Here is a 62,967-nt window from a genome sequence, read left to right as displayed (position 1 = left end):
CACAAGAAAATTCATTAAAAATAAAATAAATAAATAAAAAATGTTTGTAAAGAAGTTCATATGTAGTAATAACTTATGGCAGCAGGTGAGGATCGCGGTACAGATCCAGACACACTGGACACATCCCAAGGTAACAAAGGTATGTTTGTGGGAACGGTGATTTGAAATGTTCTAAAATGATCACTGTCTGTTCCTGTCAGTTCCCGGACTACATTACCCATAATCCTCTCTGCCAATCACCTGCACTCACTCCATCAATCACTATCACTAATCACCACACCCAGCTGCAGTACATTAACAGGACTATAAAGGACTCACACTCACACCACCAGTTTGCGAAGTCTTGATTACCATTGTGTCATTTCTGAGCATTTCTATCCTGGCTGCCTGCTTGTTATCGTTCCTGCCTGTTTCTTGTTTTTGACCCGTCGCTGCCTGTCCTGATCATTGCCTGTCCCTTGACTACGACTCTGCCTGTTCCTCACTGTTCCAGTTTGTTCCTGTTTTGACCCTGCTTGTACGACCACTCTTACTTCTAATAAATGCTGCATTTGGATCCCCTGCCTGTGAGTCCCATTCGTTACAAAAACGTGGAAATGTCCAGTTTGCTTAACATTGCTGGAACGTTATCTTAAGGTTAGCATAACGTTCCTGCAATGTTCTTTTGACCTACATTTTGTTAATAATACAATATTCTAGGAATGTTGATTTGTAACGGTCCAAGAATGGTAAAATGTCCAGTTTTTAAAATGTTAACAAAACATTATTTTAAGTTTATTACATGGCTGGAATACTTGATTCTGATTTGTCAGTTGCACCATCCAGAGGTATGTTATTCCCCGAAAACAGATAACACAGGCTCATTACTGAAGTCAGCACCGCTTGCTAAGAACTTTTTTTTTTTTTTTTTTTTTGTTTTTTTTTTGTTGTCAAAGTTTTGTGTTTGGTGAGCTAATAAAATATTAAAACTCAGTCAAATCAATATTTTGTGTACAGTTATTTGTCATCCAGTATCACTGACCTGCTTTCTCTTGTTTCATACAAATGCAGCTGTTGCCATTTTGCGACTATTGTTTTGTGCAGTTGGATTATAAGATAACAGGTACAGTTTTAAAAGAGTTTCCCAAATCAATATCTCTTATTCCCATAATTATTTAAGTGGTGAAATGCCGTTTAATAAGTGGTGTGACTGTCGTATCCCTGAAATGTCAATCTAGTTTGAACTTGGCCACTAGCAACTGCTCTCTCCGCAGAAGCTTTACGTTCAAAGAGCTGAAAAAAAAATAAATTAAAAAATTAAACTCGGATAAATATTTTGTGTCTAATTATTTACTTATGTGGCAAATAACTGTGTAATAAGCAGGATAATGTAAATCCAGCCGGTTGTTATCCTAGAATAAACCCCTTCAGGCTGATGGAACCTCCGCTTGGAGTCGGGGTCTTGATCACCCTGTCGGGGTTTATTCTGAGATAACCGGCTGGATGTACATTATCCCTTACTTAGCATAATGTTCCTGCAACATTCTCCACCAAATTTCATTAACACAACATTCAAAGAACATTTATTTGGAACATTCCAAGAATGTTAAAATGTCCACATTCATTAATGTTAAATGTTATTTTATTTTTAGAATAATGTTCCTGCACTAGGGGTGTAACAAGATTTCTAGTGGAGTTGCTTCAATTGTAAACTATTGTAAACATCTGCTCTGCTCATCCAGCACAAGCTGCAGAGTCGCACACAGTGCAGCAGGAATCACAGTTCTCTGATCATGTGACGAGAGTAAGGCAAGATCACTGATCACAGTATTGCCCAACTGAGTGTCTGAGTGCCTAAGCGTCTGATAAATGTCTCATCTTGTAGAGCACGCTCAGCACCGCCGCTTTTGAATTTCAAAGAGAAAGTAAAACACAAGCTCCCTGATGCGCGCAAAATACATACAATAGCAAAATACATACAATAGCAAAATGCATACAATAGCATGTCCCCCAATATCAAACCTATCTTAGGCTGTTGTAACCACCTCTTAGCTCTGGTCTCTGTTCGCGCTTTGTACATTGAGAGAGTACCTTGATTATAGTTGCACTTATTGTTTGCAATTGCTCTGTTCGCAATTTTTTTTTCTTTGTGTTCAATTTATGGAAAAGAGTTCAATTAGGTCACACACAGCCTCAATCAGAAGTTCTTGAAGCTCATAATTCATGTACAGTAAGGTCTGAAGAGACTCATGTGAAATCATACAGAAGATAGACACTGATTTTTTTATTTTTTTATTTTATTTTATTTTTTAAGGTAAACTAACCCTTTAAAGGTGATTATTACTCTTGACCCAAGCAATTAACAAACAGCCCAACTGGACATGCATACATACAACAACACATTCGCACTAGACACACACAAACAAACCGACTGGACAGTCTTAAAAACATACCTAAATATCTGAAACATCTGTCAACTAAAATGGTGTGTTTGATCCGGGTTGGAGTTAAACTCTGCAGGACAGTAGCCCTCCAGCCGCAGGGTTGGACACCCCTGTTCTACCATAAAATGAGCTGTGTGAAACTCTGCAAGAAAATATCTAGTTAAAATTGCAAAGATGTAGTCAACTAAACATCATAATTTCAGTTTTACAAGTAAATATTAACATTGGCACATATATTTATTATTGACCAGTACAGGGAGCCCAGTTTACATTGAGACACCATTCATTGTCAATAATGTGGATAATCCTGATTTTATACCCATGTCTCAGAAGATACAACTCATAAAATCCAAAGTACATAAAATATTTCAAAAATGTCTTTGGATATGTTTTACTTAAATCCAGATGATATAAAAAATGATATGAAATTATTTTTTGCTGATCATTTTCCTTTCTTGCATGTTTAAGGGTTAAAGAATGCAGACATTTTACCGTTCTTGGAACATTACAAATCAACATTCCTAGAATGTTGTATTGTTAATAAAATGAATGTCAAAAGAACATTGTGGGAACGTTATGCTAACCTTAATATAACGTTCCAGCAATGTTAAGCAAACTGGACATTTCCACATTTTAGAACGTTTCAAATCACCGTTCCCACAACCAAAACAGAACGTTTGGAAACATAACATTGTTACCTGGGGATGTGTCCAGTGTGTCTGGATCTGTACCGCGATCCTCACCTGCTGCCCTGCGGTCATAACTGTCTGCTGTGTCTGCGCAGACTCAAGAGCCACTCAGACCACGGCCGTTTGAGATGTTCTGAGTGCTGACAGTATTTCAATGTTAAAACAGACAACAAATGAATGGAAGATATCCTGATTCCTTATTTCAAATTCATCCCATGTCCAAAACTCAGGATGTTGTCTTAAACAAAAGTAGGCTAGGGGAAGTTGTGTGCAGCTGCAAAGTAAATTAATATTTATGAGAAAGAGATGAAATGTAGTTGCAATAAATGTGTTAAGAATCTGTACAGCTGTAGAGCGAGGGACTTTTATTCTGTTGAGCGGAACAGATGAACAACTAATGATAACATGGTTTGATGTCTGGTTGACCAATCAGCGGGAAGAGGCGTTTCATTCCTGCCCACATTTAGAGATTGAATATTCAAGCTGATTATTCATTTTCAATCCCAGAATTCAGCTTGATTTTTCGTTTTTTGGCTCATGGGTATATATTCAAATTTAGTTTTCCACATGTGGGCGGTCATGAGACGCCCCTTTCTGCTGATTGGTCAAGCAAATCTGAGCCTGTGACGTCATCAGTCATTGCTCAGGTCTGTTTCACAAAATAATAGTCCTCTGGCTGCTATAGAGTTCCGGGGGATGACGTAGTTACGTGACAGGAAACCGTGCGCACCGCCATTTTGGCAGCATTCTGTTGTGGTGAAGGCGGCTAAACATGGTCGATAACTGTTGTGCACCAGGTTGCACAAATAAACGAGGGAAAAAGAAAGGTAAGTTGTTTTACCGCATTCCTAAAGATGCGGAGTGGCGAGCTAAGTGGATCAGCGCCATTAAAGGGTCATGAAACCCTAAACCAAAATTTCTGAGATTTTAACAGAGGTATGTGTGTTGAACACCATTGAAGACAATGTTAGCATCTGTTAGATTTAATAGTGGGGGGGAAATGGTTAAATTTTAGTTTTTATACGCTATTTTCGTCTTCCGGGTTTAAAATCTTCATCCTGTCCACGTCACAGGCTGTGACGTGGCAGAGCACGATAGTGCTTTGATGACTCATCGGTGTTACATAATTATTAACGAGACTGAGTTTTTTATCCAATGAGAAGACACTCTCTTAATTATTCATGACACCACGTGGATCTTTCCAATGACGAGGACGGTTAACGGCACTAAACAGTGAGAGAGACTGACTGACTGATGGTGCGTGTCCGTTGGCGCGGAGCGAGCGGGTAAGCGCGAGTGTTTTCGGTTCATTCCTATGGAAGTTGAGCCGCGCGTAAGTTAAATGTGACTGGTCGCTTGCTCTGCTCCAGTCGGCACGTAGCCTGACTGACTGAGCGTGTTGCAGGTTCGGCACGTAGATCTATGCTATGTACGCAAGGTTTTTTTTTTAAGCGTTATTTTTTTTTTCAAATATATGCATGTATAGTGTGTATATAAACAACTATATATTTTATAATGACTGTAATTACACATGTACATTAATATGTTTTAAATAGAATTACGATTACTGTAGGATATATGTAGCAGGGCATTCAGTAACTCTTGAAAAGACAAAAATAAAGTGTCAGTGTATTTCATTAGATTTTAACTTTAAATGTATTTGTAACACAGTTCGTAAATGGGAAGAAGGAGGCGGGAACCGGCGAAAATTCAACGTAACTTTAATGCAAAATAAACAAAGAACAAAAACGAAAGTAATGCCGGCAGACCCTCGCGGACGTCTGCCGGCCACACAAACATAATAAAACATAAAATAAAGTCCAGGCCTGGTCCTCTCTCGTCCTTCACTGATGTCACTCTCTTCCTTTTATGCCTCCGGAGCTCCTCCGTGAGAGACTCGAGGCCGGCACGCCTCGCAGGTGATGCTCGTTATCACTCGCGCCACCGGCCTCGCGCCGTTCCCTCACGGCTCTCGCCCGCCCTGCTCGTCACAGTAGTATTTCCTCATGTTTTACCACTGATTTTTAGTGACCGTCGATATGCATGGGCTACTGGCGATGAGAGTTTCCCCCCTCTCCTCTCCTCTCCTCTCCCCTCTTCTCACAGCCACCACGCCCATTTAAGTTGCATTTTTTCAAAAAGATTGTGAGCTAGACTTGAGCGGAAAGAGGGGGGTTTCATGACCCTTTAAAAGAGCCAGAAGCAAGCAAAACAAGACTGAAAGATGGGACCCCCCAGCCGTTGGATTCTGCTTGTGCAGCGATCACTTCATATCAGGTAAGTTACCAAACATAAGTATCTTCATTATTTAATAGGCTATAATTGTGGTATCTGATCAGTTTAATACAAGCTAACGTTAGTTGAATTATAGCATGCAATTCGTGGGGCTAACAATGTCATGTAAGCTAGCAAGTGCTAACGTAGTAAACAAAACCCAGTTCGATACTGAAATGTTTCTATTTATTTTGTAGGGAGAAAGAGTGATAATCCCTTGAGTCCGGACTTTGTTCCATCTATTTTCAACTACGTTCCATCTCCAGAGAAGAGGAAAAGAAAAATGAGACTGGAGGTTTTCAACAGACGACAGAAAGTAAAGCTACAGAAGATAGAGCAGACAAAGCTATCTGCGAAAGCCATCGTTCCCAGGTGAATATATCAAAGATTCTTAACCTGTTCAACCCCACTTCCATGGACTTTAAAATTATAAACCAAAAGGTATTCGCACAATTCATTGTAGGTTTAATAACACCCAATGAGCTAAAAACCATAACATCTGTGATTGGTTTGAAATCATCACACCCCTCTACCGACTTGCATTTGGCAAAAACTGACTATGCATGTGATTGTCACTGTCATTGTCAATATTTATCTAGTAGGCTATAGATAATATATATTATGATGTAAATGTGCTATACAAATAAAATGTACTTACTTACTAATGAAAGCTAGTATATACTGCAAAAAACTAAGTGATTGACAAAAAAAATGACAAACTGTCATCAGTTGTGTATACATATACTCTTAATCTACTACTTTTGTGTTTTCACCAGAGCATCAACTGATTGTCCCCAAGACAGCAACAAGGATCCTCCTGCAGACCAAACTCCCACCACAGAGCCTTTGAAGGAATCTACCCCTGAAGAACCTGGAAATGATGTCCAGCCTGTTCTCCATGAGGATGATACAGCAACTCCACCATGCAGCACTGAAACCTGTGGTAAACACGTCCAATCTCTTGAGCAAGAATGCCAAGCTCTGAGGACTGAAAATATGTTGTTGAAGGAAAAAATGAATAGGACTACACTGAATGAAATGAGCTTGCATAATGATGATAAAAGGGTTAATACTCTCGCTGTTTTATCAACATATTCAATTCTCATGACAATGTTTCATATTGTGGCTCCTTTTCTCAAACTTAAATCTTGTTTAACATGTTTTCAGCAGTACACGTTAACTTTAATGAAGCTTAGAATGAACTTGTCCTTTGAATTTTTGGCTTTTTATTTTGGCATTGACTCAACCACTGTTTCAAAGCTCTTCAAACACTTTATTAGTGTGATGCATTGTAGACTGGTGCCAAGTCTAGTGTTGTGGCCTGACAGAGAATACTTAAGAAAATCTCTTCCATATGCATTTCGAAACGGTACCTTTGAAAAGACAGTTGGCATTATAGATTGTTTTGAAATATTTCTAGAGAAACCCAGTAGATTGCTAGCCAGTGCTCAGTGTTACTCATCATATAAATAACACCACACAATCAAATATTTAATTGCAATTTGCCCTCAAGGTTCCATTTGTTTCATTTCCACTGGATGGGGAGGTCGCACAAGTGATAAGTTCATCACAGAACAAAGTAACTTTTTATCTCATTTGCTCCCAGGGGACGTAGTTTTAGCAGACAGAGGTTTCCTGGTTAAAGAGTCCATTCAGAGATGCCAAGCTGAATTAAAGATTCCAGCATTTACTCGTGGAAAGAAGCAGTTAGATCCTGTTGACTTGGAGAACACCAGATGTGTAGCCTCTCTTAGGATACATATAGAAAGAGTAATAGGAGTTCTCTGTCAAAAGTACACATTCTTGCAAAGCACTGTCCCCATAACTTTCACAGACATAGACAGAGGAAATTATGTTACCTACCTTGACAAGATTGTGAGCATATGTTGCGCACTTACAAATGTGTTTGAATCTGTGGTGCCCTTCCAGTGATGAGATGTATAGTAAATTGAACTGATGTGACTGGCTACAGATGTGCTCAACCAGGAAATAAACCTTTTTGACTCTCACTTCTTGCTTCCTTGTTGTGACGCTTACTCCCCCCACCCGGGGCCTGTCTCGGCGGCCGCAGCACCTGGGGGTAAGGACAGACGAGACGAGAGAAAGGAGACGGAAGCAAGGGGAGCGACAGGACGAGAGAGGGGAGAGAGGAAAAAGAAAGAGAGAAAAAAAAAAAATTCTTGGTCCGGTTCCCCGACACACTGCCGCTCGGTCCTCAGCCTGCCAAGAGGCTCTTCTTCGCGGTGCCATGCGGTGGCACTGGACGCTCGGTGGACGGCCCGATCCTTGACCGCCTCCTGGCAGCCGGCGATGGCTCCTCCGACTGAGGACAGCCGGCAGCTCCTCCCCCGTTCCCTGCTCCTCCCCTTTATGGCGGATGGCAGCAGGCTCCGGCCCACGGCGAATGGCGGCGACTCCTCCGCTCCCTCTTGGACGGCAGCCACCCCACCTCGTCCAAGGGGCATGGCCTCGAGCTCTCTGTGCCACTTTTCACTAGGCTCCAGCACCACCGCCTCGGGAAGCCTCTCGCGGTCTTCACACTCCCGCGCTGCCCGAACTCTGCAGCACCGCGATCCCCCTCAGCAGCGAGGGCTCTCCGACAGCATGTCCCTCCTTCCTCCCGGGTTTCGGCACCAATGTAACGAGGTTAGTAGATGTGGGAAGAAGGAGGCGGGAACCAGCGAACATTCAACAAACTTTAATATAAAATAAACAAAGAACAAAACGAAAGTAATGCCGGCAGACCCTCGCGGACGTCTGCCGGCCACACAAACATAATAAAACATAACATAAAGTCCAGGCCTGGTCCTCTCTCGTCCTTCACTGTAGTTGCTCCTCCTTTTATGCCTCCAGAGCTCCTCCGTGAGAGACTCGAGGCCGGCACGACTCGCAGGTGACGCTCAGTATCACTCGCGTCACCGGCCTCGCGCCGTTCCCTCACGGCTCTTGCCCGCCCTGTCCGTCACAATGACCGACCCATGTTTCATATCCTTGATTGCTACAGATACTTAATACTAATGATGGGGAATAGAACAACATTGGTTTAACAACTGTTTATTCATAAATAAGAGAGTACAGCATCAGCTACTACTATTAACTCATTTCAGTTAGTGTGCCCGTGTCTGTGATTTTGGTTGGTTGACAGTGGTAACAGTTTGACAAAAGCACAGTGTTGTGTTTTACACAAATATAAGTAGGCTAAACACATTGCAGTTTGAATAATGTCCTGTATGAACAAAATCACAGAGTATGTTTTTATGTTTCCACTGTTTGATCATGCCCATGCCTCTCTCTCTCTGACAGACACACACACATTCCAGCAATGATAAGATACAATTTTCTGTACCTGTTCTTTGTTCACAGTTATGTCTTCAAATAGTGCTTCTGCTCGATCTTGTAACTCTGCCAGGTTGAGGTCTCTTAACTGCTTGTTATACAGGTTGGTGAGGGGTGTAGTGAACAGTACATTCTAGGGCCCAGTTTATGGCCGGGCCTCTCTCTGTCCGTAACAGCGGACAAACGTTTGCTACATTTTGATTGGATCTTGGTGGCCTAACACAAACAAACTGTCCAACGCCATCAGATAAAGATGGAAGGACAACATCCAGACCTCTCTTAGAGGGTAAGAAGAAGACCTCTTGTACCAAGCCTGGGAAGGACAAGGCTTCTCATTGGTCCACAGGCAGTTACTGCCCTTCACCCATCTAGACATTATTTCCTAATGTTGGCCAGAGACTGCCATAAAAATTCCTTGGGACCTTAGCAGAAATGGGTGAAACTAAGAGAGATCACAAAGATCCATCCGAATCCATTCAAAACTATGTTTGAAAACCTTAGAACTCATGCAAACTACACATCCATTTGATACTTATTCACCGAAATAAGTATTCTCAGTGACAGCCATTTGTAGTGCAACATCTGATACAAATACAGCTGTTAATGTACAATTGAATGACAGTTCAATCTTTTTCCATCATGTTTAGTCTCTATTTGTTTAGAATATTGCCAAAGGTATTCTGGTGGTGGTTTGGAAAGTGACAAATGCATTGGTAAACTTTAAAGACACTGTAAAGACTTCCAACTTTGTGCTTTATGCAAATGAGTTCCACAGGGGAGAGAAGGGTGGGCCACACTCTGTGTGTCCCCTCTGATGCCAGCAGCCAATCACAGCAATCGAATGGAGAAGCGCCAAAATGCAATCTCCTCCTCATCGGAAAGGGATAAAGGTACCCTTTCTACCGACACTCCTTGTTCTGAGTCTGCCCTTCAAACAGGGAAAGACGTAACAGATATTGTTCTGAGTCTGCCCTTGAAAGGGGGAAGACGTAACAGATATAGCGTTCTGAGTCTCCCATCGGGTGAGACATAACAGATATTGTTCTGAGTCCCGGCTTGCGAAGCTGAGACAGAACAGATACACGGTTCTGGGTCTTAACTCTGTAAGGAGTGAGACATTAACAGATATACCGTTCTGAGCCTCTGGTCCATCCAGAAGAGACAACAACAGAGACGACCATGTTCTAAGCCTCCAGCTTTTGAGGAAAGAGACGTTAACCAACACTACGTTCAAAGTTTCCATCCAGCGAAACAGTGACGACATCCGCAACAAGGTTAAGCTCAGGAGAGCAAACCTTCACTTCAAGGTACCTTCGTCTGCGTGTTCCAGATTGTTAAGGACCTTCTGCACCTACACCAGGGCCTCATCTGCGTGTTCCAGATTTTAGGACCCTTTGGTGCTCCAGGAGATCAGCATCCCACAGAGCTTCGTGTTCAAGACTATTGAAACAGATTCTGGCTCCTCTCCCCACTGCATTGTCACCCGGCACAACCAGTGGAAGACGTCACCGTCATCGGACTCGACCAAGTGGAACGTAAATATCACTTAACCAAACCTCTTTCCAGAGACCTTGGCATTGTTGTATATTATCAGTATATAGTTTCCTAATTCCTATTAGATTCAATATAGCTGATGTTAGTCAATAACAAATAATCTCTCGTTTATTTGTTTGTTGCATAATAAGGTTCTCCACCTTACTATTTTCAGAGAAACAGTTTATCTTTCCCTAAGATAACGTAACTCTTCCATAGCAACACTCAACTTAATCACTTGTATTCTATGTATCTTATGCACTTTATTCCTTTATCATTCATGGTATTCATTTAGTAGTTGTGTTAGTTATTCTTGTTTATCTTTTTGTTAATAAAATTTATTTTATTACACTTGTGTCTTCCTTGTGCTGATAATACAGAAAAGGTTCTACAAGTTAGCAATTTCACCAATCTTTCAAATAAATCAGCTGACCACTTTACATTAATTCTAAATGAATGAAAGCCCCTGTTGGGAGTGAAAGACCCTGACTGGTGCCCTGAACTAGGGAAAGGGGGGGAGTGGTTATCTGATGTACTCATAACCACACCTTAAGAGACGTGTGATCCAAAATCACAACGTCAGCGGTGACGTGAGTACCAATCCCTATTTTACTTCGCGTCCTTGGATGGACAAAGTAAAAATCACTACAGGGGTTCTGGTACATCCAGCATGACAGCCTTTGGCACATAGGATGCTGCATACTCTTTGACAACAGACAGGACTACTGGTTTGATGATCTGCTCCTCTTGTGTTCGGCATTGGGAGAGGCTGTTGTAGAGTTGGGCTTGCTCAGCAGCGGTCAGAGGTGGGAAAGCAGCGGGGGCAGAATGACCTTTCGAAGATTTTCCTTTTTTTATATTGTTGAGTGTTGTTAAAAATTATGTCCTTGCCCTGCTGATACTCCACTTTCTTTAAAGAGTCCTCACTTGAGGTGGCCCACTTGCACTTCTTAGATGTTACAGCTTTCTCTTCTTTTCTTCCATTGTTATGCTGCCATATGCTGAACAACACAGCTGACACATGGGAGCAGCTCTCACCAAGTCCAGCTGTGCAATTGCAGTGGGCTCCCAAGACAACCCCATCATTCCTCACCACCATCCATGGCTTTAACTGAGGGTCATTAAGCCTTTGGGAATGATTAATCTATACATGAAATTAAAAATGTCAGCTGACTTGGTTGAGTACATTAAAGATACAAACTAGCAACAGATAGCCAGACGTACTGCGGTAGCTAGCCAATCTAACATAAATAAACAACTAGCCATGCTAACGTTACACTACTACCTATTAAACTCGGACACTTACCCTTCCAGTGATGATGCAGCATTTTTTTGCTTGAAGATTCCACATCTGGATGTTCGTTACAAAGCCAGACTGAGCCCATTTGTAACCCTCCAGGCTTTTGTGGGCTTTTAGAGAGTCACCCGAGTAGGAAGATGGGAAGTTTATCAGGTAATTATATATATCCGGATACTACAGATCTGGGACGTCTTCTTCAGCGGATATACTTGTGAAAAGCACCCCGGGGGCATTGTATGGGTCGGTAATATTTAACCTATTTAATTTTTTTATATAAAGCTCAATGTCATGCGAATTAAAGTGAGATGAGTACTCTGATGGCTTGAAAGCTTCGGCGGTGGCGCTGGCGCTGCCGCTGGCCATTTTACTGCCAAAATGGTGGCCTGAACACTGGTGGTCTATAGCAGTACCGCTTCTTAAACTGTACAGGGCAGGTCCTAGATTGGGCTTTCTTAACTGCAACTTAAAGCATTTCACAGAAATTTTTATATCAAAAAATCATAAATATTAATCTGCACCCACCCTCTGTTTTATTTAGCTGTGCGCAGTTAAATCTGTGTGGTGAAGCTGCGCTAGACAGTGCCAAGCGGGTGAAGCACAGACCAATGGGACGTCTCATGACTGCCGACATGTGGAAAATTCATTTTGAAGACATTTATCCATTTTTTTACCTGTGAACCAAAAAAAAAAAAAGAAAAAAAAAAATCAAGCCAAAATCTTGTTTTTTTAAAAAAAAAACAAAAAAAAACAAAAAGGGTTGTGTTCTCTTGTTTCAAATAAAAAAAACAAAGTATCAAAATTTGCATGGACCATGCTTTAATGTTTAACTAGGAAACTTGTTTTGAAATGCTTTTATTTTGTACAAAATGGCACTAAGTCAGACTTGTGGTGTTCCAGGTTTTCTCAAAATGTTTATAAACCTCTCAATACGCTATATTATCATCAATGTTTGTCAACTTGATTTCTTTCATTAAGCATCATAATAGCTGCTCCAATAATATTCAGAGTTCTCATTATTGTCCTTCAGTCTTAAGGCAGGAACACACCAAGCCGACGGTGACTAACTAGTGCCGATGAAAGCAGACTAAGGGGTTGGCTCATGTCGGCAGCATCTGGGTCCAAAGTTGGCCTGACACACCAAACCAACGCTAGACAGCCGACGGCCAATAAGCTCGTCCGTTCTGCGCCTGCGTGAGATGAAATTCCTTTCCGAAACAGCAGGTGGCAGTAGCTGAACAGACAATCAGAATGATCAGATGGCCCAATGGACCGAAGAGCTCCGACGGTGATTCAACATTTCGAATTTGAATCGGCCGAAAAAAAGGCTGACGATGTGGAACACACTGAGAAAATGTCTCGGGTTACGAGTGTAACCCCTGTTCCCTGAGTAAGGGAACGAGACGCTACGTCGAATGACGTGATGGGAACCCTCTGTATTTTGTGTTCGTGAAGCACCTCTGTATCCAACCAATGAGAAAGACGTGACGTCAGAGGCGGGTGACGTCACGGATCAGGAAGCTATAAAGCATACCCAGAACAAAGCACGCTATCTTCTGTAATATGTCTGAAGCAAGTGCTCCAGGTATGTGGGAGGTACGGCAACGTGACGTAGCATCTCGTTCCCTTACTCAGGGAACAGGGGTTACACTCATAACCCGAGACGTTCCCTTTCGCGGGAACTATCGACGCTACGTCGAATGACGTGATGGGAACGCTATCCCAACCATGCCATGTCTCCAAGTGCCTGGCTGTTATCTTGTAGAACTCTGGCACCCGGAGTAACATTTAGGTTGAGATTATAAAATCTAATGAAGGTGTGCTGGGATGACCATCCAGCCGCACCACATATGTCGTCCATAGAGACTCCTGACAAGAGAGCTTTAGATGCAGCCATACCTCTCGTGGAATGAGCACGCACAATTAAGGGACATGGGCGTCCCACTATTTAATATGCGAGTGAGATGGCCTCGACCACCCACTTACTCATCCTCTGCTTAGATGCTGGGCTCCCTCTCTTAGGGGACCCGTAACATACGAACAACTGATCTGTTTTCCTCCACAGGGCAGCTCTGTGCACGTACGCATCCAGTGCCCTCACAGGGCAAAGCAGATTTTTCTTTTCCTGATCTGGATTTGTGAATGGAGGCGGGCAGAATGCCTCAAGTATGATGGGACCTGGGACCCTCGATGGCACCTTTGGAACATAGCCCGGTCTAGTGTGTAGAAAGGCCTTAATCATACCAGGTGCAAATTCTAGACATGATGGAGCGACTGACAGAGCTTGTAGATTGCCGATCCTTTTTAGGGAAGAAACGGCCAGTAGAAAGATGGTTTTTAATGTCAGGAATAACACAATAGTCAGAACCCAGGTCGGGGTTTTTGTGCGCACCGCAGGTCTCAACCTGAGTGCACCACGGAGGAAGCGTATAACTAGAGCCGTGAAGTAGTGACATTATGTCTGAAAACCATATTCTGGTCGGCCAGTAAGGGGCCACCAATATTAGGTCGACCTTCTCCTGGCGGACCTTCTCCAGAACTCCCGGGAGCAGTGAGACTGGGGGAAATGCGTACAGATGCAGCCTCAGCCACATCTGTAGCATAGCGTCCAGCCCTAGAGGTGCTGGGTGCTGTAGGGAATACCATAGAGGGCACTGAGCTGACTCCTCTGTGGCAAATAGATCGACTTGAGCTCGACCGAAAGTCTTCCATATTAACTCCACCACCTCGGTGTGAAGTTTCCATTCTTGCGCTCTGCCTCGACAGAGCGTCCGCCCCCACATTCAACCGCCCAGGGATGTAAGCTGCTTTCAGAGAAAGGAGCTTTCCCTGGGACCAGAGGAGGATGAGACTGGCCAACTTGGATAACGGGCGAGACCGCAAACCCCCCTGATGGTTGATGTACGAGACCACCGCAGTGTTGTCCAATGCAAGAAACACCGCCATCATCTCCAGCCGATTTATGTGCCAGGAGAGCTGATGGTCCTCCCAGAGACCCTGAGTTGAGCGACCCAGCCCGTGAGAGAAGCATCTGTCGTAAGCATTACACGACGACGAGAAGTCCCCAGCACGGGTCCCTGGGACAGGAACCAAGGCTTCTTCCACATGACCAGAGCACGAAGGCATCGCCGCGTGACTTTGATCATGTGAAAAGGATTTCCCCTCGGAGAAAACCCCTTGGTCCTGAGCCACCAGTGTAAGGGTCTCATGTGCAGGAGGCCAAAAGCAATAATGTTGGACGCGGCTGCCATCAGACCCAACAGTCTCTGAAACTGGTTTACAGTGAGTGACTGGCCTAATTTCACCCCATTCACGGCCCCCGAGAATGGAACTCACACGAGCAGGGGACAACTGAGCCTGCATTGTGGTGGAATCTCAGATTACTCCTAGATAGTTTGCAACCTGACTCGGGACCAGCACACTCTTTTTGGCATTGAGCCTCAGCCCAAGCCTTTTCATGTGCGACAGAACAACATCTTGATGTTGAACTGCCAATTGTTCTGTTTGAGCTAGTATCAACCAATCGTCGATATAGTTCAGTACGCGGATGCTCTGGAGTTTCAGTGGAGCCAGTGCTGCATCCACGCACTTCGTGAATGTGCGGGGTGAGAGAGATAGGCCGAAAGGAAGAACCCTGTATTGGTAAGCTTCGCTCCCGAAAGCAAACCTGAGGAACTTCCTGTGAGAAGGATGGATGGATACATGAAAGTGTGCGTCTTTCAGATCTATCACTACAAACCAGTCCTCGGACCTGATCTGAGGGATGATCTGTCTGAGTGTAAGCATTTTGAACTTCAGCTTCTTTATGGATCGATTTGGCACACGTAAATCTATGATCGGACGCAACCCTCCATCCTTCTTCGGAACAATGAAGTAGCGGCTGTAAAAGCCAGACATTTTACTGGGAGGGGGAACCCTCTCCGTAGCCCCTTTTTGCAAAAGCGTCGTAACCTCTTGTTCCATCACCAGAGACTGCTCTGGGGTTACCACAGTGGGAAGCACCCCTTTGAACTTGGGCGGTCGAGAACCGAACTGAATTCTGTACCCCTGTTCTATCATGAGCAGAACCCACTTCGAAATGTTCGGGAGACTTTTTCATTCTTCCAAATATTCTACTAAGGGAACTAGTCTCTCGAGACTGATCTCTTGTGTTTGTTGAGCACTTGGCTTGTCTATCTGACGCAGCGCACCGGCAGACAAACGAATCACGTGCTGACCGGCCCTCCCCCGGAGGATCGGCGGAGACCGCTGTGCCCTGACGCACACTGGGTGGCAGGGTTGACAGGACGGTCTCCTGAGGGCACCGGGGAGGACCCGATATCCGAATCCCCCCGGAGGGGGCTACCCTCGAGAGATCCTGCATCATAGATTTCAGGACCTCTTCTTTGAAGCCTTCCGGGAGATAATGACGGTCCTCAGATCCGTCCTACCTCCGGAAGGCTTCGCCTGTGCCGCCCGACCCGGTCCCCAAGATCTTTGTGGGGAGTGCGGGAGGCGAACCTGGCCTTCTGTTGTGCCCTGTGCGCTGAGGAGCTGGCTGTCGGCCGAGGCTGCTCCCGCCCAGCAGCCTCGGGGAATGAGAGCGGCGGGGAATGATCTTAGAGAATGCCGCTGTCTGCTTTCGTGTCTCCTGAAACCTGTCGACGACAGTTGACACTGCATCGCCGAACAGGCCATCAGGAGACAGTGTCGTGTCCATCAGCATGTTCTTATCTCTCTCTTTGATGTCTGAGAGGTTGAGCCAGAGATGTCTCTCCGTGGCCACCAGGGCTGCCATAGAGCGGCTGATGGATTTGGCCGTCTCTTTGGTGGCCCGGAGAGCTAGATCTGTCGCCTTTCTCAACTCATGTATAGCCTCAAAGGACGCTTCCCCACTCTCATCAATTTCCCCCAGCAGATCGGCTTGATATGCATGTAGAATAGACATAGTGTGAAGGCATGCAGCCGCCTGACCTGCCGCCGAATAAGCCTTGCCCACCAAGCTGAAAGTTGTCTTTAGGGGCTTGGTGGGCAGCGTCGGGGTCTTAAGGGACGATGCGGACTCGGGCGAGAGATGGCTCGCAAGCGTCTCTTCGACCCGTAGCATCGCCCCATAGCTGTGATGTTTCAGCCCAACTATATTACTGTATAATGATGTCTGTGGGCTGTACAGTCTATATTGGACTGGTCTCTTCCACGACCTCGACACCTCGGTGTGGAAGTCGGGAAATAATGGCAGACCCTGGCGCTGAGGTAGTGACCGCGCGGGAAGAAACCTCTCATCTAGCTTGCTCTTAGGTTTATTTTCAGCTTTCTCCGTGGGCCAGTCAATATTTAACTTTTCTACTGCCCTGGTCACTACCTCTAATAGCTCCTCATATGCAGGGGATGAGGATGGCGGTTCCTCATCGACATTCTCCACATCAACCTCCTCGGAGGAAGATATGTTGAGCATCGGTGCCTCTCTTCGGGTTTGTGTTTCTGCCTTTAGATGCTTCAGTCATCATCATTTGACAAGTTAGTTGGAAGATATTTCATTAAAACAAACAAACAAACAAACAAAAACATTTTCAGACAGGTGCAGGGCATTAGTCCATAATAAGCTGACAATGAGAAATCCAAAGACTGAACGATTTATCAGACTTTATTGTAAAAAGACCCTTCTGTCAAGAGAATTTCACTAAAATAATAACTATTACTATGAATCAGAAGTCAACTTAACTAGGCCCAAATGCTCCTGTCTACAGTAATGAACCTTATAATCACATGCTTCAAAATTCCCTTGCCTCTTCACTATATATATATATATATATATATATATATATATATATATATATATATATATATATATATATATATATATATATATGTATATCTTTTTTGAATGATTGACATGGTGATGATAAGAGTGATAATCAATAATCAATATGTGTAGCCTCTTTTATTATTAAATGATTTTAATGATTTCTTCCATATGCAACCATAGAATGATTATGTGGCTGTTCAAATGTCCTTTTCAGAAGATCTGCTGATATCTGTGTTTGTTTTCTGTCCGTTTGGAGACACTCTTAACATGTGTCCAGCCATAGATCAATGGGTGCTTCTCAATTCTTAATTGTGCATCCTCGTTTCCTTTCCTCGCTTCCTTTCCACGCGTCTTAGCTCCACCCCTTCAGGATGCGAGGGAAGGACACAAGGAAAAGAAGCGAGGACGGAGGAATTGAATCAAGTGAAATAATATATCCTCGCTCTCTTTAGCGTCATCAGTTGCACTCGAGGGATCTACCCACATGTTGTTAACGTTTGGTTATTTAAACAAGATGAAACAAATGTTTTCACCCCGAGTCTGCATCGGAGAAGCAGGTGGCTCCACGAAAAGTAGGTTTTATAAGAGGGGTTGCAGCCATTATTGTTCAGCATATTTTTAATTATCCTCTTGCAATGTTTTTTCTTAGGTGCGTATCATGACGAATCTTAAAGGATTAGTTCACTTTCAAATAAACTTTTCCTGATTTACTCACTCCAATGTCATCCTAGATGTTCATGTCTGTCTTCAGTGGAAAATGAATTAAGGTTTTAACCCTTTCGATCGTGAGTTTAAAATATTCTAACTGTCCCCCCAGAGTGAGTTTTTTTTAAGGCGACCGTTATTTTAGAACGTTCGCCTTTAATGTTTCCATAGCGACGCGTCTTGCGTGTCACAAGCGCTGAATGCAGCAACAATAACACTGTATGACAGATGGATCGCTATTATTTAGTTTTTCCTTTTTTATTTAAAATATTCGCAAAATTGCTTACCATGTCATCAACTATCTTATATTCCGATTCTCAAATATGTGTAAGTGAGTGTGCTTTGTCGTTTTAAAACCTTTATAACTGATCTTTATCTTGATCTATAAAGCGAGATGGGTGCCGCCATCTTAGTTTGCGCTGCAGTTCACAAGGGTCCTGTCAGTCGGATTTACAGCAGGTTAATTCATCATTTTCTTCCGAAATATATGCAAGTAAGTGGCTGGTGAACTGGAAGAATAATAGAGTAAACTTTATAGTTACTTAGGCCCATTATGTGTGTCTGATATGAATAAATGTCGCCAAATTATATTTGTTATTGCTGCTTCCACTGATGTCGGAAATCAATGTGTAAATTATAAACGCTTAATGTATTGTTTTAATGGTGCTTATGCATATTTAAATGTCTGAAACCTTAAAATACACATTATTTGCCTGAAAACACTGCATAGCTGTGATATATGACAAGAGCTGCGCGCGTCCATCTCGCAGCCAGAGCGCGAAAGCACAGTTTGAATCTGGCAGTTATGTGACGTCGCTGAACGTTCGAAATCCCATATGTGGTACAGTACGCCCAGGGGCACAGAAATAAAAATCCCATATGTGGGACCGTACCGCTCAAAGGGTTAATCAAAAACATTCCAGGATTTTTCTCCTTATAGTGGACTTCAATGGCCTCCAGATGGATGAAGGTCAAAAAGTGCAGCTTTAAACAATACCAGACGAGGAATAAGAGTCTTATCTAGCGAAACGATCGGTCATTTTCTACAAAAATACAACTGTATATGCTTTATAAACAGTGATCACCTTTCACGTGCTTCCACTTTCCGTATTCTTCAAAAAGCTTACACTGTATGTCCTACACCTTCCCTATTCTACTTAAGGAACAAACGCAGTGCCAGTTCCATTTTTTCCGTAAGTTGAAAAGACAAAGAAAGACATGAATATCTTGGATGACATGGGTGAGTAAAATAACAGGAAAATGTTATTTAAAAGTGGACTAATCCCTTAAGTTTTAAGGGTGCTTGGAGAACTCTGGTGATCTTCTTGGCTCAGTTCAGCTTCCTCGTATACTGTGCATGGAGGATGAAGAAGCCATTGAGGCCTTGGAACAGGACTGCAGTGCAGAGCGTATTGAAGGGGTGGATTCTGGAATCCACTGCCGCTTCAATATATATCTTTTAAGTTATTAATCAAAATTTATATGTCTGTTAAATTATTTGAATGACTTCTTCAATGTATGTTAAAGGATCTATTTTCCTCTGTACATCTCACTGAGAGAAAAGAACATGTTATCATTATGTTTTGGGGAAAGTTTCCTGCTCACAGCAGAGCTCAGATCAACTTCAGCCTTGAAGAAGCTGTGAATCATGTGAATCGTGTATGTGCACTAAGTGTTTTGTGCAGGTCCCTTTGTACGGGACAACTGGCATTCTGCTCGAGACCAGCAGACGCCACATCATGACCCCAAAAGGACATCCGGTACCCAAATCTAGGGTCCCCCTCGTCATCACCGTGATGAAGGGAGATATGCTTCTTACTATCTGTCCATGTGTGGAAAATTTCTAATCTTGTCTATTTTCCTTAGCCCATCAGAATCATCCAACCTGAAGTAATGACGTAGTTAGTTGACTCTGTTAGAGTATAATTGTTGTGGAAATGTGAGCGGCCTACAAACTCATTGTGAGACTTGAAGCTGGCTTCTGCTGATGAAACTGCAAACTATTCTTCATTAAATTTTTCTTCAATTTATTATTTTTTTAAACTTTGACTCCAGGTCTTTATGCAACATATCTGGTTTCAAGGGTCCTAAACCGTTTATCCCCAACAGTATAGAGGACGATTTTGTAGAGCCACTGATTTTTGTATTTACATTTATGCAGGACATGAATACGTTTGTATAGAATGTGGTGGACAACATGCATCTCACACCAATCTTTTGTCGCACACAAAATAAAAAAAATAGTCAATTTCTTTTTTCATTATATATATATATATATATATATAATATATATATATAATATATATATGCAGTAGTCAACATTTGAAGTGGATCAAAAAAGTTCATCAAAGTTGTTCTGAGTACTAAGCTGTCCTAAGAAGAATGTTTTTTTCTTTAATGAACACACTGAGCATTGTAAAAAAAAAAAAAAAAATAATAATAATAATAATAATAATAATATATATATAATTATTTACAAAACTCAACCACAAACTTGGTGTGTTTGGAACTATATTAACATTGAATATTAACATTGAATGTGACCACAGCAGTAGCAATGTGACTTTGACTTGTTAGGCTATGATTTAATTAATTTATAAAGTTAATTTTCTTAAAAGGTGATTTTCTCAATATTTTTCTGTTTTCGCACCCTCAACTTCCAGATTACAAGTTATTTATAAATCTTAATTATATATATATATATATATATATATATATATATATATATATATATATATATATATATATATATATATATATATATAATCAATGTTTTAAAAGTTTATGCTCATTTAATTGATAAAAAATACAGAGAAATTTTAAATTGCAACAATATTTCACTATCAGTTTTCTATTCTAATATACTTTCAGCTACACTTCAAAAGGTTTAGTATTTTATTTTTTTTGTTGTTGAAAAATGTGTATTTGTATTCAGGATATGTGTTCATATGTTAAAATGTATATACACACATATATATATATATATATATATATATATATATATATATATATATATATATATATATATATATATATATATATTTAAAAGAATTTAATATTGAATAAATTCAGTTTTTTTTTTTTTTTTTTTTTCACACAGAATCTTTAGAATAAAATCCTAATAGGCTATAAAAAAAAAATTAAGCAGCAAAAGAATTAAGTTGTTTCCAACATATCAATGTTAATATCAGTTAGCAATTATTATATCAATTAGGCTAATCAGCATATTAGAATGATTTCTGACAGATCATGTGACATTGAACACTGAAGTAATGGATGATGAGAAATCAGCTTTGCATGACAGAAATAAATGTTTTAAATATGTTACAATACAAAACTCTTATTTTGAATTGTAATATTTCACAATACTGTATCTTTTGTATCTGTACTTTTCATCAAATAAATTCAGCCTTGATAAGCATAAAAAATAAAAATCAAACAAATTAAAATCTTACTGATCAAACTTTTGAGTGGTAGTGTGTGTATATATATATATATATATATATATATATATATATACATATATATGCGCGGCTGAGAGTGCATGTGTCTTAATGCGCATGCGCGGCTGAGAGTGCATGTGTCTAAAGGTGCGTTCACACGGCCTCGTAATTCCTGTAGTTACGAGATTCTAGCTTGTAAAAAGCATTCATGTCCTCGTAGAGCTTGTAATTACAGCTTGTAAGCTGTGAGTTTTCTGAAAGCTCCCACATGTACCACATGGCCGCTGTACCACCTGACCGCTGTAGATTCATTTAGGCGTTCATAGTGGTGCCATGGAAACGCTTAATTCCCAGTCAAAGGACGTGAACAGCTCTCAATATAACTTCACGTGTTGTCATTTCAAGATACCGGTAAATACGAGGTGACGTGAACGCAGCTTTAATACGCATGCACGGCTGAGAGTGCATGTGTCTGAGAGTGCATCTTGTCTGCAGCCAGACCGGAGGCGTTTCTCAATGTCAAGGAAGGATCCTCGGAAGCCAGAATTCCGAGGATGCTACGTCATCGACATCCGTCAAAGGACTGTTCCAATGTCGAGGATCCTCGGAATTTCAAACAAGGACTGAGTCCTTCGTTCGAAAAATATCCCATACACAGGAAAGGATGCATATGTGTATCCTTCGCGCTCTTCGCGCTCTCAAATCACCCACAATCCTATGCGTGCAGCTTTGCAATCTTGTTCAAAAATGTTTTAAAAAAATGTTGGACGTTAGCGGGCAATATGCTTTCAAATGTAAGTATATTTACGTTACCAAACATTTGTTATAACAGTAGTAAATATGTCAGATAAATAAAGTTTAACGTTTAAATGCCAGTACAAATTACTACCGTATTGATATTATAAATTATTCAAATACAAATTACGTTATTGATGGCTAACTGAACCGGACCGTTGTTAGCTTGTTTGCCATCACCGGCATCCTTTATAAATAACTAGTTAAGTTGTCTAAAGTAATTTAACGTTAATATTATACCATTTATACCATTCACAGCGTTATTCATAGCTTTCTCGTATTTTTTAACAGGGACCAAGGAACAAACGGAGGCGTTCATACGTCTCTGTGTAGAAAACATAGACTGTAAAGGTAGAAAACAAGCAGCTGTTTACCGGGGGGTAATGACGCAATGACGTGCACTTGCTAGTCTGTTCCATTTACGTGTTCTCTGAATGCTAAAAAGGAGCCTCTCCTAGACTCTGAAGGAAGTGACTTGGAAGAACCAGTCCTGCCAAGGAAGTATCCTTGACATTGAGAAACGCCTCGGGTGTGTCTCATACGTTCTGAAAAGTGAAGCCACAGGCTCTTTGATCGCCCCCTGGAGGCTGGATGCAGTACAGGTCATAAACCCCGCCCTCTCAATGCAGTCGAATGAGACTTCAGTGAAAACTTAAAAATAAATTCTGCTTCAAATAAAACTTTCTGAAAGATGGTTTTGGTCATTTAAGGTAGTTGTTATCACACTGAAATATATTCAATTGTTCGTTTTTTTGATGATTTAGATTTTAGCTAGCAATTTGATTCTATAAAAACGGGGCGTGTCGTCATGATTCGAAGTTGATTGACAGATTGTCTGAGGACTGTCGGAGCTTCGAGGGGAGATTGAAGATATATTAACTAACTGTTAATTTTCGATTTCTGTCATTAACACCAACAAAATGAGTTGTTCAGCAGTAAACTGTACTAACCGACATACAGGATCTGACGGATCACTGAACTTTTTTTTCTGTAACATCAAATGTGGGCGTTATAAGCTAATTAATAAATGCTATTAGTTAAGATAACACACCTAATGTTAACCATGTCGGGAAAAAGCAGGTGATCGTTATCTGGCAGTTACTTATTATTTTTATGGGTATAAAATAATAATTAGCAGGACAAAACTAATGATAGCTTACTCTAATTACAGCAATCGATTTCCTAACGTTAGTTGAACTTGATTTAAAATGGCAGGACCGTTTCTGACGATTTAGAGTTGTTTCTAGTGGCATATTATATTGATTTTATCTACTGAATTTGCTGTTTCAAAAATATTATTGCTCTAGAAACAGAATAGCCTATTATTTTATAGGTAGACTTTTAAATTGTGTATAATTTTTATAGTCTATTTAAAATACATGAATGATGACGCAGTCGTCTGGGCGGAAGTTTGATATCGCGACTCCGCCTCCGGCTCAACTGACGATTCCTTCTGCGCATGCCCAGGCTCCAAACTTTTTTTTTTTTTTTGACGTATTGCGTAACGTGTCAGCGCCCATTCATCAGCCCATTTTGGCTTCAGTTCAATACAATGGAAGGAAGCGACGTCGCGTCGTCCATCTTTTTTTACAGTCTATGAGCCAGACCCTATTGGGACATTTTGCTGCTAAGTTTCAGTGATTTAAAGGGTTCACCCAAAAATTAAATTCCTGTCACTAATAACTCACCCTCATGTTGTTCCAAACCTGTAAGACGTTTGTTCATCTTTGGAACACAAATTAACATTCTGATAAAATGTGAGTGTTTCTGATCCACACATAGGCAGCAAAGTCATTGCAACTTGTAAGGTCCAGAAAGGTACTAAAGTGTATGTTAAAATAGTCAAAGTGACTGCAAGAATACTTTTTTTGTGCACAAACAAAACACAAATAGTGACTTTATTCAACATTTTCTTCTCCTCTATGTCTGTCTGCTGCGCAGTTGACGTAGTGAACGCAGCGCTTCCAGGTTCTATGTCAAAACGCCAACTCAGTATTGGCCGGCTCTTGTGTCAGCATCATCACACGCATGCATTGTGCTGCTCACGTGTACAGCATTTGTCAATACCAAGAAAAAAAAGGGAAGTGCTGCAATGCGTTTACTACATCAACAGCATAGGAAACTGACAGGGTAGAGAAGAAATTGTTGAATAAAGTTGTTATTTTTGTTTTGTTTTTGCGCATAAAAGTATTCTTGTTGCTTTATAACATGAACCACTGTCACGTGGACTATTTTCACAATGTCTTTACTACTTTTCTGGACCTCAAAAGGCGCAATGACGTTGCTGCCAATGTGTGGTTCAGAAACCCTCAGATTTCATCAAAAATATCATCATGATGAAGAGGAAGAGGAACATTGGTCTTATGGGTTTGGGACGACATGAGCGTGAGTAATTAATGACAGATATTTCATTTTTGGGTGAACTAACACTTTAAGCACTGTGCACACATTTTATCGAACACGAGGACTATCAGTTAATAAAACAATTATGTTGTCATGGTTCTTTGAGAAAATAAGTTACTTACAAAGCATGCTTTGAAGAAGTTTGTGGGGTTGTTACCAAGGTCAGTCGGGAGCCCTCTGAGCACCAGTAACCAGTTATATCAGTTGGCTCTTGAGTCTAGTGGGTAGTAAAATAAAACGCAAAGTTACATAACTAGAATTACAAGAAATGATCTACAAGTAAGCTGAACCAACAAAGCACAAATTTGATTTTATTGGACAACCTTACTGTGACATTTTCATTATTGTAAAAAACTATGCAAAACTATGCAACAATGCAAGTGTATAATGGATCTGGACTAACCCTGGTTTGTTGTAAAAAAGCGGTGTCAACAGCTGTCCAGCATTCCCTCTCTTAGATCAAAAGATATCAGTTAGATGAAGACTGTGTCGATCAATGCTTTCATAGAATTCCTGCTTGAGGTTCTTTTCCACAATCCAGTTGAACTCCATGAACACCTGCAAAATACAGAGCAGCACATTTAAAAAACTAAATTATACTGTGGTTGAAGGTACCCGTGCTGTGTGTGAGAACAGATTAAAGGGATACTTCACACAAACATGAACATTTGCTCATCATTTACACACCCTTATGCTGTCCCAGATGTTTATGAATTTCTGTTTTTCTTTGGATGAACACTAAGAAAGATTTTCATAAATCATTTCTGTGAGCTTAACTTATATATAATGCAAGTGTAAGGGATGGTAGTTGATGCTTTAAAAACCACAAAAAATGAACACAATGGTAATTCATACAAACCCACAAGACGTTGATTCATCAACTGTGATTGTGTGGATTATCAATGTTCACTTAATGTGTTTTTTTAAGTGTCAACTTTGGGGCTCCTGAATACTTGCATTATATGGATCAAAGATTAAGTTTATTTCCAAAAAAAAAAAAAAAAAAGTGTTTGTGTTCATCTGAAAGAAGAAAGTCATATGATCTGGGAAAGCATGAGGGTGTGTATATGACACTGACAACAGTAACATTAAATAATAATAAAAAGATAAATAAGTAATTACACTCTTGAACATACCTGATCTTCTGTAAAAAGAGGACAACTGTCTGAGTGCTAATATTCTGTGCAGGTCCTGATGATTGGCAGATCGGCTGGAGACTGAGAGACGCCACCTCATGACCCCAAAAGGAACATTTAGTCCCTAAATCCAGGGTCCCTTTGTCAGCATCCTGATTCATGGATATATGCTTCTGACTATCTGTCCATATGTGGAAGATTTCTAATCTTGTCTATCTTCTCTTAGACAATCAGAATCATTTTTACCTTAATAATGACGTAGTTAGTAGACTGTGTTAGAGTATAATTGTTGTGGAAATGTGAATGTATGCAGCAGCCTACAAACTCCTTGTGAGACCTGAAGCGGACTTCTGCTGATGAAACTGCAAACTATTCTTCAGTAAAATTTCAATTGATCGCATCTCTGACTCCTGGTCTTTCATTTGACATATCTGGTCAAGGGTCCTAAACTGTATTCCCAACAGCAAATAGTAAACTTGATCCCCATTAATATGCAGATTTCTCATGATGGAGTAAGTTACTAATGAGCTCAAGTTTTGAAGTGTTTTAACAGCAATAAAAGTGCACAATTTGTAACTTAAGAACATTTCAGAGCCAATATTGAGATTTCACCTGGTGTTACTTTAATTTATCCAAAATTGAAAATTTCTCTTTATCCATATCATTCCAAACCCCATAGTTTATCTAAACACAATAAATAAATTCAACAGCTTTAATATAATTAAAAATAACTTTAAAGTTTTTAAACTTTTTTTTTTTTTTTTGCGCAAAACATGCCTCTGAACAATGACAAATTAATTTTGGATTAAAAACGGAAGAAATTACAGTCACGAGACAATTTAGAAAGCCCACTTATTTCAAATTCGATTTTTTCGATACAGCTCACATTCAGTCCTACAAACAGAAGCTCTTTAAGGAGAAGTTGGGTGGCTCTTAAAAGAGCCTTTGGGTCGCTGAGAGTCTCGGTTGAATCTCTACTTGGAGCTGGTGTACTTGGTGACGGCCTTGGTGCCCTCGGACACGGCGTGTTTGGCCAGCTCTCCGGGCAGCAGCAGACGCACGGCGGTCTGGATCTCTCTAGAAGTGATGGTGGAGCGCTTGTTGTAGTGAGCGAGACGAGACGACTCACCGGCGATGCGCTCGAAGATGTCGTTGACGAAAGAGTTCATGATGCCCATCGCCTTGGAAGAGATGCCGGTGTCAGGATGAACCTGCTTCAGGACTTTGTAGACGTAGATAGCGTAGCTCTCCTTCCTGGACTTTCTGCGCTTCTTTCCTCCCTTACCGGCGGTCTTCGTGACGGCCTTCTTGGAGCCCTTCTTAGGCGCGGACTTTGCTGGTTCAGGCATGATGCTTTTTGAACACAAACTTCTCAAAGCAATGTGAGGTTAGAAGCGATACAGAAGTATTTATTCACCGCCCTATGCTAATTTACAAAGAGATTCAGGAACTATCTGATTGCCTTTTTTAAAAGGCCAAACCCATAAACTCGTATTTCATTGGATAACTCAAAGCATCACGAGCGGAATGAGGGCCAATCACATTTGCCGCCGCCAACCGCTCAAAGTTTGAACTACACCCTGACTGTTTCCTTTGATTCGTTTCCCGCTCTTTTTATTACTAGTTTGAGAAAATAAGCGATTCTAAACAAAAACTGAAACATCGTGTAATTTTAAAAGCCCTTTAGACTCATTGAGGGAGTGTTGGAGGAAAGAAAACCATTATCAGTCAGACATCCTTTAAAAGATTTCATTGATTCATGAATCTGTTGAACTGTTTAAACTACACGAATAGTAAATAAAAACCCATTTGTGTAAAACAAATACCAGTTTAGTTAGTTTTCTGCATTTTGAGCTCTGCAAACTTTAGTCCCATTCTGATCTGAAGTTAAGACTGTTAAAGTGTAATATTACAAAAGGTCTTCGTGCGCCACTTAAACCAACATATTCTGGGTATCATTAAAAAGAACTAAAAGAAAAGTTATTAATCCCGATATTTTACTGTGAAATAGTTTATATTTAGTAACATTTTCCCTGAATCCAAGAAACAAAGCATTTTATCAACAACATTTCTATATGGCTCTTTATGTGAGAGAGTGGGTGGCTCTGAAAAGAGCCGTTGGGTTGGTGTAGTTGTTCCTGATTTGAGAAGTTTATCCTCCGAAGCCGTACAGAGTGCGTCCCTGTCGCTTCAGCGCGTACACAACATCCATGGCGGTCACGGTCTTTCTCTTGGCGTGCTCGGTGTAGGTGACGGCATCGCGGATGACGTTCTCCAGAAACACCTTCAACACTCCGCGGGTCTCCTCGTAGATCAGACCGGAGATGCGCTTGACACCGCCACGGCGAGCGAGACGACGGATGGCGGGTTTGGTGATTCCCTGGATGTTATCGCGCAGAACTTTACGGTGACGCTTGGCGCCTCCTTTTCCGAGCCCTTTACCGCCTTTGCCTCTTCCAGACATGTTTAACACAACCCTATCTTATGATGATAGAGAACGGTAAATAAGTGCGTTAGTAGGAGGATTTTTACATTTGCTTACAGGACCTGAGAGAAACCAGTACCGCGTCACAAGGTTCAACATGCCCCTCCCCTCAATATAGTTCGAGCACAAAACACTGTGATTTCACCCTAAAACTGATCTAACGAGGCCTGTGCTTTAATATTAAAAATCAAGTTTTATAAGATTTATTGGTAACACTTTATTTTAGGGTCTTTTTAACAAGTTTCTTATTACCATGCATATTACTATTGACTGTTTATTAGTACTTATTAAGCACATATTAATGTCTTATTCTACATGACTTTATTCTACATTCTTAATTAAACCCAATACCTAAACTTAACAACTACCTTACTATTAATAAGCAGTAAATTAGGAGTTTATTGAGGAGAAAAGGCATAGTTAATAGTTTGTTCCCTATACTAAAGTGTTACTGAATCATTTGATAAAGATAATATTATAAGATTGTAATATCATATACAGAGATACTGAATGACAATGAAATGTGACAGTTTAGTATATTTATTAGACAGTTCAGATATAGGTGCAGAATATAAATGATTTTAGGCCTCTGGGATTTAAACTGTAGGTCTCTTAGCTGAATATGCACCAGCATAAACATTAATCTCTTCTCTGGCCTTCAACATGTGCAAGAAGTTTTAAAACAGACCATGCGCCAGGTGAAAAAATTACTATAGAAATGTATAGTAAATACTATAGTGTTTTTGAATGTATACTGTATATATTATAGCATTTACAACACTTTATTAATACTACAGCATACTGTATTAACTATAGTGAACTGATAAACTGTAATAAATACTGTAGTATACTTTAGTTTTTACTACAGTAAACTGTAGTATTGTAGTATAATATACCATATAGTTGTAGAAAACTTAGTACAGTATTGGGTAAAGTAATTTATATTACTATGGTTATATTATCACAGCAACTATAGAATTACGACAATTAATTCAAGTATTTTACAATAGTATGGTTTAATAACAGTATTTACTATAAATTACTATAGAGTTTGACAAACTACGTCACCGCGCGTTGAATTTAAATACATTGTACACTGCATTTCTCCAAGACCAAAAAAAAACATAATATTTATGCAATTGTACAATTGTATTGTTCTTAAATACTAATTATATAGTTTTTGAGGTGTACCAGCTAGTGTTAATACAACTTTCGATTGATAACAAGTGTTAAACTGGAAATGGTCTCGTTCAGTGTAATTTTGGTGGCTCTTAAAAGAGCCTTTGGGGTTTGATGTGGCTGATGCGGGTTTAGGCGCGCTCTCCGCGGATACGGCGGGCCAGCTGGATGTCTTTGGGCATGATGGTGACCCTCTTGGCGTGGATGGCGCACAGGTTGGTGTCCTCAAACAGACCGACCAAATAAGCCTCGCTGGCCTCCTGCAGGGCCATGACAGCGGAGCTCTGGAAGCGCAGATCCGTCTTGAAGTCCTGAGCGATTTCTCGGACCAGACGCTGGAAGGGCAGTTTGCGGATCAGCAGCTCGGTGGACTTCTGATAACGGCGGATCTCTCGGAGAGCCACGGTCCCGGGCCTGTAACGATGGGGCTTCTTGACGCCGCCGGTGGCCGGAGCGCTCTTGCGGGCGGCTTTGGTAGCGAGCTGCTTCCTCGGGGCTTTGCCACCGGTGGATTTACGAGCGGTCTGCTTGGTTCTTGCCATTGCTGCAGTATACTTTACTCCTTTCCTGCTTACGCTGGAAATGCTGCTCTGTCTTACACGCCTGCTTTTAAGGCATTGCGCGGCCATGAGCTCACGGTGTCGGGAGGGTGCCGAGGCTTGTGATTGGCTAATGTGTGACGTATGCTTATGACTGCTAGCCAATGACTTCGCGCTCCATCTTTTCAAACAAGCAGAGGGTTTCCCGCTCAGTATGCTTTGTTCTTGGTGTATCCAAAAAAAAAAAAGATAATTTATTCATATTATTTTATAATTTATTCTTTATATATTGATTTTCTTTATATGTTATTAATTTCCTTAATAATTTATATATTTTCTACCATATGCTCTGATATGTTTGAATATTTCCAAATGTAAGATCGAGGTGAATGTTTTATTTTATAATTATGTAATGTACATTTGTATCAAAATATGCCTGTTTCCATCTCTGCAGACATGAGATAATGCAATATCTGCAATTTTCTCTTAAAGGTCTCAAAATACATCCTTGATATTTGACCAGTCACTATGACATAATGGATAAGTCTGCTTGACCTTTTCTTATTAGACCAAAACACAAGTTTAAGAGGGCATAAGTTTCATATATATCGTCACAGCTTTTATTTGCTCTTCACTTTATTTCTACCCTTCTACTTTTTGCTACTCATTATACAAATATCTTTTAATCTTCAGTTCTCTATACTCTGGTCTTCATTGGTTAGATACAATACTCTGGATTTTATTATAAACTATTTACTCATTTCTATAATTTTTTACATAAGTGCATTGTTCCTTATTCAAATTTAATCTGACAATCATTGTTGGACTGCATTGCCTGTTTCTGCATTAGCTGTGTTTACCATTTCAACAAACAAGAGATATAACCCAGTGTATTGTTTGTTTTTAAATGGGTCACTTGCTGATTTTATTTTTAAGTTAATAATACTGCATTAATGTTATTAAACTGTTATAGAAAGGAGCTCTCTTATCAGATAAAATGGGTGGCTCTTTTAAGAGCCTTTGGGTTTCAATGAGACCGACTAAGTCCGCTTACTTAGATTTGGCGGGTTTCTCGGTCTTCTTGGGCAGCAGCACAGCCTGGATGTTGGGCAGCACACCGCCCTGAGCGATGGTCACTCCGCCCAGAAGTTTGTTCAACTCTTCGTCGTTGCGCACCGCCAGCTGCAGATGACGGGGGATGATGCGGGTCTTCTTGTTGTCCCGAGCGGCATTTCCAGCCAACTCCAGGATCTCAGCGGTAAGATACTCGAGCACAGCCGCCAGATAAACAGGAGCACCAGCACCGACGCGCTCGGCGTAGTTGCCTTTGCGGAGAAGCCTGTGAACACGGCCAACGGGGAACTGCAGTCCTGCTCTGGATGAGCGAGTCTTAGCCTTGGCTCTTGCTTTGCCTCCGGTTTTACCTCTGCCGCTCATTTTTACTTGAATTACTCTTTACAAACAACGATGAAAGAATGAAAAATTGAGTTTTCGAGGTCCTGACTTTAAGCGAACGTTCTAGTCGCCCATTGGTTGACATTCTGTTAAGATTTTAAACCAATCACTGAACTTCCCTCCAACACACATCTCCAAACCCCACCCCCTTTTGGTGATCGGGTTATGCAGTATAGACTTTAGACAAAGAAAGAAAGAAAGAGAAAGAAAACAATTAAAAATGGCATTCCCATGTGTACATATATAATATATCCATCCATGTCCACATCTATTCATATTCTTGTAGTCTCAACATTTAAAATTCTAACGGCATGTTTGCACAAACGAGATCTAGTACACATTTTTACTCGCCGAAGGTTGTCTAAAATGTCTCCTTGATGGTAACGACTGAAATTGACAATGTAAGGGATGAGAAGATTCCTCTAATAACAACCAATGCTCCCAATAACTGAGTGGCATTTGATATTTTATATACTGGAATAATTGATCATTTTCATGATTTTTTTCAGTATGTAACGAGCTGAGCAAAAACACCATTAAACCTCAATAAAGTAAGGTTAATAATTTATGAAGGTTATTGAGATAAATAAATATTAGTAACCTCTGTCATAGTTTACGGCATTTCTAAGTATACAGCCAGCATGTGTAAAACATTGTCAGTCAAACTAAAGTGGTGAAACAATATTTTAACACAAGTTTTACAAATAATTTACTTTGCCAAGATGTAGGCCTGGTTTCACTGACAGGGCGTAGACTTGGCCTTAGTTCTATTAGGACATTTATATGTGGCTTTTATAAAAGTACCCTAGAACAAAAAAAAAAAAACACTTTTGTGCATCTTAAGACAAAACAATGGCGCTGACATACTTTTAAGATATGTCAGTGCAAATTACTTTCAGTTTAAACAGCTCCAACATGCATTTTAGTCTAGGACTAACTTAAGCCTTTTCTGTGAAACTGGGGGTCAAATGGTTGCAGCAGTGCCAGTCGCCCATTGGTTTACAGCCTGTTAAGACTTTAAACCAATCACTGAATTACTAACCACTGTATGCTGAATTTCAACTTTTAAAACTAGTAAATACATGAGACAATTAAAAAAATATATATTGTAGAAAGTTCCTTTCCTTTTCTGATTTAAATGTTGTGTCCAGTAAACGCATGTTAACACATTTTAAGCTTTTACAAAAATGTACTTCCATAACTATTAAAATTGTAGATCAAATCAATAACATCAGAGTTTTGCTCTTAATTCAGAGGTAGTGGGTGGCTCTTAAAAGAGCCGTTGAGGAGAAACAGTAAAGACTTTATTTCTTTTTGGGCGCTGCCTTTTTAGGCTTGGCGGCTTTAGGCTTTGCCGCCTTAGGTTTAGCCGCCTTGGCCTTTTTGGGGCTCTTGGCTGCTTTCTTAGCGGCTGCTGGCTTCTTTGCCTTCTTGGGGCTCTTCGTCGCCTTCTTAGCGGCTGTGGCGGCGGGTTTCTTGGCCTTCTTGGGCGATTTCTTGGCAGCGGGCTTCTTTGCCGCTGCGCTCTTGGGCTTCTTGGCAGCAGCGGGTTTCTTGGCCGCGGGCTTCTTCGCTTTAGGAGCCGCTTTCTTGGCCGGCTTCTTCTTGGTCTCGGCTTTCTGCTTGTTGAGCTTGAATGAGCCCGAAGCGCCGGTCCCTTTGACCTGCACCAGAGTGCCTTTAGTCACCAGACTCTTGATGGCGATCTTGACGCGGGAGTTGTTCTTCTCCACGTCGTAGCCGCTGGCGGCGATAGCTTTCTTCAGGGCGGCGAGGGACACGCCGCTCCTCTCCTTGGATGCGGACACAGCTTTGACGATGAGCTCACCGACGCCTGGACCTGCTTTCTTGGCTTTCGCAGCTGACTTCTTCTTGGGCGCTTTGGCCGGGGCGGCAGCAGCCGGGGCTGGAGCGGTTTCTGCCATCTCTCTCTCGGATCGGATCTACAGTCTTTCAAACGCTGTCTGGTTTCAGCAATGATCAGCGCTCGAGCGCCGCTGCGCTCTTAAATAACACATGAGAACCTTATAGACTCAACCCGCCCTGCTCGGTGTCTGTGCGCCTCCACGAGCCCCTCACGATTGTGTTTTCTTCTCTTACATTTGGGGCAAAACTGGAGCGGTAAAATAGTTTGTCGCAGTAAAAACAAAGTGAGCACCGAGCAGAGGTTCTGAACTTTCACTGGAGATTAAAACACGCGAAGAGGAAATGTTTCTTTTGCCTCCGTCAGACCAAATCCAAGTCGAGCTTCAGCCACGGCGAAAAGCCGCGTGTAAATTTGATGGATAGTTTTGATGGAAAAGTTGATAAAAGCCTGAACGCGTCCGCTGTGTGTTCAGAAAACAGTCTGAAAGAGACTTTAATGAAATCAGCATTACTGAGGGGCGTGAGGAGGCTTTCATACAGCTGTTGTTTTGGGCAGCTTGAAGCACACGAACATCATCCGGAGGATCCGAGTCTGTTTGTGACTCTCCTGTCTGGCCCTCGTCCATGTAACAATAATAAATACATACGTTTCATCACTCAATTATTAACATTTTAACTTGTATACGTTTTCATACCCTGATGTACACCATGAAAAATATTGAAAATATTTAATTAAATATCTACTTAAAATATCACTGTTTCTTATTTCTCTTCTTGTTCTAGCTTGTACTTTTCTGGACCATGTTTGAAACTTTGTATTGCAACGCTAGCATTTGAAGAAGAATATTTTGGTCAGTTTAGTTTTTTTTTTTTTTTTTTTTTTTTTATTATTGAACGAAAGAGAAACACTGAGCAAACATACAGCATCTCTCTTTAACCCTGATCCAAAACTGAGAAAAGTTTGTGGCCTAAAACTACAGCTACTCTGGACACTGCTGAACTTAAATAGATATAATTTTGCTCTTAAAACTGATTGAGCAATGATAGAGTTATTTTATTCAGGAACTAACAGTATCAGGGTTTCCATCTTTTGGCTGGTTGGAGTGAGATTTTGAGAACATTGTGGATTTTAAGGATCCAACAATTCATTTTTAATTTGGTCTTAATAATGCGAATTACACAGTTAAGCCTAATGCTGTACTTGATTCAGCTTTTAGAAACTGTCCCTGTTAACTTTGCTAATATTAACAGTCAGTCAGATTTCTGACTGACTGACTGACTAGTTTATTTAAAACAAAAATAAAAAATACATTTATTTTTGTATGATCTTTTGTGTGGCAAAAGGTGCAGTGTGTGTATATATTTATTTAGTGCATATATACTTTCATATATTCATATATAATAAAGATAAGTGAAGGCACAATCTGAATGCAAACAGGTCAGAGGCAAAAAGTTCTATAAGAAAACAGAGCTTTGGGTGTTTGGGTATAAAAGATCCACCAAAGGCTCAGTCTTTGCAAGCAAAGATGGGTCATGGCTCACACTTTGTGCCAAATTGCATGAGATAATTGTTGAACAATTCAAAAATCACATTTATCAAATGTAAGATTGCAAAGTATTTAGGTCTTTCACCATCTGCCATATCTAATATTGTGAAAAGATTTAGAGAATCCAGAGAAATCTCAGGCTGTGTAGGACAAGGCAGGAGACCTCCACTGAATGTGTGTGACCTTTGAGCCCTCAGACGGCATTACATGAGAAACAGTCATGCTACTGTGATTAAAATAGCCACATGTGCTCAGGAGTACTTTGGAAAACTGTTGTCATTAATAAAGTCTGCCACTGCATCAAAAAATGCAACCTGATTCTCTGTTACACAAGGAAAATCTATCTGTTCTATGCAGAGATGCTGCATCTTCTGGGTCGGGGTCATCTAAGATGGGCCAAAAGACAGAGGAAATGCGTGCTGTTGTTGGAAATCCAGTTTTCAGTCCCAAAGACAAAACCATCCAGACTTTCATCAGCAACAGGCGCAAAAGATGTCATGGTAGGTAGTTGTGGTTTCAGTGGCAGTCCTGCAAGTCAGCATCGAAGCCTTCAGTTTAAATCTGGCAGCAACTGGGAGTCAGTGGAGTGAGAACAGGTCAAATTTAGGGAATAACCATTATAATGTGTGAGAAAAAAAAAGTTTACAGTGCTTCAGTGGCAGTACATTAAACTACTATATGGGACATTCTGCAGAATTGGTTCAAAGTCAAAGCTGGAAACGTCTTAAATGTCTTTTTCCACAAATTGTGTATGTATGCAAATTGTATCATATCCAAGGTACACATTTCTAGTATTTGTACAGTTAATCCTCTCCCCAAATTTTTCACTATACCGAAACACAATTATAGATAATTTAAAAGAAGCGTTACATTGTCCTATTATGATTTTGTTTGCATCTACCTTGTAAATATATTTTTTGCAACTTTTTTTCACAGGTAAAACAATAACAATTACAATTTTAACAATATTTCAAGTGTAATTTGATATTTGTTGTATTTTGAATCCAATCTTTCTTTGTAAAAGCAATAAAGTTTATCATACTGATTTCCAAGCTATTATTCATTAGTTTGAATATACACTGAACCAAACACTGCTTGTATACTGAACTGTAATAAACAATATCACAACTATGATGAGAAGAACCAGATATGCTTGAGCATTCTGCATTTTAGGGTCACATCTTGTGATATCATGTCCTGTTTTTGGTTTGTTTAGATGTCTTTGGTGTGGTTCAACTGAAATATGAACAGGATATAGACCAGATTTAATTTCAACGCTCTCAGTCTGCATGTTTGGTGTGCATCAGGGATTGGATGGCAGCGTTCACACTAACTGAAATGAACCGCACTAACAGAGCAATCGCACCAGAGTTCGTTTTAACCAAACCTGTGAACACACCCTTAGCTTTTTTTGATAACAGTTGCCACTTCTACTCTCAAAAATGTTTTGATATATCACATATGTCTGGTGCAGGACAAGGTAGTTCACAAATCACTTCAGAGTTTTGGGTTTGTTCAAATATTTAACAGGCTTTCCACAGGTCCTTGAGGCCACATTTACTAAACAGGGCAAATTAGCTTGAAAGCACAATCACTTAAAAGCGCCAAGTGGAAAGTCTGCGTGTGATCTACTGACAATGTGCAAATAAAAAAACAGATGCAGCAGGATCATTTCCATAATGACCAACGCAACTTACCAAGAGCAGCACAAATTAGCAACTGATTTTGGGTGCTAAATAATGGCACAAATACAAGTCAATTAACTAGTGCAAACTTTAGTAAATCACTTTGCATGGTTCATTATTCATCCTCCCATAAATTGTGCATCTGAAAGGGAAACTCCTAAAAGTGCATATGCAACAAGGTCATTCGGAAAAAAAACTGTGTCCACGCCTTTTCAGTGATATTTTTTTCCTTTAAGTAAATCATGACAGTAGTTTTTTTAACGTAAAAAAAAACATTTGCACTGGAGCAAGCTTAGTAAATTTGGCCCGTAAAGTCTTAAATTTAGTTTGATCAAATTCAGAACAAAATGGTATAACAGAAAACTTAATTATTTTAAGAGGTCTTAAAATAATGCTGCATTCCAGGCAGGTTTTTAAACCCATAAGTCACGACTTCAAACCACGACTTTGTAGCGTTCCAGGCAAAGTCTTGCCAAACTGCCTGAGCGCAAGGAATTGTGGTAGCTAGATGTATGCAAAGCATGGTGGACCCTATGGGGCTTATGCTAATTTATAATAATTTCTATCGCCAACGATGCTTACTGCTTGCTTATTTAAAGGAAACGGAGGAGAAAAAAACAGCACATAAGGCAAGAGAAGCTGTTATACCTTATGTTTTACATTATTTGTATATTTGGAAGTGTATTTAGTATTCATTTATTCTTGCACTTGCACCTTATTTTAATAAACAACTTGGCCCTTCTGTAACGTTGAAGAAACCTGACATCTGAAGGAATCTGACCACCAGCTTATGGGCATGACCCAACAATGTGAATGTGAGAACTAGAAGTTTTGTCTGCTTCAACTGCTCTCTCTCTCTCTCTCTCTCTCTCTCTCTCTCTCTCTCTCTCCCTCTCTCTCTCTCACTCACACACACACACACACACACACACACACACACACACACACACACACACACCAATATCCTTCACACAGTTTGGTGAAGACCAAAAATTCAATATCCTACAGTGAATTGAATGGTCTAGATCCTAAAGGATGAATCCCATTATGAAGGTTTTGCTATTCATTCACTAAGACTGTTTTATCTTACTTTTCAAAAATGAAATTGCTCAATTTGTCCTGACACAGACAACGATTTTGAAGACTGGCATAGAATGGGAGCTTCTGCTCCATATGGATGAGCAGACATTTTACCGCCATCTCCCAGTCACCCATTCACAGTTTGCCTACCTCATTGAGGTCCTGACACAGCATGGTCTAAAAGGGGACCAGCATGATGGAGGTGTTGAGATTCCTCTCAAGCAAAAGGTAGGTCTATGTCCCCAATAAATACTGGTTGTTTGAAAATGCTGCCGTTTTAATAGCCATACCACAGTTAAATACATCAAATACATTTCTCCCTTTGTGATAATTTGTTGAGTGTCTGTGATACATTCTCTGTTTACAGGCTGCACTCTTCCCCTGGTACATGGCAAACCAGAATAGCTTTCGCAAAATCTCAGACAAGTTCAATTTGTCCCAATTATCTGCAAACAGGTAGAAAGTTTAGGTGTTACATTGCTGCTAGAAAACTGATTAACAGACTGCTGCTAGAATGTGAAGAATAAACTGTTTGAAATATCCTGATTGATAATGGATTGTGTTATGCTCATAAAAACTAATTTTCAGTGCTATTCTATCAATGTATTGTATCCTATTTTACAGATGTGTGGTTGAAGTGCTGGTTCACAGAGTGCGAAAAGATGTCAACCTCTGCTGCCTTCAGGGCGATGTGTGGCACTGACAGTTCATCCCCTGGGGATAGGGACATTTTAAGGTATACACAGCAGACATAGCATTGTACAGGGTAACAAAACTACAAACATGTCATGTCAGTGCACTCTGTTATAGACATGCTCACACACAATATAGGGCACACATAGCAGCAGTCTAAGAGGGGGGTGCAAATGTGCATCAAAATCTTAACTTCTACTGGGTTCATCAACTCGCACTGTCCCTTCCAAATAAATAAATAAATAAATATATCTAAGATCCAAATACTTAGAGCATTAATATACACTGTATTATAGGATCAGTCAAATAAAAAAATACCACTAGTCAAATTGTACATCAGTGTCAAAATCTGTGCATTGTTATTGTGTATTGCAGGTGCCATAGATGGATGCCACATAAAACCACAAGGGCCACCTGTCAGAGGAGGGGACTACTCAATAGAAAAGGTTACTCTTCTGTAGTCCTCCAGGGTATTGTGGATGGAAAAGGGAGGTTTCGGGACATCTTTGTAGGAGCACCTGGTAATTGTATATTGAATCCTGTAACTGTCGTGCACCAATATACCACAAGCACATTCCTTTGAGGCATAGCATACACAGCAATAAACCACTTCTGATATTCAGGCAGGGTTCATGACTCCAGGATCCTCAGGAAATCCACCTTCTTTGCGAGATGGGCAGAAAAAATGGGGAGGCGAGTATTTCGTAGCATCTTGGAGAAGACAGATGCTATGTGTTTTCAAGTATGTCATTTTCAGTAGCGCCTTTATATGCTGGATGAGAACATGTAGCTTAAACCCACAATTGCATTGGTCTGCCCTCCTCCTCTTCTACCGATGTCAGTCTTCTAGAATAAACAGATTATTTTGTTATACAAGTACATAATTTGCACTACCCCCCTGTATAGGCTCTGTGCACAGCTGCAGTCTTGACAGAAAGGTCCTAATTAGTCCTGAAATTGGTGTGTCAGTTTGCACCTTTTTTGTCAAAACTTCTCACAATACACCCAGAAGCCCACTTTCTTCAAATGTCCTAGCTGCTCTGAAAATGTAAATGTTCCCACCTAGGGAACCTGTCCTCCTATTTTAAGGTACATGCTACTCTGCGACAGCACCTACATCAGTTGTGAATACCCATTTATTATCACGCCAACGCGGGACAATGATGACCTGACCATCCAGGACCAGCTGAGAAACACGCAGATCTGCAAATGACATGTTGTGATGGAAAAAAGCTTATGGCAGGTAAGTAACTGCCCATAGCCTATCTCCTGTTTCCTGGTGTTTGAGTTGACTTTGTGTACTGTAATCTTTTAACATTGTTAAATGCAAATGAGGCGAATAAGAGATCTGCAAAACACCAGGCTGGATGTGGTGGTCATTCTGATCATGTCAGCCTGCATGCTCCATAATCTCTGCACCGGACCTACAGACATGTGCGAGGACCATCCTGCTGGGTGCCCTCGTCATGAGGATGAGAAGAGTTAATTTTCAAAAACAGATCTACTTTTTTGCAAGTTTCCTTTTGCTGCACATTCAAGGCAATTGTTCTTGGAATTGAATATTTAATGAACTATTAATTTGTTGTACCAGGTTGATAACTTCAGTTCCTTTTTCACTATTTTGTTCTTCTTTCCCATTGAATGCAGTGTTGCAGTAGTGTGTCTCTGTTAATCGTTCTTCTAGCAGCAATGGATTCAAGAGTAATCACTGTATTAGCAGCGATGTTGATGTTTACTTGACCATCACATGGATGACGCTTGGGGCTGTTAAGGCACATGGATGTTCAAGTATTATTATGGGGCATTGTGCATTTATCAAACAGCAAAATAGACAATAACTGCAAATATATGAAGATGAAACTATATTTATTAATGACAACAATTTCAAATGTTTAAACAAGTGGAACGATGTTCGAAAAATACAATTGAATGCACTGAATACAGTCAAACAACAATAGCCTTTTGGGAGAGGAGAGGAGAGGAGAGGAGAGGTGTGTAAAGGAAAAATGCTTATGTGAGGATGTGTGAAGTAATTGAGGGCCTTATAGATAATCAGAACAGCCACAGAAGAGACAAATGGGACAATCTATTGTTTGTTGAGATACTATCTCATTAAATTCTCAAAAGAGATCCACAGAGCTCTCATTTCCTCAAGTATTTCACAGTGGCTAGCTTGTTCTGAGTCATGGATAACATCTACAAGCTGGTTTGCCGGTGCCCTAGTCCCCCTCAGTCTACGTCTGTTTTGTGTCCGTGTACCCCCTACTCTGCTGGTACCTGCACAATTCTCTGGACAAACCTCCCCTGCGCTTGATGGCTGTCCCTGTTCCACCCCTGCACTTAGCACATCTGGCCTACAGACATTTAGGTTCCCCTCATTATCTCCCACAACTGTGAATTCAATGTCATGCTGCCCTCCTAGAAATGAATCCATCTGTTCAAAAAACTTGAACCGAACTACCCCCCTCCCTGTGCTATTATTATTGTCCTTGACATCTTTGTAGCCAACGACAAGGGTCTGCCATTTTCAGGCCACTTTGGCTGGAGAGAAAACCGGGGCCATTTTGCAGTCAGCCTACCGGCCATTTCCTCCCACAACTTTTTTTTTCGCCCCCTTTCCCCTCTTGATTCTGGTGTTGAGCTCCTGCAGGCTCTGAGGGAGCTCATTGCCATGTGACTCCAGGTGTTCCCTGTGAGAGGAAAATCATTGAAACAATTAGAATGTCTGACTCGAATAAATAATTTGAGTTTATTATTTAGTTAATTAGTTCAGCCACCAAAAAAACTAAAAAAAAAAAAAAACACTATGCCTTTCAGATCGAAACTTCTCTGATATTATGGATGCATTATTTAATATATATATATATATATATATATATATATATATATATATATATATATATATATAGTTCCTGTCATACAACAACATGAGACTGTCTCTTTCCAGAAAAGTAAATATACATGCATTGTTCTTATGAAAACTGAGTAACAAGTCTAGATGTTTAATTTGATTATGATGCAGTGGAATCCTCTAATAGTGAGCATATTCATACAGGTGAAATCGATCACCATAATGGTTAGATAAGCAGAATTCAAGCATGTGTATAGAAATGATTCTGACTTAATATAACTACACATGGATGATCACTAACCGTGAACACGACAAGCTAGTTCCACTGCATGAACTTATCTTATCTATTACATGCCTCATCAGCTTGATGAGAAACCAGGTGCTATCCATAGTGAATACTGTCTCCTGCCCTGATAGACTGCCGGGGCCTGGGTCTGACTGGGATCCAGTACTGTTGGGGCATGACTAGGATCTGCCTGGGATCTGCCTGACTCTCCCTCCGCAAACAAGCTTTGTGACTCCAAAAATGGCCATTGCCATTGTTCGCTCCTTATTCAAGCATGAAATGTAACTGTCTATGTCAAGAACAGCATGCAATTGGATATAACTAAATTTAATCTTTTAAATATAATAACTGGCAACAATATGCTGACAATACAATACAATGGGATCCTCTCTTAGCAATTATATCCACCCAGAACAAATTAAGTTGAGGATTTTGTCCCTTTTTGATATAAATGGATGACTTCTATAGCCAAATTCAAGTATTTATATAGGAATGGTTCTGTCCCAAGCTTTTGGATCACTATAAACAGAGGATGATTTTTAAATGTGACCACTTTAAGTAGGTACCACTGTAATTTCAAGTCCTTGACAAAACTTACCAGGTGGAAGATGCAGAAGTACCCTTACAGTCTGGCCTTCATCCAAAAAGTATAACCCCTAAGGGGACTGGTATAGAGGAGCCAAGAGGGCTTGGGTTCTGTCCACATTGAGAAATCCCCACATCTCCTCATCTAGATACACTGTGTTCGACTGGAAGTTGATTTCAGTACAGAAGATGTACATGGATTGTACTTTTGATGATAAAAGCACGAGATCAGGCACACTGTACTGGCTAGTTAAACATTGTATGCCTAAATTTGCTATGCTTAGAAATTGTACATTACATTATTTTTTTATAAGCATCATCGTTTGCATGGTCAAGTTCAGGTTCACCTAAAGTTAGCTATGCCCAACATGTCCATGTGGCGATATACTTTCACATTGTAGGATCTAGGATTGTTATTAGCTTTCTCTTCTGCATATACAAAGTTTAACCTTATTCTTGATTAATCAACTGTAATACAGACCATAAACTCTTGTTGCAATTGTGATTCCATTTTACATTTTACCATCTATAGCTATATAGATGGTGTATTGTTAGATAAAAGTCAGTAACTTATTTGTGGTTAATGTTGTGCCCTTTCACCAAAACTGCATTGCATTGGAATAGTTTCGAATGTAGTTGTCGATGAAGTCACAGTGAGAGGAAGTTGTCACAGATGAGGAAAAATGTGGAGGCTCATCACCTTCAGGTTTTTCTGATGTTCTGCTGTGGTTGCAGTGACTTTACAGTATTCCAGAAAGTTTAATTGTGGTTCAGTGTGTTTCTCAGCCTGATGTCAATGATTTTGTAGCTCCAAACTCCAAACTCAAAAAAAAAAAAAAAAAAAAAAACTTTACATTTAAAAACAGAACAGGGTTGTTTGAGGAAAATAAAGACAAAAAAAAAAAAAAAAAGTCAAAATTCAGTTACAACAATGAAATGTAAAATTGTTGTGCAGCAAAAACTTATTTCATGTTTCTATTAGCAGGTTACATTTCATGCTAAATAGTAGTACTGAATTGCATGTCATGAACCTGCTCTGCTGGGAAAGCACTGTGCAACCACATTGTGGCATTATTGTTTCAAAGTGCTCACTACAGTACCATGGGCTTCAAAACAGTGCCATTGCCACTTTCATGCACCAGCTCACTGCAGACCTGGCACCGGCCTAGGACACAGGTAAGTCATTAATATTCATTACATTTAATGATGTTGGACTAGCAGTTTGTAATGACTTCTGTCAGTTAATAGTTAATCATCAATATATTACAGTGAATTGCACCTGAGTCAACAAATGATAGTGTGCAAACCAGTTCAGGAATCTAAGCATCATACCCGAACTAGTGTAAAATGTACACTTTACAGAGCATATGGTGGTTAGTCCGAATAAAAACCTGTCCAAATATTTTAATTTATAATTAGTAACAGAACAAGTATCTTTTACTTTTTATAGAAGCCTTTAGTTGATATCTTCTGCGTATTGTGAAGAATATAAAGGTTTGCGGCAGCTTAAAACACTTTAATTGTGTATTTACAGAAATAAGAGTCAGTGTGTGCTAAAAAAATGGAAGGTCGGGTGACAATGATATGTAAATGAAACTTGACATATCTCACTTTTTTTTTTTTTCTTCCAGATCCTCATCTCATGGCCAGTGGAGAGAAACTGTGAGACAAACACCCACAACCAGGCGTTTTCAAATTACTGCACGAGCTTGTGGGCCTTAATCTTGTGGATTCTAAATTTGGCCCTGTGCCATTTGGGTCTTACCAGTGCCCTCCTGAGAAGAGTAGAGGCAGTATTAAACATCCTGGTGTCCCTGAATTTCCTCAGTTGCCTGATGAAGGTTACCATTTTAAATTTCATTACAAATTTGAGCCCAACTACAAGCAACAATGCCACTTAGAAAGCCTTAAGGTGTCGAGGGAGATCTCTGCTACTATTGAGGCAGAAACACGAATGCAGTCAGAATGCCAGCTGTGGACCCATGTACACAAACCCCGACTGATAAGCCAGGAGATTTGGTGAAATATGCCATGTTCGCGGGGTGTCTACTGCTAAAGCATTATCTGCTCGCATTTTGAGAGGAACTCCTCAGACAGCTACTCAGATTTTTGTGATGTCTCTGTGAAGCAGTGTGGGATCATCATCCACCCTGATGCGCCTCACCTTGCAGCCAGCCCTGATGCTAAGGTCTTCAAACCAAGAGAAACATCGCCATTTGGGTTGGCAGAGGTAAAGAGTTGCGACGTTGAAGACGTTTCTCAAGTTAAACACCTGATCACAGTTCACGGCCAGGCCTGCCTTAAGAAAAGCCACAAGTATTACTATCAGGTTCAAGGCCAGCTGGCCTTAATCGGACTTATTTTTAGTATAACATCTACAGTACATGGATGTATTATTACATCGAGGCAGAATTTTCAAATGTAAATAGTTCTGTGTACATCTGTGATGTATGTAATTCCTGTTGTAAATCATTTTTCAATGTACAATTTCTTTCAATGTTGCATTTTAAGTAAATATATACAGTCTTGCAAGAAACTGCTTCCAACCTTGTTTGTATATTATGCTTTGATCTACTATGGAAGCTTTTGATTAGTTTCCTTCACCTCACTTACACACTATCACCAAATGTGTAAATACATTTTTTTTTTTTTTTTAAAGGGCAAGGTTCAAAAATATTCTTGTTCTTTTAATGTATAAGGTGTAAATGCATTTTACTCAGGATAAACTTTTTGCAGAATGCTTCACAACATTGTTCATTAAAAACCATGAAAATATACTAACCCCTACATTCATACAAAATATACAAAATGTAATAAAAAAAGAAAAAAATACATGCATACCACTTGTATTTACATTCATCTACAGTCAAATTAGAGAATACACAGAATTAAAGGGTTAGTTCACCCCAAAATGAAAATAATGTCACTAATTACTCACCTTCATGTCTTTCCACACCTGTAAGACCTTCATTCATCTTCAGATCACAAAATTTAATGATACTTTTGATGAAATACGATGGCTCAGTGAGGCCTGCATTGACAGCAAGATAATTATCACTTTCAGATGCCCAGAAAGGTACTAAAGACATATTTAAAAAACTTCATGTGACTACAGTGGTTCAACCTTATAATAAAGCAACATGAATACTTTTTGTGTGCCAAAAAAGCAAAATAACTTTATTCAACAATATCTAGTGATGGCCGATTATAAGACACTGCTTTGAATCTTTGCAAATCTTGTTTTCAATCAGGGATAAAAAGTCACAATTACCTTTTTCTTTTTTTTTTTTTTTTTATTTAGTGCCAGAAACAAGCTTCCATAAATAACTATTATTCTGTCATGATAATTTATTTAATCATCTGGCCTTTGGATCTCCTAAATGCATCAAAAACAAACAAGCTAATTCTCAAGTTAGTAACATCACAAACCCCAATTTATATATATATAAATCTTTTCTTTTTTTTAATTATTTTACAAATAAATCTTTAACTTACTTGGATAACCTGAGTAGCTCATATAATTTGGATTTTTTTTTAGCAAAGAAATATTTTGTATAATCATATTCTGAGTAATCTAAACAAGGCTTTGTCTACCACCAAGACTACTGAAATCACGTGACTTTGGCACTCCCACTGATTCAATTTGTAAAACAATTTCTCCTCACTTTATAACATTAAGGTAGCACTGTACTCACATGAACATGATTTTAAATAGGTTTTTAGTACTTGTACGGATTTTGAGAATACCATTGTTTTCTATGCAGGCCTCACTGAGCCATTGGATTCTCAAATTTCTAAATGTGTGTCCCAAAGATGAACCAAGGTCTTACAGGTGTGAAACGACATGAAGGTGAGTAATGTTGACATGTTCCATTTCTGGATCAACTAAACTTTTAAATTTCTTCATTCAATTACCTCAATAACCCTGCAATAATTAAACTTAATAAGTAAACCAATAAGCTTTCTTACATTACACCGCCATACTTTTTGGAAAACAGCTCGCTGGATAACAACGAAAACTAGGTTGATTAGACTCGGATCAAATTACAGAAACAATTTCCAGCTTAATCTTTCGATTCTTCACATTTACTTGGCAACAGATTCTACAAATAGAAGCTCTTTGAGGAGAAGTTGGGTGGCTCTTAAAAGAGCCTTTGGGTCGCTGAGAGTCTCGGTTGAATCTCTACTTGGAGCTGGTGTACTTGGTGACGGCCTTGGTGCCCTCGGACACGGCGTGTTTGGCCAGCTCTCCGGGCAGCAGCAGACGCACGGCGGTCTGGATCTCTCTAGAAGTGATGGTGGAGCGCTTGTTGTAGTGAGCGAGACGAGACGACTCACCGGCGATGCGCTCGAAGATGTCGTTGACGAAAGAGTTCATGATGCCCATCGCCTTGGAAGAGATGCCGGTGTCAGGATGAACCTGCTTCAGGACTTTGTAGACGTAGATAGCGTAGCTCTCCTTCCTGGACTTTCTGCGCTTCTTTCCTCCCTTACCGGCGGTCTTCGTGACGGCCTTCTTGGAGCCCTTCTTAGGCGCGGACTTTGCTGGTTCAGGCATGATGCTTTTTGAACACAAACTTCTCAAAGCAATGTGAGATTAGAAGCGACACAGAGGCATTTATTCACCACCCTATGCTAATTTTCAAAGAGATACAGGAAATATCTGATTGCCTCTTTTAATAGGCCAAACCCATAAACTCGTATTTCATTGGACAACTCAAAGCGTCACGAGCGGAATGAGGGCCAATCACATTCGCCGCCGCCAACCGCTCAAAGTTTGAACTACACCCTGACTGTTTCCTTTGTTTCGTTTCCCACTCTTTTTATTATTAGTTTCAGAAAATAAGCGATTCTAGACAAATATTGTGAAACATCGTGTAATTTTAAAGCCCTTTAGACCCATTGAAGGAGTGTTGGAGGAAAGAGACCATTATCAGTCAGACATCCTTTAAAAACAGGTTTTTCCTCGGGACTTCATTGATTCATGAAACTGTTGAAACTACACGAATAATAAACAAAAGCCCATTTGTGTAAAACAAACTAGTTTCGTTGATGTTTTCTGCATTTTCATATCTAACTTTAGTCCCATTCTGGATCTTATTTGAAGTTAGTTGTATCTTTAAACATTGTGTAATATTACAAAAGGTCTTTGTGTGCCAATTAAACCAACATATTCTGGGTATCATCGTTAGATGATAGAACTAAAAGAAAAGTTTTTACAAATTTCGATATTTTATTTATATTCTATGTGAAATATAAACTATTTAGTAAAATTTTCTCTGAATCAAAAAAAAAAAAAAAAACATTTTAATCAACTACTTTTCACTCTTTATGTGAGAGAGTGGGTGGCTCTGAAAAGAGCCGTTGGGTTGGTGTAGTTGTTCCTGATTTGAGAAGTTTATCCTCCGAAGCCGTACAGAGTGCGTCCCTGTCGCTTCAGCGCGTACACAACATCCATGGCGGTCACGGTCTTTCTCTTGGCGTGCTCGGTGTAGGTGACGGCATCGCGGATGACGTTCTCCAGAAACACCTTCAACACTCCGCGGGTCTCCTCGTAGATCAGACCGGAGATGCGCTTGACACCGCCACGGCGAGCGAGACGACGGATGGCGGGTTTGGTGATTCCCTGGATGTTATCGCGCAGAACTTTACGGTGACGCTTGGCGCCTCCTTTTCCGAGTCCTTTACCGCCTTTGCCTCTTCCAGACATTTTTCACACAACTCTATCTAATGATGATAAAGAATGATAGACGAGGAGGACTTTTACATTTGCGTACAGGACCTGAGAGAAACCAGTTCCGCGTCACAAGGTTCAACATGCCCCTCCCCTCAATATAGTTCGAGCACAAAACACTGTGATTTCACCCTAACACTGATCTAACGAGGCCTGTGCTTTAACCATCTATGGTACGGTGTTGCCTCCAGGCAACATGGTCTATTTTAGTTAATGTCAGGACAGAATAACTCAAATACTTATGGTCTGCAAAAAAAGACATGACTCCATATTTTCTCCAACGAAAAGTGCTTTTTTTCACTTGTTTGTATCCATTTAATCACCCACAAAACATATGAGTCACCTTCACTGGCAAGTAAAGAAGTATTTTTAATTTTGTAAGAGCTTTACATTATATATCATCAAATGTTTTAGAGAAAATAACAAAAAAAACTATGTTTCCTCAAGGCAACATTGTACCATAATGGAATCGCATAAGGCCATACAGTAGTAATAGGTTTGAATATTGCATTTGTAAGGAAAAGAGTGAGAATTATCTAAATATATTTGCATTTTCACATGATTTTGTAATGCACTTATAAGAATACTAATTCACATACTATATCTGCATATATTATGATCTGCACATTTTCTATAGCACTTCAAAAAGGTATAAAACACACGTAGATAAGCCAGTTGATGAGGGTGAGGATGAGGAGTTAATGAGGGGTCATACTGTGATGAGGAAGATGAAATCATAGTGACAGTCTGTCAGGGAGAGTGAGAAGATGGAGATGAGGATGAAGATGAAGATGATAACTTGATATAATAACATGAAAATATTTGGTAATATTTGTGTTCCACTATGGTACAATGTTGCCTGAAGGCAACAGCTGGATATAAAATGTTACTTTTTATTAAATATTAAACTTTTAATACATTAAAAACTGGATACATTTGTTTGTTCAAGTGTCCAATTAAAGAAATTGGTGTTTTCAATAAAAATATTTCTTTTTTCTACATGAAAATGCCATTTTTTTTAATTTTTACATTGTGGTACAATGTTGCCTCGAGGCAACAAACTTGATTAAAAATTAAAAATGTATGGACATGTTTATTGATATTGTTAAAATGTCCAATTTTAAGCAGAAAAAAAAAAAAAAAAAACACAAATAATGTTTTCCTCATTGATATAATATTGAGTAACATAGAGGGTTAATATTAAAATTTTATAAGTTTTATAAGATTGATTTGTAACACTTTATTTTAGGGTCTTTTCACTAGGTTTTTTTTTTATTTTTCATTTTTTTATATCATGCATATTACTAGACTATTGGCTTTTTATTAGTATTTATTAAGCACATATTAATGTCTTATTCTACATGACTTTATTCTACATTCTTAATCCTAAACCTAACAACTACCTTACTAACTATTAATAAGCAGTAAATTAGGAGTTTATTGAGGAAAAAAGGCATAGTTAATAGTTTATATGTTCCCTATACTAAAGTGTTACTGAATCATTTGATAAAGAGAATATTATAAGATTGTAATATCATATACAGAGATACTGAATGACAATGAAATGTGACAGTTTAGTATATTTATTAGACAGTTCAGATATATGTTAGGGTTAGGGTTATAAATGATTTCAGGCCTCTGGGATTTAAACTGTAGTTCACTGTAGGCCAGGTGAAAAAAACACTATAGTAATTTATAGTAAATACTATAGTGTGTTTGAACCATACTATAGTAAAAAGCCCTACCTATGAATAACGTGAATAAACTTTTAGAATGAATACAACTCTGGTGGAAGTAACACAATGTAACAAATTTAATTAAACAATAAAATGGGTTTAAACTATCTCAAAATGGCAAATTGTTCAGAATGTGAGCAATTCACACAATAACATTTCTATTACATCACCAATTAACCCAATATTACACCAATAATGCAATACTTCAGGTGCTGAAATTAATGGATTTTTTCTCTGTCACAAAACACACTTTAGAAGATTGTATCAAATAAATTCAGAGTAACGTTATCAAAAAGTCACTCTGACAAAACAACACAAGTTTAAATGTACTGAATAACACTGTATGAATCACACACAAACACACACACACACACACACACACACACACACACACACACACACACACACACACACACACACACACACACACACCAATGCAGGCCTGAGACGTTGCTGGAGTACGTGTGGCCATAGAAATATGGCGTTCCGAATGGCTCAAATATATGACTTTGCAACATGCACTCGTCTCACTGAACGTCTCACTGACGTTTTAATTTTTTGCTATTAAATCCATTCATTTCAAGACGCAGACGAGGCATAGACGTCACGCAGACATCACGTAAATCACGTGTGGCAGTGAAGTGTAGAGTCAGACGTTCACGCGTGATTCACGTGTAGCAGTGAAGTTATTTTTTTTTTCGCTAACACGTATCAGAACACGGTCCTCACATGGCTCAGTGCAGTGTGTGAGCCAATGCACAATTTACTTGCACTTCATTCACTGCTCTCAATGGACGTGACATCTCCGTCTGACTTGTAACGTGACGTCTGCGTCTGACTTTTCTTTTTTTTTTTTTTTTTTTGTCAGTTTTTACTGAAAATTTTTCCCCGGCAAACTCAATATACATTAATTATGTGCATATTAAATATACATATATTAATATATAACAATTTAGACTTTTTTTTTTTTTTTTTTTACTTTTTTAAATTGTAAAAGTATAAAGATAACATAAAAAGTATAAAGCCTAAAAGCAATGTTTTAGCGAAGTTTGTGTTGCTTATAGGTATGTCGTTTAGTTTTATGAAATCCGTTTTGAAATTTTTTTACATTTGGGGGTTATTGTTTTTTTTTATCTTTTTACATTTTTAATGTAGCCTACACGCTTGATGGCCAACCCATCGATCGCAATCAGCTCCTAGATCTGAGGCTGTTGCTGTAAAATAATAATAAAATACATGGAAAAATGCATTATGCCTGTTTAATGTTCAGTTTTTCAAGCACCTCTCTTCTTATATTTCACATTTAAAATATAAATTAGGATTCTAATATTATTTTATCATGTTTTCCTTTCTTTTTTAAAAAGAAAATGTTAACTTTTATTCAGCAATAATGTTAAATTGATAAGATTTCTATATTTTGAATAATAATCTGCCAGTATTCATTAATCAATCCTGTAAAAATATCCGACGTTGACATTGAAGGATTATGCGTCAAAGAAGACTGGAGTAATGATGCTGAGAACTCAGCTTTGCATCTCAGAAATAAATATAGAGTATATTAAAATAGAAAACCATTATTTTAAATTGTAACAATATAATAATAACAATATTAACCAGACCCCGCCCCTTCAAAATATAAATAAATAACACCTTATATAAATGATTCACCAATTTTGTTTGTTTATTTATTTATTTGTCGTGTCCTCGATCCTTATCGTTGCGTGAAATGAAAATAGAGCTAAACAACGACGCTGACACTCGCTCACCAATAGATGGCGTCGTTGGCTCATGTTTAATTCATTTTACTGACAACAGAAATAAATGATTGGGTGCTTATACAAGTATATAAATAAATAAATAGTTTCAGTAGCCACAAGAAGAAAATAAAACAGATAAGTTAAGAAATAAGTCATGAATAGAAGTAAAAACTACTGAATTCTAGCAGCTGCATTATGGACTAACTTTAACTTGTTTTTTGAAGATGCAGGACAACCAGATATCGTTGAGAAAACCTAAGATAAGTTTTTTAAGCTTTATGATCAGTGGATTGTGTACCAAACAAGCAAAGATTAATTAAATAGGCTATATAAAGATGTGCGATAGAGACAAAAATGATATCTCAATATTTTCTGGGATTTTTAGCCATAACCATAATCAAAATATTTTTAGCCGAGTCTGTCTTTCTCTCTCTCTTTCCCAAACACAGCTGATGTGCAGCCACTACAATATTTCAGTTTTGTTTTTTTTAATGGCAAGGTGGTCAATTTCTTTTCGTTTCTTTAGTTAATTTAGAAATATTTTGGGAACATTCTATGTTTGTTAAAATCAAGTTTTTTTTTTTTTTTTTTTTTTTAAGGAACAACCGAGCGGCCAGCCGCAGGAAGCACAATGAGCATATGTTTGATCAGTTTAGCCTTCTTCACAAATCAACACGACTTGCATAAAATAATATTTATGGATGAGAAAAAAAAAGAAAAAAAAAACACGTCATGCATTTTACCATACTAATTTAAAAAAAAATTACCCTAGATAAATGTGCGCTATTGATTAAAATAAATAAATAAATAAATAAATAAATATAAAAAAACAAACAGAATGCGCATTTCGTCTCTGGCTTAAGAAGGAAGGCTTCACAAAAATGAACCGAGATTAAAGGTGATGATACACGGGGCAACTTTTTGAGCAATGTTGCCGGGCAATGTTGCCGAGCAACGTTGCTTGGGCACTTTTCCACTGAGAATGAGCAACAAATATATATCTGGATACGTTAGATCGGTCGTGGGCAATTTTTTGAGATCCTCCAATCAGAATGTTAGCAGCCCATCACGTGACCGGTTCGGAGATTTCAGAAAAAAATTCAAACAAGATGGCGGCCTCTCAGCGGCAGTGGAGCGGAGAAAAGGAGTGTGAACTTTTATCTTTTTACGCTAGTAAGTTGTCATGCGTCAACCCAAAACAGGGAATTTACCTCATATATTGCTTAAAATACCAACAACTGTCTGAAAGTAATGTGTGTGTGCTGTAAGGAAGCTATTGAATGATTTCAGTTAAATACTAAAAAGACGGGATTTTTCAGCGTCTGTTGTAGCGTAGGCTGTAGGGCGTTTGAAGGTAATGATACACGGGGCAACTTTTTGAGCAATGTTGCCGGGCAATGTTGCCGAGCAACGTTGCTTGGGCACTTTCCCATTGAGAATGAGCAACAAATTTATATCTGGATACGTTAGATCGGTTGTGGGCAATTTTTTGAGATCCTCCAATCAGAATGTTAGCAGCCGATCACGTGACCGGTTCGGAGATTTCAGAAAAAATTCAAACAAGATGGAGGCCTCTCAGCGGCAGTGGAGCGGAGAAAAGGAGTGTGAACTTTTATCTTTTTACGCTAGTAAGTTGTCATGCGTCAACCCAAAACAGGGAATTTACCTCATATATTGCTTAAAATACCAACAACTGTCCGAAAGTAATGTGTGTATGCTGTAATGAAGCTATTGAATGATTTCAGTTAAATACAAAAATGACGGTATTTTTCAACGTCTGTAGTAGCGTAGGCTGTAGGGCGTTTGACATTTGAATAGCTTTTGATGCGATCGACGCGGGTTCGAATCCGCCTTTTGCCGAACTCGCTCTTCTCCCTTTTCTTGTCACAAATCAGATCGAAAGGAATTTATTTTTAACAAAAATGAAGAAAATATTTGAAAAGTTGAAATAAAGTGCCTAATAAGTGTTTATAATAAAGTATTTATTGAGTTGGCAATAGATTTGCTCCTCTCTGATTGGTTGCTACCAACTGTCTGTTTCCCTAATTAGTTGCCCTGTGTCTCATCAGGTTGCCCGTTGACGGCAACATTGCCCAGCAACATTGCTCAAAAAGTTGCCCCGTGTATCATCACCTTGACATTTTAATAGCTTTTGATGCGATCGACGCGGGTTCGAATACGCCTTTCGCCGAACTCGCTCTTCTCCCTTTTCCTGTCACAAATCAGATCAGAAAGGCATTTATTTTTAATAAAAATGAAGAAAATATTTGAAAAGTTGAAATAAAGTGCCTAACAAGTGTTTATAATAAAGTATTTATTGAGTTGGCGATAGATTTGCTCCTCTCTGATTAGTTGCTGCCAACTGTCTGTTGCCCTAATTAGTTGCCCTGTGTCTCATCAGGTTGCCCGTTGACGGCAACATTGCCCAGCAACATTGCTCAAAAAGTTGCCCCGTGTATCATCACCTTAAGCGAATAGTTGCCTCATTAATGGTAAAAATATCTATAAAATGCTTTAAATTACTACTTCAAAACGAAATAATTCAAATCGAAAACAAACTTATTAGCCTATGTAATCCGTAAAGTGGTGAATACATGTTAGAACAACTTTTTTATGATTTCTTCAAAGTATCCGTGAATATGTGGACAAGAAGCAATTGCATAAAGAAATTTTTTATATAATTTGTATAAATGTTTACTTTTTGGAATAAAAAGCTATAATAAGAAAGGTAAAAAGCACTTAATTGCTAATTAAACATAATTGAGGATAAGTGTAAACAATAATAGAGAATGAATAGGTACAATAAAGCTCAAATTAGTGTATGGAATGTGCTGAAAACCCTTGCAGCAAACGCAGACGTCACGTAGACGTCACGTCCAGGCAGTCGAACTGTAATGTGACAGACGCAGACGTCACGTTCGGCAGACGCAGACGTCACGTTCAGTGAGACGAGTGCATGTTGCAAAGTCATATATTTGAGCCATTCGGAACGCCATATAGAAACAGCAAACTGGCCTCTTCACTCTCCTGAGCAGGAAAAACAAACTCACAAAGGTACCTGAATTCCGTTGGGGAATTACCAGTGACTCCGCTGCACTGTAGAAATCGCCGGTCAATCTACTGTGTGCGGCTGAGCGCTCTCTGAAAGTCCGGCCACCGACTCCTATTCACGGTAGTATGCCTCCGGGACAGCTTCCTTCGGTGCGCAGCTGCGCACTTTCTGCAGGCTTTCTTTCAGCAGTCAAACTCACGATTCTCACGTTAACTAGGCACTATGAAGTCTGTGCTCAGATTATCAAACAACAAAGTTGTTTATCAACGGTCTTTATCAACGGTTCTTCACGCTAAAGAATGACGAAAGTCCACAATGTCGCGCGAACATACACGGAGAATTCAGTTACAAAACAAAATAACACAAACTCACAACTCGTGTGTATTAATCAAGTTAATACACAATTTAAGATATCAATGTGATGAATAATCCGTTAAAATTTATCTTTATCGTAATCTATATTTGCTTATCTTTCCGAGCGGCTGCATTCGTTAATCTACCCTCTCGTCTCCGTGGAAACCAAAACACTCACATAACATAACAAAACACGTAGGTGAAGGCGGGACTTAATGTTCATAAACCAATAGACAAGAGAAAGACCTAACTTGCTTTTTCACGTGTATAACAATCAAAATTGATATATGCTCGTGTTTTTAACGGCATACACACCCGCATCTTATACAGCAATATATAGAGCGTATATTCCATTCACATTTTATCTCTGAGCAAGAACAAAATAAAACAAAATGAAATAAAGTGAAATAAACTCAATACCTGTAGAATTATATTCTACTGGGTTACAATTATATTGATCCTGTGAAGCCACATGTAGTGCCAAAATGCCTACAGCACCTTTGTGACCCAGGAATGGATGAATGCCACCCACATGACCTGCTCCAGCACTGCAACAGCCTCTCACAACTGGAAGCAGTGACAGAGACACAGGCGGCTGCAGTGGAAGCTCGGACAAGACTGCAGCATTGATCACTTGTCTGGTACACATCAAGAGCAGGCAGAATAACAGCTTCTAATGCATGCAGTTCTGTCCACTAGTGTTCAAACTCCAGCTATATCAACCATGTCAAGAGTGTGCTATCCCAAAAAAAACAGCAACCTCAAATGCCATCAGATGCGGGATAGAAAATGAAGAAACAGCAAGGCAGGCCTATGTGTCAATGACAACACCCCAGCATACAAACCTAAAAGTGGAGCAATGTGGATTTATCATAAATCCATTGTTTCCTGAGGTCAAGGCAATCAACTGATGGCCTCATTAACTGTGCGTGTTGTGGAAATGCACATTAGATGCACATTTAAGCACCGCAACAGCTCCATCCTGCAGGCTTGTGCAGATGACAGCACTTTCTGTCTCCAGGTAATTGATGGGAGGTTACACTTAAAAGTCACACACCAGTACTACAGTCAAGTTCAAACACAGATCTTTGTTACCGGATCAAACTTGTGTGATTTTGTTGTATGGACAGTGAAAGACTGGGCTGTGGTTCAGGTCTTTCCAGACACACAATACTGGAGAACAGATCTAAAAAAAGCACATGACTTATTCCACAAGGTTTCACTACCTGAGCTTGTGTCTTGTTGCTACACTCGACAAGCCTCCACAAAGACACTAATTCATCAGAGTTGCAGCTTCTATCTATCTATCTATCTATCTATCTATCTATCTATCTATCTATCTATCTATCTATCTATCTATCTATCTATCTATCTATCTATCTATCTATCTATCTATCTATCTATCTATCATCAGTTGGACATGAAATTTACAGCACTGTCACATCTTACACCTGATGTATTTGCACTACAGTAGAACTGAACTTTTCAATTCTATTCTTTTATTTAACTTACTGCCTTGTGTCACAGACACGTCAGGTTCCACCTCACTCCCTTACCCACGCACTCAATCACCGGAGTTCTGATCACCGCCACCTGCAACTCATTACCACAATCATCACCACGCTATTTAAACCCCACACTCACCAACACACATTGTCCGGTCTCGTTTGTGATACACATGCTGTATACTTACCTCAAGGACTCCCAACACGATACTTTCCTGTCTCCATACTCTCCATACTCTCCATACTCTCCATACTCTCCATACTCTCCATACTCTCCATACTCTCCATACTCTCCATACTCTCCATACTCTCCATCGTCTCCTGGTCTCCTGGTCTCCTCGTGTCTCTACCTACCTGTGTGTGTGAGTGTTCCCGTCTGCCAGCTCCAACGTCTTCATCTGCCTGCATCTGCAACATAAACAAAGGACAGTATTACCTCTCTTTTACCTCAAAGTTCATCATATCCATCATTGCACTTACCTGTTGCTCTGCTGATATTTCAAATAAACATCCAAAATCTGTCTCCGGTGTCTATACTGTAACAGAAGACCGGACCTTAACAGCTACCTATCAGCATGAGCCGCCAAGACCCTTTCCAAGAGCTCGTGGACGCAGTTCGTCGAGCACTCACTCCTCAACCACCGTTGCCGTCACCAGCACAAGTCACCGCCGCTGCCACCGCCTCCACTGTCACCTCTACACCGCCAGTATTCACCGCCAGTCCCATGGCCAAACCGGCGCCCTACTCAGGATCGGCGGAGGATTGCAGCGGATTCCTCCTTCAGTGTGAGTTGGTCCTGGAGATGCAGCCGCACTTCTACCCCACCGACACGGCGAAAATAGCGTTCGTTATATCCCAACTGCAAGGTAAGGCCCTGCAATGGGCGGATTCCCTCTGGACTCAAAACGGATCAGTTGTTAAATCCTACACGGCATTCGTCACCCACTTCAGAGAAGTTTTCGGAAAACCCTTGGCTGATTCTTTAACTGGTGAGAAATTGTACAATTTGAAACAAGGAAATAAGACTGTTAACGATTATGCCTTGCAGTTCAGAACGCTCACCGCAACCAGCGGATGGAATGAACAAGCCCTCATCACCACCTTCCGACAAGGTCTGGAGCCTAATGTGCGGCTGCATTTCGCTGCATACGAGGACTCCATAGGACTTGAAAGATTCATCCAGCTCGCCATCCGCGTGGGTTCTCGTATGCAGTCATGTCTCCTCGAGCACCAGGGCCAGCCACAAACCACACCTCTCCTCCGTCGGTCCGAACCCGTCAGCTCCCCAGAACCAGCCCCCGAACCTATGCAAGTGGATTACTCACGTTTGTCACCTGCAGAAAGACAGAGAAGGCTGACCCTGAATCTGTGCTTATACTGTGGATCGCCTGGGCATGTTATCTCCACATGCCCAACCTGTCCTCCTCGGCCCGTGGTGAGTGCTATCATTCCCTCTCTCCATAAGATGAAACCACTCACCACTGTAGTAAACCTTACTGCGGCTAATGCTTCCCTTCCAGTGGTGGCGCTCCTCGATTCAGGGTCAGCAGGAAATTTCATCTCCGGCGCCCTCTGTCGACACCTCGGGATCAAGACCTTGCCTTCTCCGATTAACTACCAGGTCCACTCTATCACGGGCAAACCCCTGAGTCGTAAGATGATTCGACGTGTCACTGGACCCCTTCAACTGCACGTGGGTATCTTCCACACTGAATCCATCCATCTGCTGGTTCTGGAGGAATCCACCGCTGACGTGGTTCTAGGGCGCCCGTGGCTGGAACTCCACAATCCCAACATCTCCTGGCGCACGGGCGAAGTCCTGAAGTGGGGCGACCACTGCTTCCCTGGCTGTTTCCCAGAACTTCCAATTCCAAGATCTCCTCTCTCCACAAGTATCTCCATCAACGCTACCTCCATCGAAAGTCCTGTGGAAAAACGCTCCGTCGAAGTTCCAACCGACTACGCCCCCTTCAGTGACGTCTTCTGCCCACAACGCGCCTCCAAGCTTCCTCCACACCGGCCATGGGACTGCGCCATCGATCTGTTACCGGGTGAACCAGTGCCCAGGGGATGCATATACCCCCTGTCAGTACCGGAGGAGAAGGCCATGGAGGAATACATCAAAGAGGCCCTTCAACAAGGATACATCCGCCCGTCTACTTCCCCCTGCTGCTTCAAGCTTCTTCTTCGTGGCCAAGAAGGACGGAAGCTTGAGGCCTTGCATAGACTACCGCTCTCTTAACAAAATAACTGTGAAATTCCGGTATCCACTTCCCCTCGTCCCAGCGGCCCAGGAACATCTCCGCGGTGCCACTGTGTTCACCAAGCTGGACCTCCGCAGCGCGTATAACCTCATCCGGATACGCGAGGGGGACGAGTGGAAGACCGCCTTCGTCACGCCCACCGGCCACTATGAATACCTAGTCATGCCGTATGGCCTGGTCAACGCCCCCTCCGTATTCCAGGATTTCATCCATGAGGTGCTCCGGGAGTTCCTCCACAAGTTCGTTCTTGTGTATATTGATGACATCCTCATCTACTCCCGGAGCCTGGCCGAACATCGCCACCACGTTGCGGAGGTCCTCAAGCGCTTACGGCAGTTCCATCTCTTCCTAAAAGCAGAGAAGTGCTCGTTCCATCAGCCCTCAGTCCACTTCCTGGGATACATGATTGACCACAGTGGCATCCGGGTGGACGAGGGGAAGGTTTCTGCCATCCAGAACTGGCCTACTCCAAGTACCATAAAAGAACTCCAACGTTTCCTCGGATTTTCCAATTTCTACCCCCGGTTCATCAAGAATTACAGCACCATTGTCAGTCCACTCACCAACCTCCTCCGTAAGCAGCCCAAGTCTCTGTCCTGGTCCCAGCCTGCCACGGAAGCTTTGAGACGCTCAAGAAAGCCTTCACCACCGCTCCCCTCCTCGTCCACCCCAATCCAGACCTGCCATTCGTCGTGGAGGTGGACGCCTCCACCACCGGAGTGGGAGCGGTACTATCGCAGCAGCAGGGGAATCCAAGTAGGCTCCATCCATGCGCCTTCTTCTCCCGCAAGCTCAACCCAGCGGAGGTGAACTATGATATCGGGGACCGTGAACTCCTGGCTGTCAAGCTCGCCCTTGAGGAGTGGAGGCATTGGTTGTTCTAACTGACCATAAGAACCTCGAGTATCTGAAAGCTGCTAAGCGACTCAACCCTCGTCAAGCCCGGTGGGCAATGTTCTTCTCACGATTCAACTTCACCATATCACACCGCCCTGGTGCCAAGAACCTCAAAGCCGATGCTCTCTCATGTCTCCACGCTCCCGAGGAAAAGAACGACGAATCTGAACCTATCCTGCCTGAACCTATCTTCGTGAGCCCTATCGAATGGTCAGAAGAGACCTTACCCTCCTCCAATGCCTCCGCACTCCGCCGGGTTGCCCCCAAGGCTTGCACTACATCACCCGGACACGACGCACTCCACTCCTGCACTCCGTTCACTCTTCACTTGGCACTGGTCACCCGGGGGTCAATGAGACCCTCTCGCTGCTGAAACAGCGCTTCTGGTGGCCCAACATGGCCAGCAACGTCAGAAGGTACGTGCAGGGCTGCAGGGAGTGCGCCATCTCCAAGAGCCCACGCCATCTTCCAACCGGCAATCTCAATCCTCTGCCCGTTCCTGAGAGACCCTGGTCACACCTGGGAGTGGACTTCGTCACCGATCTCCCCGAGTCTGATGGTCACACCTGCATTCTGGTCGTCGTAGACCGTTTCTCCAAAGCCTGCCGTCTAATACCCCTGGAAGGTCTACCGACTGCCATGGTCACAGCGGAATTAATGTTCAACCACGTCTTCCGTCACTATGGAATCCCCGAAGATATTGTCTCTGATAGAGGACCTCAATTTGTCTCTCGAGTCTGGAAGGCGTTCTTCTCCCTCCTGGGTGTGACCGTCAGCCTATCGCCTGGATACCATCCTCAGTCGAACGGGCAGACGGAACGGAAGATCCAGGAGATCGGCCGCTTCCTGCGTACCTTCTGTCACGGCCACCAGGACTCCTGGAACCAGTACCTGGGTTGGGCCGAGTATGCCCAGAACTCCCTCCGTCAAGCCACCACTGGATTAACACCCTTCCAATGCATACTCGGTTTCCAACCCCCACTGTTCCCCTGGGACGGGGAACCCTCCAACGTTCCAGCTGTCGACTACTGGTTCCGGGAGAGCGAGAGGGTATGGGACTCAGCTCACCACCAGCTGCAGAGAGCCCTGCGCAGGCGCAAGACGACAGCCGACCTTCGGCGCTCCCACGCTCCAACCTATCAACCGGGGCAGAAGGTCTGGCTGTCCACCAGAGACATCCGGATGCGCCTGCCCTGCAAGAAGCTGAGTCCCCGCTTCATTGGCCCGTTCACCATCCTTCGACAGATCAACCCCGTCACCTACAGACTCCAACTTCCTACACAGTACACAAGAATTCATCCCACCTTCCACGTGTCACTATTAAAACCTCACCACCCTTCTGTTCTTCCTTCCACAGAACCTGACGTGGCAGCCACCGAGCCCCCCCTTCCACTCATCCTGGACGACGGAACTGCTTACGTGGTGCGAGAGATCTTGGACTCCCGGCGCCGTGGTGGTCTATTAGAATACCTGGTGGATTGGGAAGGCTATAGCCCCGAGGAACGCTCATGGGTCCCCAAGAATGATATCCTTGATCCTACTCTATTACAGACTTTCCACACCAACCACCCAGACAGACCTGCCCCACGACCTCGAGGACGACCACCACGACGTCGGGGTCCTCGGCCCTCAGGAGCGGGCCGTGGGAGGGGGGGTACTGTCACAGACACGTCAGGTTCCACCTCACTCCCTTACCCACGCACTCAATCACCGGAGTTCTGATCACTGCCACCTGCAACTCATTACCACAATCATCACCACGCTATTTTAAACCCCACACTCACACACACACATTGTCCGGTCTCGTTTGTGATACACATGCTGTATACTTACCTCAAGGACTCCCAACACGATACTTACCTGTCTCCATACTCTTCATCGTCTCCTGGTCTCCTCGTGTCTCTACCTACCTGTGTGTGTGAGTGTTCCCGTCTGCCAGCTCCAACGTCTTCATCTGCCTGCATCTGCAACGTAAACAAAGGACAGTATTACCTCTCTTTTACCTCAAAGTTCATCATATCCATCATTGCACTTACCTGTTGCTCTGCTGATATTTCAAATAAACATCCAAACTGTTTTCACATCTGTCTACGGTGTCTATACTGTAACACCTTGCTTGTCTTTGATACTTTGCTTTGTTGTGTTAAGGATAGACTGACCATTTAAGCCTCCGGTGCTCTTTATTTGGGAGTCACACTTGTGATCTTCAGTCAAAAGTGACCGAGCACCTAAAATGTAACTTTTTTTTTTTTTTTTTGCCCCAGTAAAATCAATGGAATATATTTTTGTTCAATATATTTTTATTTTGTATTGTGAGAATTTCAAGGCACTAATTAATATGTCATTGTTACAATCAAATTGAAAAATAAAATAAATAAATAATGAAAATATATCCCTATTGAAAATAAAATATTATATATATATATATATATATATATATATATATATATATATATATATATATATATATATATATATATATATATATATATTACTTTTCAATGAATGCAGTATTTCATGTTAAAATAGTATCCTTTTGAAGTGGATCGAAAAGTTAAAGTTGTCCTAAGACAAGAACGCATTCTGATTTTTTGGATGTCATTCCTTGAGAGCAATCGATTTGACAGCATTAATTTCTTAGTTTATGGTTTCATAACAGCGCTGGGGCACATAATAGTCAAAGCACAGCACAGAGTCACAGTATTGTCCAGGAGCGTCATGTCCTCATCTCTACATGGGAGTGTCATGTTAATTGGAACGATTCCATTCACTTTGGTGTACTTTGTGCGTACACATCCAATCACCCTCTCCACATGCACCCTGAGGTGAGCTATCCGGCATTTTTCCTCCACATCTTTAGCATCCAGCTGGCTGCATCCTCTTGAGAAAGCAGGTGTTTTCACTTCTGCACACGAGTCCGACACTGTCTCTGATGTCAAACCCACAATCTGCCAGCACCAAGTCCCCAGGTAACAGTGGATTAAGAAGGCCACTGTTCTCCGTCACAAGCTCGTCACTGACACGACCTCCCCACCCTTTGGAAATGAAAGATATAGATCCTCATGGTGTAATGCCAATTAGATACTTTAGGGTGTGATGGTGTTTTGTAGTGGGAAAATGTCTGTGCTCTAGCTTTGAGATTTGATGCTCTTTCAATACCAATTTCAGAGCAGTCCACAACTTCTTGAAATTTAGTTTACTGTATACAATAAACATTGTGTAACTAGATGCTCTGGATGTCAGGGGTTTGTTAATAAAGATTTATTTTTTTGTTTAATGCTGTGAGAAAATGGGCAAATTGTGCAATTGTGAAAACAACGAGCTGCTTATTATTAATTAAGAAATAATATTATTATTATTATTATTATGCAAGGCATATTAATAAAAAAACTCCCATGGTAAATAAAATAAACGCAGATTTAAATATATCACTGCTGATAAAACACCGATGAGAATGTTGCTCGTTTCAGAATAAATTATTTTTACAACACACACACAAAAATATATATATATATATATATATATATATATATATATATATATATATATATATATATATATATATATATATATATATATATATATATATATATATAT

At 40.6% G+C, this 62,967-nt stretch overlaps 7 protein-coding genes across 7 annotated transcripts; all 7 read right to left on the bottom strand.

Annotated features, from left to right (window-relative positions):
* Positions 1-26,481: 26,481 nt before the first annotated feature.
* LOC137014556 (histone H2B-like) lies at positions 26,482-27,185 on the bottom strand. The gene has a single exon (XM_067378929.1). The coding sequence runs from the start codon at positions 27,166-27,168 to the stop codon at positions 26,794-26,796; it is 375 nt and encodes a 124-aa protein (XP_067235030.1). The 5' UTR covers positions 27,169-27,185; the 3' UTR covers positions 26,482-26,793.
* Positions 27,186-27,912: 727 nt separating this feature from the next.
* LOC137014568 (histone H4) lies at positions 27,913-28,291 on the bottom strand. Its single transcript, XM_067378937.1, has one exon. It carries the CDS (start codon positions 28,281-28,283, stop codon positions 27,972-27,974), a length of 312 nt encoding a protein of 103 aa, XP_067235038.1. The 5' UTR covers positions 28,284-28,291; the 3' UTR covers positions 27,913-27,971.
* Positions 28,292-29,598: 1,307 nt separating this feature from the next.
* On the bottom strand, positions 29,599-30,025 carry LOC137014537 (histone H3). The gene has a single exon (XM_067378910.1). The coding sequence runs from the start codon at positions 30,023-30,025 to the stop codon at positions 29,615-29,617; it is 411 nt and encodes a 136-aa protein (XP_067235011.1). The 3' UTR covers positions 29,599-29,614.
* Positions 30,026-31,072: 1,047 nt separating this feature from the next.
* LOC137014541 (histone H2A) lies at positions 31,073-31,459 on the bottom strand. The gene has a single exon (XM_067378914.1). The coding sequence runs from the start codon at positions 31,457-31,459 to the stop codon at positions 31,073-31,075; it is 387 nt and encodes a 128-aa protein (XP_067235015.1).
* Positions 31,460-32,780: 1,321 nt separating this feature from the next.
* On the bottom strand, positions 32,781-33,430 carry LOC137014530 (histone H1-like). Its single transcript, XM_067378904.1, has one exon. It carries the CDS (start codon positions 33,400-33,402, stop codon positions 32,782-32,784), a length of 621 nt encoding a protein of 206 aa, XP_067235005.1. The 5' UTR covers positions 33,403-33,430; the 3' UTR covers position 32,781.
* An 11,506-nt stretch (positions 33,431-44,936) lies between these two features.
* Positions 44,937-46,646, bottom strand: LOC137014553 (histone H2B-like). The gene has a single exon (XM_067378926.1). It carries the CDS (start codon positions 46,626-46,628, stop codon positions 46,254-46,256), a length of 375 nt encoding a protein of 124 aa, XP_067235027.1. The 5' UTR covers positions 46,629-46,646; the 3' UTR covers positions 44,937-46,253.
* A 783-nt stretch (positions 46,647-47,429) lies between these two features.
* Positions 47,430-47,781, bottom strand: LOC137014566 (histone H4). The gene has a single exon (XM_067378935.1). The coding sequence runs from the start codon at positions 47,778-47,780 to the stop codon at positions 47,469-47,471; it is 312 nt and encodes a 103-aa protein (XP_067235036.1). The 5' UTR covers position 47,781; the 3' UTR covers positions 47,430-47,468.
* Between the last annotated feature and the right edge of the window lie 15,186 nt (positions 47,782-62,967).

This window comes from Chanodichthys erythropterus, chromosome 24 (genome assembly GCF_024489055.1).
Source record: "Chanodichthys erythropterus isolate Z2021 chromosome 24, ASM2448905v1, whole genome shotgun sequence".
In the NCBI taxonomy this organism is placed as follows: Eukaryota; Metazoa; Chordata; class Actinopteri; order Cypriniformes; family Xenocyprididae; genus Chanodichthys; species Chanodichthys erythropterus.
This window is presented reverse-complemented; position numbering and strand designations above follow the sequence as displayed.

Bases quoted from the DNA above. Each gene is read 5' to 3' on its own strand.
- LOC137014537 (XM_067378910.1), bottom strand. From the start codon at position 30,025: ATGGCAAGAACCAAGCAGACCGCTCGTAAATCCACCGGTGGCAAAGCC.
- LOC137014568 (XM_067378937.1), bottom strand. From the start codon at position 28,283: ATGTCTGGAAGAGGCAAAGGCGGTAAAGGGCTCGGAAAAGGAGGCGCC.
- LOC137014541 (XM_067378914.1), bottom strand. From the start codon at position 31,459: ATGAGCGGCAGAGGTAAAACCGGAGGCAAAGCAAGAGCCAAGGCTAAG.
- LOC137014566 (XM_067378935.1), bottom strand. From the start codon at position 47,780: ATGTCTGGAAGAGGCAAAGGCGGTAAAGGACTCGGAAAAGGAGGCGCC.
- LOC137014553 (XM_067378926.1), bottom strand. From the start codon at position 46,628: ATGCCTGAACCAGCAAAGTCCGCGCCTAAGAAGGGCTCCAAGAAGGCC.
- LOC137014556 (XM_067378929.1), bottom strand. From the start codon at position 27,168: ATGCCTGAACCAGCAAAGTCCGCGCCTAAGAAGGGCTCCAAGAAGGCC.
- LOC137014530 (XM_067378904.1), bottom strand. From the start codon at position 33,402: ATGGCAGAAACCGCTCCAGCCCCGGCTGCTGCCGCCCCGGCCAAAGCG.